Source organism: Apium graveolens, chromosome 1 (genome assembly GCF_009905375.1).
Source record: "Apium graveolens cultivar Ventura chromosome 1, ASM990537v1, whole genome shotgun sequence".
NCBI lineage: Eukaryota > Viridiplantae > Streptophyta > Magnoliopsida > Apiales > Apiaceae > Apium > Apium graveolens.
The window spans coordinates 192,913,908-192,979,391 of NC_133647.1; the positions used below are offsets into that span (position 1 = coordinate 192,913,908).

The 65,484-nt window shown below is 34.7% G+C and overlaps 4 protein-coding genes across 12 annotated transcripts; all 4 read left to right on the forward strand.

Annotated features, from left to right (window-relative positions):
- Positions 1 to 7,167: 7,167 nt before the first annotated feature.
- LOC141714330 (uncharacterized) lies at positions 7,168 to 7,893 on the forward strand. The gene is made up of 2 exons (XM_074517856.1): positions 7,168 to 7,270; positions 7,367 to 7,893. Exons 1-2 carry the CDS (start codon positions 7,168 to 7,170, stop codon positions 7,891 to 7,893), a joined length of 630 nt encoding a protein of 209 aa, XP_074373957.1.
- A 4,819-nt stretch (positions 7,894 to 12,712) lies between these two features.
- LOC141674580 (uncharacterized) lies at positions 12,713 to 16,287 on the forward strand. Its single transcript, XM_074481293.1, has 2 exons — positions 12,713 to 15,870; positions 16,152 to 16,287. Exon 1 carries the CDS (start codon positions 12,811 to 12,813, stop codon positions 15,865 to 15,867), a length of 3,057 nt encoding a protein of 1,018 aa, XP_074337394.1. The 5' UTR covers positions 12,713 to 12,810; the 3' UTR covers positions 15,868 to 15,870; positions 16,152 to 16,287.
- A 19-nt stretch (positions 16,288 to 16,306) lies between these two features.
- On the forward strand, positions 16,307 to 29,548 carry LOC141674545 (uncharacterized). 9 transcript variants are annotated; one of them, XR_012555845.1, is made up of 7 exons: positions 16,307 to 17,023; positions 17,663 to 17,894; positions 23,766 to 23,824; positions 23,991 to 24,341; positions 24,437 to 25,388; positions 28,642 to 29,001; positions 29,236 to 29,548. XR_012555845.1 is itself a non-coding variant. In XM_074481276.1 (6 exons), the coding sequence occupies exon 6, from the start codon at positions 25,466 to 25,468 to the stop codon at positions 27,389 to 27,391; it is 1,926 nt and encodes a 641-aa protein (XP_074337377.1). In that variant the 5' UTR covers positions 16,307 to 17,023; positions 17,663 to 17,894; positions 23,766 to 23,824; positions 23,991 to 24,341; positions 24,437 to 25,023; positions 25,155 to 25,465; the 3' UTR covers positions 27,392 to 28,228. The 9 variants fall into 9 exon arrangements, 7 of the variants coding, with proteins under 7 accessions (XP_074337377.1, XP_074337360.1, XP_074337383.1 ...); XR_012555844.1 differs by having other exon boundaries at positions 28,667 to 29,001; XM_074481276.1 differs by lacking the exons at positions 28,642 to 29,001; positions 29,236 to 29,548 and having other exon boundaries at positions 24,437 to 25,023; positions 25,155 to 28,228.
- Positions 29,549 to 36,113: 6,565 nt separating this feature from the next.
- Positions 36,114 to 36,554, forward strand: LOC141714344 (uncharacterized). The gene has a single exon (XM_074517871.1). The coding sequence runs from the start codon at positions 36,114 to 36,116 to the stop codon at positions 36,552 to 36,554; it is 441 nt and encodes a 146-aa protein (XP_074373972.1).
- The last annotated feature ends 28,930 nt before the right edge of the window (positions 36,555 to 65,484 follow it).

The window sequence follows — 65,484 nt, forward strand, 5'->3', positions numbered from 1 at the left end:
AACTACAACAAACTCCAAAAAGGTGGATCTTCATCCTCTAACACCAGCAGTGGTGGATACAAAACATGGATGGTTGATCAGAGCACCATTAGATGCTATAACTACAATGAGTTGGGACACTTTGCCACAGAATGCAGGAAGCCAAAGCAAGTAAAGAAGAACTCTTATGATTCAAATCAGAAGAGTAACTCTGAAAGGGCTTATCTGGCAAAGGGAAGAAGCTGGGATGATACTGATAGTGAAGATGAAGAAGATGGGAATCTTGCTCTTATGGCTATTGATGGAAATACTTCATCGTCAAGAAAAGAGGTAAAATTTACTGATGCTGAATTAGTTTATCATCTAGGAGGTTCCTTAGATTATGCTCGTCGTGATAATGAACTGTTAAGTCAGCAGATCAAAGACCTTGATAAAGAGGTCAATGAATTAAGACTTGTGCACATTAATCAAGACAAATTAAAAGAACAAGTATCTTTTCTAGAGAATAGAGTTAACTGTTATAGAAAACTCGAAACTATTCTCAAAGACAAGATCACCGGTCTTGAGACTAAGGTTAAAGCTTACTTTAATTCTTGTTCGAAGGCTAAAGAGTTCTACATTAAGCAAGCTGTTAATCAAACATCTGGAATAGGTTTTGATTACAATGTTGCTATTGGAGAATTAGGCATAAACTCCCCTCCTCATGTTTGTGCTAAAGGTAGGGAAGTACCACATATGCTTAAGGGTGTTGATAAACCCCTCTATAAAGGATCAATTGCTGAACCATTTGATGAGACCTCCTTTATTATTCAAGAAGAAATACGTGCTGAAGATCTTGCTAATGAGAAGGTTGTTTCCAAGTCAAGTGTGTCGAAAGTTCCGGTCAAAGTTGTGAAAACAACTGAGACTAACTCAGACACACATGAGTTGGATAACAAAAATGCCATGTCTACCATGCATGAATTTTCTGTTGTTAATCCCTCTCATAAAGTATGTGGTGTTCCTAATTGTATGTCTTGTGCTTTCAATTTGATGTATGCTTATTTTAATGGTAAGCATGTTTCTAGTGATAAGACTACTCCTCGTCAGCATGTGAATAATAGGAAGCATGATAGGTCTAAGACTACTAGTCCTCCTAAGGCTAGAAAGGAGACATTTGTGCCTAAGCCTAAACAGAAATTTGTTAAGGCTGTTTACAAGGTCAAATGTCCAGTTATTAAGAAAGTTGAGAACATGAAAATTAAGAATGTTGTTTTGCCTGACAAAGGCCAATTCTACAAGTATGCCAGACCCAACCAAACTTGGGTTCCGAAGAAGGTCTAATCCATTTGTAGTGCAGGGCAGTAAACAGGTGGAACCGGTAGTCTGGATTCTTGACAGCGGATCGTCAAGACATATGACCGGAGATAGAGCCCTGCTATCAAATGTGGTTGAGAAAGCTGGCCCAGTGGTTACCTTGGAGATAAAAGCAAAGGTTTAACTGAGGGATATGGTTGTTTGCAAGCTGGTAATGTTATCATTGAACTCAAACTTCTTTCAACATTAGTGATTTCTTATTTCAGTTAAATCTTTTGAAATCACTATTGTACATCATTTCTCTCAAAAGATTAAATGTATAATTTTCATTCATTATAGATCTTAAGTACATTTTATCTCTATATTGCCATATGTTCTGTGATACAGGTTCAGTCTCCAATGGCTTTCTTTCATTGACAGTCATGTGGTTGAAAACCCATAACATCTATCCCAGACTGTAAAGACAAACACAGAAACAGAACCAACCAACACTCTCTTACCACTAAAATGAAGTATGAATGAGCGTGAGGGAGATAATGTCTTAGTGCACCACATAAGGAAGGTTCTAAAGTTAACCCAGCAACTCTGTCTCCTATAAAGATGAGTAGTATTTAAAATCGAGACAACTGCTAGCCCCCATACATCTTCTCAAAAAGATATAATGGCTGAAAAAGGCACAAAAACAGTTACTAGATTCATCCTCTCAACAAGGTGCATCTATTGATATTTGCCTGTTGGCCAGGGTATCCGATGTAGTGTCACCACCTCAAACATAAACAATTTTTGATGCACAAGAAAGGTTTTACACACAAAGGAGGAGTTGACGAAAACAAGAGTTTCGACCATTTTAAGGTCAGATTCGATTGTTCAAGGTTCTTTAATGGACCAATTGCCTTTACAGGTGTTAGGAGGGGATACTGATCCAATAGTGTCTACCTCCCCCAAGCTTAAATCCCCTGGATGTATCTGCGGATAGTGGATCTGACATAGGTGCAGATCGGTAACTTGTTGACAATGATTTAGATATTACCTGATGAGTCACAAGGAAATGTCTTCACAGACATTAGAAGGGAACTTTGATCTTTATGCTAAATTTGTTGGATCATTGTTTACCTTCCCAGAATTCAAATCTGGAACCCTAAAAGGGAAACTAGCAACTTGTAGATTATGACTCAGATTCATCTGACGAGTTTAACAAGGATGGGGATTTGCGAACTCCCATTGCACCACCTGTGACCTACTTAAGGATGGCTAAGGTGATTTTCCTTGCAGGTACAGCTGAATTTTGGAGCTATGAGAGGAGTGATACACTTGTGAGAATGAGTGTAAACACGAGTGGAGAGAAGAGTGAAACACATGTGAGGTACACTAAAACAGAATCTCACACTCAAAGTGAGGAAGAAAGAGAAACTACTTGTTATTTCTTTTCCAACCAAGTGGAATATGAGAACTCCTTCAGACAATGACATACATTTCTTCTCTAAGGGGGAGATAAAAGCTTAAGTAATAGTTTGGAGGATTCCTCAACTAAGGGGGAGAAATAGCAGGGAGGAAGAAAAAGATCCTACATATGTACACTACACCACACCATTGTTGTTTGTAACTACGGATCCTATTGTACGAGAGAGGTGGAAAACACAAGGTGATTTCCTAGTAATCAGAAGAAGTGGTTTGGTTCATCACTATTCTTCATAAAGGAAGAAGCTATTTTCCAAAAGGGGAGTACCATTGGTTTTTATCTGCAGATCCTATTGTACGGGAGATGTGGTAAACGAAGGTGATCTCCTTTAAGCAGTTGATTCTCATAGGGGGGGAAGCAAGAGAGATATGCGCTTCTCAACAGGAAATGTGATTGTACAAAAGAATATGAAACTACTTGAAGATATGTTCAGTCTAGAGGAACATCTATTTGGAATCTGGAAAATGTTAAATCTAATCCAGAACTTTTCTGCTATTTACTTTGCATTTCTGATTACATCTTTTTCTTATTTGTTAGTTGAGTTATCCTCTAGATATTTGTTCTTATTGTCTAACAAAAAAATAGGGGGAGATTGAAAGGCATATGTCATAGCCTATTTGTTTATTCGAGGATTTAACTCAACTCAAATAAGAATGTAACAAGTAAATAGTGGATCTACCGTCAAAGAGATCTCACAAAGTAACATATGTCAAAAGATTCGGAAACAATGTTCATCTACAGACTTGAGGAATTAATTCACTGGAAGAAGTTCAAAAATTGATCAAGCCTCAGTGATATAAATCAAGATTGTGGATTTAATCAAGTGACAGAGATCTTGTCAGGGTATCAGATAATTACAAAGATTTAATCTGAAGAAAATCAAGTTATCAAAGTCAAGACATGAAGAAACGTCACGAAAGTTAGTCACTAATGAACCAGACAGTACATCGAGTGTCAACATTGAAGTGGTGGAATTGATTCATAATTGACAGTGATTTTTAGAAGATTTTCAGAAGAATGGTTGTTGTTGAAGAGTAGTATAAATTCTCTATTAATTAATTAAGTCATATAGTTTAATTAAGAAAATAAATTATATCTGCAAAGATTAATTTATTGATTAATTGAATTAATTGATTAATTAATTCTGAATTAATATTATGAATTTTCAGAATTTATTTTGAATTTATATTCAATATTAATTCAGCATGACAATCAATTGAACTGGTATGACAATCTGGATTGTCATACCGAAAGTCATACTAGTTCAACAGATTGTCATGCCGAAAGTTCTACCAGCTATGGGATTGTCTTGCTAGTTCAACAGATTGTCATGCCGATTGTCTTGCTAGTTCAAGTGATTGTCTCACCGATTGTCATGCCAGTTCAAAAGATTGTCTCACCGAAAGTCATGTCAATTCTCAGATAGTCATGCTAGTTCAAGTGGATTCTGTTGATTGAATTTAAAAAGACAAGAAGAGCAGCAAACAATTAACAACACAGAATACATTCAAAAAACTCAAGAACAGAAGCAGCCGCCCAAAATATTTCATCTCTCTTCTGAATTCAAGATTATCAATTTCTAGTTTTTAAGTTAAATCGAAACCACTAGAAATCATTCTCTTGTTCTTGTGTAACTATCTAGCGGATCAAAATCCCTAGAACTTAATCTCAAATTGCTTTTAGCATTTGATCCTTTTTATTGCAAAAATAGAAAAAGTTCATGTCGAATTTATTCTAGATTTGTGATAGTTAATTTGAGATTAATCCCTTGTAATCGATACCGTTGTTGTAACACCTTTCAAGTTTAATAATAGTTTTATTTAACTTGAATTTTGTTTCAATTTTTTATTCCGCACTAAATTCGATTAAACGGTATAGTTTGTATTCAACCCCCCCTTCTACAAACATATTGGGACCTAACAATAAGTACCTTTATAACTAATAATATAAATATTTGTGGTTGACGAGATTCAAACCTGAGAACTTGTGGAGTGTATTTTTTTAGTATTTGAATCTAACGACTCTAATTATTTAATGAAGAAGATCCAACTATCGTGATGGAACGCACTCCGATTATTATATAGACTAGTAGATAACCCGTGCGAAGCACGGGCCGAGATCAAAATATTAATATTAAATAATGATTATAAAAAATTATTTAATTTTTTATTAAAATATATAATAAATAAAATTATACGATTATTACAATTTTTATTTTTATATTATATGTAGTTTTCATCAACTCAAATCTTATTAGAACAACAAACTTAACGTTATTTGGTGTTCAAAAAGACATAACTAATATTTTACATCGAAATTTTAGTCACAACACGATTAATGGATAATTTAACAAAAAATAAAATCAACATTACTAAGTAATTGCATATTAAATTTCTTATTGTTAGCTGAATTTGTGTTTTTATATAGTTTGCGATTGCATAATTTTTTCTAATAAAATATTCATTATGTATGTATAAATTTGCATTTGGTGCTAAAATAGAATTCTGTAGGTATGAATCTAGAAAATACAATGTATATACGATTCCGTTTATATAAAAACGTTATAAATATGTGGTATATAAGTATAAAAAAATGGGTAAAATATTACATATAGAATTATAAGTCATATATGAATAAAAAATAAAAAATATGGTATATTTAGAGCTATAACAAGATTTAAAAAGGGGTGAAATCAAAAGTTCGTAAAACCGAAAAGGGGCGAAACCAAAGTATCCCTTAAAAGATGGTTTCCTTATTAATTAAGAATTACATTGTTTAAAGGATTCCAATTTATTACTTTAATAAAAAATAAAATAGAATTCTACGAAAAATAGAAATATCGTAATTATAATATAATTTCAATCTATATTTTGTTAAAAAAAACAACATAGAGTTCTACATGAAAGAAAAATATAGGCGTGAAACCAAAATACGGCGTAACCGTACTAAGATGAAACCAAGTACTCTATCAAGAAATAATTTAGAGTTCTATGAAAATAGATTGTAATCATATTACGGTTTGAACAATTTTATTATTTTTCTATTGGTGAAACCAAAATACAGTTTTTATTATATTCATATCATTTTATTAAATTGGAATTCCACCAACAAATTAAAAAATTCTAATTTAAAAAATTCCAATTTAAACACATGGCATATTTACGTGGTCGTGGTTTATATTTCTCGAAACATTTTTAGTTGAGTCAATTTATGAACTTATTTATTTTAAAATATAATTAAAAATAGGATTCAAACCTATAAAAATAATAAAAAAAAGCATGGCTTATAAAATTTTAAAAATAAGTAAAAATAATACATATAGAATTATAAATCATATAGGAATAAAAAAGTATAAAAATAATACACTTAAAATTATAACATAAATCGTAAAAAATGAAATCAAAAAATAAGTGAAACTAAGTTAAATAACAGATTTATGACTTCGTAGACATTTAGACAACTCTATAACCGAGTCGTATTCTAATTTAAAGAGTTTGAGCTTGTTTCAAATTTATGACTGAACTTAATTTGTCAAACTCTCGAGTTTGAACTAGTTGAACAGTCCCTGGCCCCATTTTCAGTTTTTGGAATGCGGAGGAATCATTGATATTTGTAAAGAGCTGGTGAACAGTGTTGTATACATTTGGACAGCTCTATAACCTTCTCTCCTACAAACAAAGTTTTTTCCAAAAGTTGTACGAGACTATAATGACAACGATAGTTCCTTGTTTATTAGAACATGACTGCAATATTCAACAGAAAAGAAATAGAAACCTGAATGTGTTTTACAAGCTTTAGGCTTGTTCATTGAAAAGCCTTTTTCTGCGATATTTCTAAGTTTTATGGAGTTTGTAGAGCAGCTGGAACTTGCCAGGATTTTCCGGTTCTCTGTTTTGAGAGATGTACTGATGATAATATAGAATCAATACATATGGCTTTTATTAAGAGAGAGTTGCCACATAAGCTCATGATAGGATATAAATAGTTTATATTCAGAATGACGGCTGTTAGTTAGCTGTTATATGTATGTAATGTTTTAGCAGATTAGTATAAATACTCTTGTAACAAACTTGCTTCATTATTAAGTCATTTCAATATATTCAGATCTATTTCCAGATTAGTTCCTCTACAATGTCTTCTTCATTTCTTCATCATAATACATAGTTTTACATACTTTTATGTTCATCATGAACGTTATATGGTATCAGAGCATAGAGATTCAAAAGCACGAATTGCAGAATCGAGGTGTTCTTGTTGTTTCCGCATCCTTTTTAGCTACAAATCAGGTTTAATCGAGGTAATTTTCCTTTTCTCATATTCATCATGTTTTTGTGTACGGATTGTGTATTTTTGAAGCTGTAAAATCTTCAATTAGGTCAAAATCTGTGAGAATGAGATCTACACATCATACTAATAAGATTAGTTACGCAAATATGTTAACGAATAATACTAATATTCATGGCCAAACCTCTACTGATCAAGCTGATACTTCTATTACTTCTACTCCACCTGAACACACAAATTCAACTACTTCTGGTGAAATCTCAATTGAGTCTAATCTTCATCCATTGTTTTTACAAAACATAGATCATCCTGGCTTAATTTTGATATAAAAAAAGTTGACTGGCACAGAGAATTTTGGTCCCCGAAAAAGATCAATTTCTATTGCTTTATCAGCTAAGAACAAATTAGGTATTGTTAATGGTATTGTTGTTAAGCCAGATGATGATTCTCCTCTTAAGGCTCACTGGGATAGGGTAAATGACATGGTAATCAGTTGGTTTCTTAATACAATTTCTGATGAGATTAGTAATGGCATGAATTTTGTTAATTCTGCTCAAGAGGTTTGGGAAGAGTTACATGAACAATTTTCTAGTGTCAATGGACATCGAGTTTATCAAGTCTTAAAGGACATTCATACTTTTGATCAAGCTAACAAATCTGATGAGTTGTATTATCATAAGTTGAAGAACCTCTGGGATGAATACATTGCTTTGGAACCTATTGTTGCTTGTAAATGCAAGTGCCCTTGTGGAGCACATAAATTTCAGGAAGATAGAGAGCGGAGAAAAAGGTTGATTCAGTTCCTTATGGGGCTACATGAGTCTTATGCAGCAGCAAGAGGTCAGATTCTTATGAGCAGAAAAATATTTTCATGAAAAACCACATGTCTGCTAACAAAAAAGGAATGATTATTAATATTGAGCAACTTATAACCTTTTTTAGCATGAGGATAGCCAACAAAAATAGACTTAACAGCTCTAGGAGCAAGCTTATCTGTGTCATGAATTGATGCATAGCACAAACATCCAAAAGCCTTAAGGAAATTATAGTCAGGTTTGGATTTATATAAAACTTCAAAAGGAGTTTTATAAGAAAGAACTGGAGTTGGCAACCTATTTATAAGGTAGATAGCTGTTAAAATACACTCACCCCAGTAAGTTGGTGATAAACCAGATTGAAATCTCAAGCCCCTAGCTATTTCAAGTATGTGTTTGTGTTTCCTTTCAACTCTAGAGTTTTGCTGAGGAGTGTAAGGACAAGAAGATTGATAAGTTATTCCCAAATCAGAAAGAAAAGTTGAAAATTGAGAGTTAAAAAACTCTGTCCCATTATCAGATCTGATGGACTGAATATCAGTATTAAAATAGTTTTTAAAATAAGCAACAAATGTTCTAAAAATCTGAAACACATGTTGTTTTGTTGGCATCAAAAAACCCCAAGTAGCCCTAGAATGATCATCTATTAAGGTTAAAAAATATTTGCAACCAGTAGTAGTTTGAACATTATAAGGACCCCAAAGATCCATATGTACTAAAGAAAATGCAGTAGTAGCATGAGAAGGACTAAATTTAGAAAATGGAAGCCTGCATTGTATAGATAGAGGACAAACGGGACAATCTGCAGTACAAGTAATATCACACTTTACATCAGGAATATGTTTTATAACATGAGTAGAAGCATGTCCTAGCCTTAAATGCCATAACTTGGACATTGGCATGGCAGAAGTATTGTTTAGACAAACTGAAGGTAAAACAGTATTTGATGAACAAACAGGTAATACACTTGGAACTGAAGAAGAATTGTCCATAGATTGAAAGTAATAGAGACCATTATGTTCTCTACCAGTAGCTAGAATAATCTGATGGCTCTGGTCCTGAAATAGACATTGAGATTGAGAGAAAAACACAACACAAGCAGGAAAATCTTGTGTTAGTTTAGAAATTGACAACAGGTTGTAAGAAAATTCAGGAACAAAAAGCACACCAGTCAATGTAATGTGTGAATTAATAACAACATTTCCAGTATATTTTACCAAAATTAATTATTTATTTGGTAAAGCAACATGGAAAAATGACTGAAGAAGTGTGATATTAGAGAAAAGATTTTTATTGCAGCACATATGGCTGAAAGCACCAGTATCTATGATCCACATACTATTTGTATCAGGAGAAATGGAAGCAGTGAAACAATGAACCATACCTGCCATAGCCACATTCTTATCATCAGAATTTGAAGAAGAAACAGTGGGACACTGAGATTTATTTGCCATCATCTGTTGCATCATAAGATTCATGGTAGCCATTTGTTGTTGTAATTGCTCAATCTTAATAATCATTCCTTTTTTGTTAGCAGACATGTGGTTTTTCATGAAAATATTTTTCCTTATTTTCTGAAATCCATGACTGTTTCTTCTTCTAAAACAAAACCAGATCCTTATTCTTTTCTTGATTGGATTTCTGTTACTCCTTCTGATTCATCTGTTTTACCCAACAATTCTCCTGCTACTTCACCAAATCAATCTCATACTGCTTTACCTTCACCATCTACAACTTCAGGTATTCCTTTTGATCTTTCTTCAAAAGATACTTCTGATTTTGGTGTTTCTCCTGATCCCACACCTTATCATAATATTACTGATAATGCTGTTGTACCACCTTTACCACCTAGACAATCTTCTAGACAACTAACTAGACATGGTTGGTGGAAAGATTATGTAGTTACCCATGTTTCTCAAGATCCTAATACCTCATCTTTTGTTAACCAGACTTTAGTCCCTTATAAACATTCCACTTCCTTGTTACACCCTCAAGCCTTTACAGCCAGTGTTCAATCTGTTTATGAACCTAAACACTTTTATCAGGCTATTCATGATCCTAAATGGATTGAGGCAATGCAAAAGGAATTATCAGCTCTAGAACAGAATAATACATGGGTTCTTACACCTTTACCAGCGGGAAAAAAAGGCTATTGGATGTAGATGGGTATATAAAGTCAAATATCATGCTAATGGTCAAGTAGAGAGGTATAAAGCCAGACTTGTGGCTAAAGGTTATACTCAAACAGCTGGAATTGATTATCATGATACCTTCTCACCTGTAGTTAGGATGGTTACTTTGAGATGTTTGTTGGCTATTGCAGCAGCTAGAAATTGGGTAGTTGAACAACTGGATGTGAATAATGCCTTTTTGCATGGAGAATTAAAAGAAGAGGTTTATATGCAACTTCCTTTGGGATATCTCAGTAATGCTACCACTAGAACTTTGGTGTGTAAGCTTATCAAGTCAATCTATGGGTTGAAACAAGCATCTCGAGAATGGTTTGACAAATTGACTGTTTGTTTGATAGATGCAGGATATAAACAGTCTCTTTTTGATTATTCTATGTTCACTTACAATAAAGATTATGTTTTCATTGCTGTAGTCATTTATGTAGATGACATATTGATCACAGGCAGCAGCCCTGTACATATTGATGCTTTGAAGGTACTTCTGGACAACAAGTTTGGTATTAAAAATCTAGGGGGAATTAAATACTATCTAGGTCTTGAAGTATCTAGAGATGATCAGGGGATCTTGGTTACTCAGCAAAAGTTTATTGTTGATCTTCTTAAAGCAGCTGATATTATGGATTGCAAACCCTTATCAGTGCCGTTAGATCCACATTTGAAATTATATGATGATAACAGATCTGGGGAATTAATTGATGATCCCACTAGTTATAGAGCTTGGGTTGGTAAATTGCTTTATCTTAATTCTTGCAGACCTGACATATCTTTTTCAATGCATTTGTTGAGTCAGTTCATGCATGCTCCTAGGGTTAAACACGTGCAAGCAGCCATCAGAGTTCTCAGATACCTCAAATATACTATGGGGCATGGTTTGTTATTTCCATCAGATAATTCTTTAGAGTTGAAAATGTTTAGTGACAGTGATTGGGGAGGAAATCCTAATGATAGGAGATCTGTTGGAGGTTACTGTTTGTTCTTAGGACCTGTTGCTGTTTCATGGCGATCAAAAAAACAACTTACTTCAAGGAGCTCAGCAGAAGCGGAGTACAGAGCCCTTGCAGATGCTTCATGTGTACTTTGGATTTTTAATTTGCTAAAGGAATTTCTTTTGGTACCTTCAGGACCCTTGCCTATTTACTGTGATAACAAAGCAGCCATAGATCTAACTGCAAATCCTGTATATCATGCTCAAACTAAACATGTTGAGCTTGATTGTCATTTTATTCGTGAGAAGATTCATTCTGGATTGATTACTGTGCATAAAGTTCACACTAGAGACAATATTGCTGATATCTTAACAAAAGGACTTGGTAAGATGATGCACTGGTTTTTCTTGTCCAAATTAGGACTTTGTTCTTCTCTGTCTCCCATTTGTGGAGGGGATATCTCAGTATCATCGAAAGGGAGGGCTGATGATAATATAGAATCAATACATATGGCTTCTATTAAGAGAGAGTTGTCACATAAGCTCACGATAGGATATAAATAGTTTATATTCAGAATGACAGCTGTTAGTTAGCTGTTATATGTATGTAATGTTTTAGCAGATTAGTATAAATACTCTTGTAACAAACTTGCTTCATTATTAAGTCATTTCAATATATTCAAATCTATTTCCAGATTAGTTCTTCTACAATGTCTTCTTCATTTCTTCATCATAATACATAGTAGATCATTTCTTCATCATTTCTTCATCTTTCATGACTGAAAGATGGTAAGCAACATTTTATATTTCTACCAATTTCAGAAGATCATTGACATTTTTACTGCAAACTAAGATGTTACTGTGAATTAGTTCCTGTAGTACACAATTCTTGCTGTATTTAGAATAATAATTCAAAGTTGTTTTATTTAATTTTAGTTATTAGATATGGGTTATCAGGATTAGTAGAATTAGTTCCAAAGATTAGGATGAGTAAGTAGAAGATATTATTGTTAAAAGTTATGCGACTATTAGTAGTTATCACAATTTATTAACCTATAAAATCCTTTATCAATAGAAACAAACATCTATGAATTATCACTTACGTTCAGCAGGGTTTGAAAGGATGGTGAACATCAGTTATGAACTTAAGTTACATGTAATGCCAAGACTGGAGGAGATTGGATAGTATCACAACTGAGTAGCTTGTATGAGGAAGGAGCATATAGAGCTTCCCTAGTCATCCCTTTGCTGATACAGGTGTTTTGGAGTATTTCCGGTCAACAATAATGCATAAAAATATTTCTGAAATATAAACAAGCTAAACAAGTCGAAAATAGAGAAGCAACAAACTTCTTTATCTGGTGCTCGACCAAACATCCTGATTGCTACCGGCAACAATTACCGACAAGTAATATAGGTTTGGCATGCGTCTTCAAATTAATTTTTTGAATAAACAAATATTCTAATGTATAAAAAATGTTAAAAAAGTAATTCTATCTATTTTATCAAACCTCTTTAAAGTCCTTGCCGAAAAATCAAGCTAGTTGCCGATAGAAAAGTCATCACAGGAAAATTCCCCGTAACTACTTTGTGGAAGACTGCCTATTGAATTCAATAAATTACAATAACAAAGAACATCAAGAAGATAACAATGTTCAAATTTCCAGAAGCACACTCAACCACACAAGTGATGTAGAAATTGAAACCACAAGAAAGTTAAACAAGTGACTAATAACCACCTAAAAGTAAGAAAAAGCCATCTTACAACTCATATATATATATATATGATAAATGTATTCATGTTCTTAAATACAGCTTACCAGTAAATCTACATAGAGGTATATTGTTTAAGCTATAAAAATGCACATATATTTAAGTTTCCTAGCTCTTGCTTTTACATTGTTAGGTGTTCCATCCGGTTTGACGTTTGTTTCTGCAAGCACATTTCAAGGCAGCTATAGGAATGTAAGTTGTATTGACAGTGAGAAACAAGCTTTGCTTCTCCTTAAAGAAAGTCTCGTTGATGACCTAAATTATTTGTCATCATGGACCGGAGATGATTGTTGTGCATGGCATGGAATTGGTTGCAACAACAGAACCGGACACGTCATTCAACTTGATCTTCGAAATAGTTCTTTAAAAGGTGATCACATATATCCTTCCTTGCTTGATTTGAAGTATTTGACCTACTTGGACTTGAGTAACAACAATTTCAGCCAGATGAAAATTCCCCAATTTTTTGGGTCATTCAAGGATCTTACATATCTCAATCTTTCTTACTCCTATTTTGAAGGTTTAGTTCCTCATCATCTTGGAAACCTTTCTAAATTAATGTACCTTGATTTAAGTAATAATTACTATTTTAATGGTTTAGCCTTTAACTATTATGATAATTTCAACCTTTTCTTAAGCATTGATAGCATGAGATGGTTATCTGGGGCTCCTTTGTTGAAACACTTGGATCTCTCCTTTGTCAATCTTTCCACGGCCACTGATTGGTTTCCGTCCATTAACATGCTTTCCAATTCAATTTCTGTACTTCAACTGCGCACTTGTCAGCTACCCAACAATATCCCACGCCATGTCCCCCTTCTGAATTTGACATCTCTTGTTACCCTTGATATTGGTTCCAATCAACTGAACTCTAGTTTTCCATTATGGCTTCTTAACAATAGTGGCCTAGCACATCTCAATCTTCAGGCTAACCATTTTAATGGCCCCATTCCTGATTTGATTGGAAACTTGACATCTCTTTTTGAACTTCGACTCGATGGTAACAATTTTAATGGTTCGATCCCAGAGTCTGTTTGGAGGTTGATTTCTCTTTCTTCACTGGATTTCTCATATAACCAATTTCAAGGTTCACTTCCAGAGTCTATCGGACGGTTAACATCTCTCACTTCTCTTATTCTCGGAGCTAATAATCTTGAAGGTGTTATTCCTAAGTTGATCGGAAATTTGACTTCCATTTCAGTTCTCGATCTCTCATACAATAATTTCCAGGGCTTGATCCCAGAATTTATAGGGACTATGACATCTCTTACTTATCTTGCTCTTTCAGACAATAATTTTAGAGGTTTCATTCCTCCATCTATTGGTAATTTAACATCACTTTCAACGTTCTCTCTTTCATCAAACAACTTACGTGGTTCAATTCCACCTAAGATGAGCAATCTTACTGAACTTACAGAGCTCTGGATGGACGAAAACGAACTAAGGGGTGGTCTTCCGGAAGCATTTTGCTATCTGTCAAATTTAAGGAGATTGTTCGTTAATAATAATCAGTTGACTATTATTCCCAAATGCATTGGACAACTATCAAATTTGCATACGCTACAACTTTCTTCGAATTCATGGGAGGGTATTCTTTCGGAGCATCACTTTGCGAACCTGACAAATTTTCGCGAATTATATATTTCTACCAACTCTGATTTAGTGCTTAATGTTAGCGCCAAATGGGTTCCTCCATTTCAGCTAGGATATATCTACATGGAGTCCTTAAACCTGGGCCCCAAATTTCCCCGCTGGCTCCAAACACAAAGACAGATTAATTACATTGTCATGATAAATACGAGCATATCAGATACCTTCCCGGCTGATTGGTTTGCTAATCTCTTGTCTCACGCTTACCAAGTTGATCTATCTAACAATGACATTCACGGGGAATCATCATTAATTTCAGTAGCTTCAGCTTCGAGTGGTATGCTTCAGTTAGCACTCTCAAATAATGGGTTGACAGGTGAATTTCCAGCAATTTTATGCAATCTAACGTCCTTGATTACTTTAGTTCTCTCCAACAATAACTTTTCAGGAGAGCTACCCCAGTGCTTAGGAAACTTGAAAAGTTTGCAGGATCTCGATGTGATGAATAACAGTCTTTCTGGTAATATTCACGTTTCTTTGGGTTTTCTAAGGTCTCTCACTTACTTGAATTTGCATGACAACAACTTTCAAGGGAAACTCCCTTTGTCCTTCCAAAATTTTAAAAAGCTGGTCATACTTGATTTAGGAAAGAATAATTTGAGTGATAGTCTTCCCCGTTGGACGGTAGATCAATTACCTCGTCTACAGTTTTTAATACTCCGGTCCAACAAATTCTACGGTGAACTTCCCACACAGCTTTGCCACCATCCATCAATCCAAGTTTTGAATTTTGCACAAAATCAGATCGTTGGAAGCATTCCACTTTGTTTTGGCAATTTTAGTTCCATGATTATAGTTAACAAGAGTGATGACTTTAATCAAAAATTCGCTTGGACATATAGTAGAATGATAATAGATGATGCGAAAGGATATGAGCTAAAATACACCTCCACACTTACATATCTGACTTCCATTGATCTATCAAACAACGACATCAGTGGAGAGATTCCAGAAGAGTTGATGAATCTCCAAGGTTTACGGAGTTTGAACTTGGCGGGTAATCATCTGGCTGGAAAGATCCCTGACAAGATCGGGAAACTAAAAAGTCTGGAATATCTTAATCTCTCTAAAAATGAACTTTATGGTCATATTCCACAAAGCCTGTCAGATTTAAACTTTTTAAGCAGCCTAGACCTCTCGTTCAATGACTTATCAGGGAGAATACCCACTGGAAACCAACTCCAGACACTTAACGATCTCTCTGACTATGCCGGTAACAATCAGCTCTGTGGCCGACCTATCTTGAAGCCCTGCATTGGTGACACAGAATCACATATTGTTCCCGACAGCAATGAAGGTGATTCATATTTAGATGATAATCGTGTGTGGTTTAATGCTGGGATAGGATCTGGTCTCATGGTAGGTTTTTTGGGATTCTGCGCATCTTTGCATTTCATCAAGTCTTGGGGGTATTTTTACTTCCACTTGATTGATCAAGTCTTTAACAAGATAGGTGTTGCCTTTGCTTCACTGAGGAGAAAGTTCCAAAACTAACAGGTGACTCTTTTATGTACCTTCCCCTCACACAACACACACATGCACACACAATGAAACTCTTATGAAAATGTCATCCTCGTCTCATTGATGTTTCTTGTTCTTTTGTTCTTAGTAATTATAGCATCCATAGCTCAGTGAGTTTTTAATATCTGTAAATTTCCTAAAGATCTTTTTTGTTCGTTTGTTCCTCTGTTCCTTGTCAGTTTGATATTCCTTTTTTTTCGAGTTTTTTAATTTGTAATATAACTTTGATACGCTGATGTTATTGCTATATCCTTCAGATTTCAGTCGATTCAGGTTGGTCTTCAAGTGTTGCAGCAGTAGCCTGGGAAGAATAAAATGTTGTATAGTTCTGATATCTCCGTGTTGTAAAATGATCAGTATTTCCAGTTTTATTTATTGTGTACATCGTTCTGTGTCATTAAAGATACCTTGTTGATACTTTCACATTTCTACGTGCTGTTTTTAGTTGTTATAAATCCTGTAACTTTGTCACATACAACTTTACAATTGTAATTTTGTACTTATTTACCTGTTGATGTTATGAAATACTTCCACGCTCCTTTGTTCTGTTTCTTATTGCCATCACTTAGAAAACAAGGTAATACGAGGGTCATACATCTCTTGTGTTGCAAGTTATGGTTTTAATTTCTTAATTTAATTTTGTCTGTTAATGATTTAATATGTTGTCAGAAGATGTTTCGAAAAAGCAAGAGTTGCCTGTATAAATTGTAGACAGAAGGAGCAGTTGCCAGCAATATTTACATAACTGAGTTGATGCAATCCTACTTCTATTTTTCAAGTTTTTTTTTGTTTTTCTGAATTCTGTTTGCCTCGAACTCGTAAAAGTTTTAGTAAATGGTTCTGTAAGAAAGGAGGAGCGCATGATGCCACCTTCGCACTTAAAATTGTTGTTTCTAGTAACATTCCCGACCCGACATCATCAGCTAGAATAAGGTGTGTGGGATCGTTAGGTTTCCGTTGTTCTATGCTAACCTTTTTAGTTCGATTTTTTTGACTGTTGTAGAATTAAAGAGATTCATGCAGGCCACAGAAAGAGTTCAAGGTCATAGACGCTATCATGAAGAACTGGCTTTTGCTAGTGTTCCTGCAAGCAAGGGAATGATTAGTGAAACATGCTCAGCAAGGAAAGGTACACTTTAAACTTCTTTCTCTGGTGTTTGACCCAACACCCTGATTGCTACCAGCAACAATTACGGGCAAATAATTTATGTTTGATATGTCCGTTTCAGAATAATGACCGCTTGACTTTTTGGCACAATTTGATTATAAGAATTACTTATTGTAAAACTTTCTTTTCTTGAATAACTTTTTTAACTGATTTTATAGTTCACAGAAAAACATTGTTAATAAAATAATTCTAACCATGTTATCAGACGTCATCAAAGTCATGCCAAAAATCAAGCAGGCTCTTAAAATGCAGATTACCTATAGTGAAAGTCATCCAGGAAAATGACCTGCAACTACTGCCTTTGAATTACTTACAATGAGAAAGAAAATCATGAAGATTTCAATTTTCAATTTCTCATAAACACACTCAATCACTTGGAAAAACAAGAAAATTAGACAAGCCACTAATGATCGCTAAAAAGGAAGCAAAAGAAAAGTCATCTAAGAATTATATTGTGTAATCTGGGCTAGTATAAGAGCAAGCCATCTTACTCACATATATATGATGAAAATGTATTCATGTTCATAAATACAGCTTGCCAATAAGTCTATATATACATATTATTTTGTTTAAGCTATGCAAAAGCAAATATATTGTTAGGTGTTGCATCAAGTTGGAAGTTTGTCTGTGGAAGCACATTTGGAGGCCATAGGAAAATAAGTTGTGTTGACAGTGAGAAACAGGCTCTGCTCTCCTTAAAGAAAGTCTCGTTGATGACCTAAACTATTTATCGTCATGGACTGGAGATGATTGTTGTGCATGGCATGGAATCGTTGCAACAATGCAACTGGGCACGTCATTCAACTTGATCTCCGAAATGGTTTATTAAAAGGTACCCAGATATATCCTTCCATGCTTGATTTGAAAAATTTGACATACTTGGACTTGAGTAACAACAGTTTCAGCCAGATGAGAATTCCCCAATTTTTTGGGTCATTCAAGGATCTTACATATCTCAATCTTTCCCACTCCAAATTTGAAGGTTTAGTTCCCCATCATCTTGGAAACATTTCTAACCTACAGTACCTTGATTTAAGTGATAATTATTATTATCATTACAGTAATAGTAATTACTATTATTACGATAATTTTAATTCTCTATTAAGCATTGATAACATGAGATGGTTATCTGGGCTTTCTATGTTGAAACACTTGGACCTCTCCTTTGTTAATCTTTCCGGAGCCACTGACTGGTTTTCTTCGCTTAATATGCTTTCAAACTCAATTTCAGTACTTCAATTGTTGAGTTGTCATTTATCCAACAATATCCCACATCATCTCCCCCTTATAAACTTGACATCTCTCGTTTCACTTGATCTTAGATACAACAAATTAAACTCTGCTTTTCCTTTATGGGTTCTCAACAACACTGAGCTTGAACATCTTTACCTTGGACTCAACAATTTTGAAGGCTCCATTCCTGATTCTATTGGAACTTTGACGTCTCTTCTAGAACTCGATCTCTCTGAGAACAATTTTAATGGTTCCATTCTGAAGTCTTTTGAAAGAGTGATTTCTCTTTCTTCACTTGATGTGTCATTTAATGAATTTTAAGGTCCTCTTCCGGAGTCTCTAAGAAGGTTGACATCCCTCACTCATCTTGATCTCAGATTAATAAATTTGAAGGTTTGATCCCTGAATTTATAGGGTATATGACATCTCTTACTGATCTTGATCTTTCTAAAAATAATTTCCAAGGTTTGATCCCTCATTCAATTGGAAATTTGACATCACTTAACGTTCTCAGATTTTCCTACAATAAATTAAGTGGTGGTCTACCAGAACAAGTTTGCCAACTGTTAAAATTAGAAAGTTTATATGTAGACAGAAATCAAATGAGTGGAAGCATTCCTGAATGCATCGGACAACTATCAAATCTAAGATGGTTGTCTCTTGGTTCTAATTTATGGGACGGTTTTGTAACAGAGTTTCACTTTGTTAGCCTCACCATACTGATTGCCTTGGATATTTCTTCAAAGTCTAACTTAGCTTTGAATGCTAGTTATAATTGGGTTCCTCCATTTCAGCTCCAATATTTATTCATTGAATCCTTTAAAGTCGGGCCCAAATTGCCTCCACTGGCTCTTAACACAAAGACAAATCCAGAATATTAGGATGAAAAATACAAGTATATCTGATACCATGCCAACAGATTGGTTTATGAGTCTCTTATCTCAGGCCTTGCGGGTTGATCTATCCAGCAATGACATTAATGTGGAACAACTATCGTCAATTTCAGCAGTTCCAAATGGTTTGGACACATTAGCACTCTCAAACAACCGTTTTTCAGGTGAGTTTCCATCATTTTTATGCAATATAACATCCTTGGCGACTTTGGTTATCTCCAACAATAATTTTTCAGGAGAGCTCCCCCGTTGCTTAGGAAACTTAACCAGATTGAGATATTTTGACGTGATGAATAACAGTTTTTCTGGTGATATTCCAGTTTCTTTGGGTTCTCTTGTAAATCTTACTTATTTAAACTTGCACAAGAATAAGTTTCAAGGGAAGCTCCCTTTATCCTTCCAAAATTTGAAAAAGCTGGTCGCACTTGATGTGGGAAAGAACAATTTTTCCCTGTTGGTCCGGAAAGAAATTACCTCATCTCAAGTATATGATATTACGGTCCAACAACTTCTTTGGTGAAATTCCTACACAGCTTTGCCAGTAATCATTAATTAAAGTTTTAAACTTGGCACACAATAAAATCAGTGGAAGCATTCCTCCTTGTTTCGGAAATTTTAGTGCCATGATTACAGGTGACAAGAATGATTTATTTCCAGGATTCGATTCGCATTTTGGAGAAATGATACTAGATGATACGAAAGGATATGAGCTGAAATACACCACAACCCTTGGATTTTTATATGCCATTGATTTGTCGAACAACAATATTAGTGGAGAGATTCCGGAAGAGTTGATGGATCCCCGTAAAATAAAGATAAATGCAGAAAAGTTTTCTTGCTTGTATTGATATGATAGCCAAGTATATATAGGCTGTTACATGATAATATTTACAGATGATGATAAGGATTGATTATAACAAAATGAATAGCGTTCAATGGATCCATCAGAATGATACTTAATTTTATAGACCCATTTACATCCGATTGGAGTTTTACCTGCTGGTAATGGGCAAAGGGACCAAGTCTTGTTAGAAATAAGAGCTCGAATTTCGACAGACATCGCATCACGCCATTTTGAAGATTTGACAGCTTGAGAAAAAGTCCGAGGTTCATCATGATCAATGACCTTGGTAAGGAATGAACGATGAGAGGGACTAAACTGATTCCAAGAAATATGATTAGCTAATGGAAAAGATATAGACGAATCATTAATATTACAAATATATTGACTGAGATGGGATGGTGGACGTCGCATCCTTTGGGGGCGTTGAGGCGCAACGACCGTTGACGGTTGAATGTTATGACTAGAAGATTGCGTATCTTCATTAACCGGCGAAGAATCAAAACCAGGAGATGGCGATTCTTGTGAATCGATAGGATTATCCATTTGAACAAAATTTGGACTTGACCAAGGTGCGAGATGATCATCATCCAGAGATGTGATAGTGATATCATTAGACTGGGCCTTAGCAGGAACATCACGATATGGAAAAGTTGATTCATGAAAGATTACATCGCGAGAAACATGGATACGACGAGTATCAGGGTCATAAATTCGATACCCTTTTATACCATAAGGATATCCTACAAATATATAAGGTTTAGCGCGCACATCAAAATTATATTGAACATGCATGTTCTTAGCGAAGCACAAGCAACCGAAAACTCGTAAAGAGGAGTATGAAGGAACTTCTTCAAATAATATTTCATATGGAGATTTAAAATCCAGAAATGGTGTTGGTAATTTATTAATTAGATAGGCAGCAGTGAGTACACATTCTCCCCAAAATGATAATGGGAGGTGAACTTGAAAACGTAAAGCTCGAGCGACATCTAGTAAATGACGGTGCTTACGCTCCACAATACCATTTTGTTGAGGAGTGTAGTTACAACTTCGTTGATGAGTGATTCCATGGGTACTAAACCAATTTTGAAAAGTAGATGAAAGAAACTCGGACCCATTGTCAGACCGAATGGTTTGAAGTTGTGGAAGAAAGATGCCACCATTTCCAGTATTAATTTGAGATACTGGAAGACTGAATTGACGTTGAATTTGATTAAAAAAATGGGTTATCATATGAAAAGTTTGTGACTTAGTTTTCATTAAGTAGACCCATGTGCAGCGGGAAAAATCATCCACAATTGTTAAGAAAAATCGTGATCCATTATTGGAAGGTACCGAAAAAGGTCCCCAAATATCAATGTGTAACAACTCAAATTTTTTAGATTTACGTGTTACACTTAAAGAAAATTTATTTAGAGACTGCTTAGCTTTTGGACAAACATCACAAATAAAATCTTTATTGCCATAAATATTCTTGAATTGTCTACAAAGAAAATTAAAACGAGAATTACAAGGATGTCCCAAGCGGGAATGCCATAAATCAAATTTATTTAACTGCCGAAAAGAAAATGCAAAACTTGGATTTGAAACGTCTTCTAAACGATAAAGGCCATTTTGAAGTTTACCCCGACCAATCGTCGCCTTCGTTAAATGGTCCTGAAATAAACATGTTGAGGATGAGAAAATTGCATCACAATTAAGTTGACTCGTTAATTGTGAAACAGACAATAAATTAAATTTAAAAGATGAAATATAATATACATCTTTGAGAATGAGTGAAGAAGAAAATTTAATAACACCAATATGAGTTACTGATGCATGAGTACCATCAGGTAATTCGACCGTTATAATTTTATTTAATGAATGATATGTAGAAAAAAATGACAATGATGTGCATATATGATTTGATGCTCCTGAATCAATTATCCAGGAAGAAGTCATACAAGATAGAATGGTACCTGCTAAAAACGCGGAAGGAGAAATAGGAGAAACAACGTCTTTCTTGGCGAGAAGGGCAACAAGTTTATTGTACTGGTCTTGAGTGATTTGAGGACTTGTATTAGTGGGAACTGGAGCAATAATAGAGGCTGAAGGAGTAGGACTTGGTTTGCCAAGTTTATTCGGAAAACCATGAATCTGATAACATGTGGCCCGAGTGTGTCCATGTCGATTACAATGATCGCAAAAGGGGCGTTGACGTTTTCCAGATTGTCGGGATTGTTTTGAAACTTGGAGAATAGCAGATTCGATTGCAGGGACTGAACGAACATTAATTTCTTGCTGCTTTTCTTCTTGACGCACAAGATTATAAATGCGTTGAGTAGATGGAAATGGTTCCATGAGTAATATCTGACTGCGTATAGCGGAGAAGCTGTCATGAAGTCCTTGCAGAAACTCCATTGCACGATCTTGATTTTGTTGTTCCACGATATTTTTCGCGTTGCCGCATATGCATGGAGAAGGGGATATGATACTGTTCAATTCATCCCACAAAGACTTGAGTTGAGTAAAGTAGGAAGAAACATTCATACCTTCCTGTTTTAGAGCTGAAATAGACTGCTTCAGTTGATAAATCTTAGGCATATTGGACAGGGAGAAACGCTCCTTCAGATCTGTCCAAACTTGAGCTGCAGTATCAGCATAGAGAATGCTAGGCCTGATTTCAGGAGAAACTGAGTTGAGAATCCAGCTGCTGACTAGATCATTGCAGCGTTGCCAGTTAGTAATATCAATACTTGATGTTGGTTTTGGCAGAGAACCATCAACGAAGCAATATTTGCTCTTGGCTCGTAGAGCCATGGTAATGGCACGACACCATGAACCATAATTGTCACCTGTTAAAAGCGGAGTAACAAGGACTGTAGAAGGACTATCAGAATGATGAATGACGTACGGGTTGGATGGAACCAACGAAGTGACAGGATCGACGGGCACCCGTGTAGTAGTAGGTGGAGTGGTTTCATCGGACATGATGAATGACAAGAGAAAAGCCTGATGTACTTATTTAGGCTCTGATACCATAAAATAAAGATAAATGCAGAAAAGTTTTCTTGCTTGTATTGATATGATAGCCAAGTATATATAGCCTATGTACATGATAATATTTACAGATGATGATAAGGATTGATTATAACAAATTGAAGTGATAATATTTAAGATAATATTTAATCTATAGTTAATACAAATCTGATACAAATGCTAAACACTTGCTCCTATATTGTCGTTGATGCTCCTGGCAGTGAGCAACTGATAACTTTAACACCCCGTGGCTTATTAAATCTGAATTTAGCAGGTAATCGTCTAACCGGACGGATTCCCAAGAGGATAGGAAAACTGAAAAAACTGGAAGTTCTTGATCTCTCCAGAAATAAACTTTATGGTTCCATTCCACAAAGTTTATCAGATTTAAATTTTTTAAGCCACTTGAATCTCTCATTTAACAATTTATCAGGAAGAATACCCACCGGGAACCAACTCCAGACCCTCAACGACCCCTCCATATATGTTGGAAACAGTCAGCTCTGTGGCCGGCCTATATTAAAACCCTGCACTGGTGACACTGAATTTCATAATGTTCACAACCACAATGTAGGTAATTCAGATTCAGGTGAGGAGCGTGTGTGGTTTTATGCCGGGATAGGACCTGGTCTCTTGGTTGGATTTTTGGTATTTTGTGGTTCTTTGCATTTCATAAAGTCTTGGAGGTATGCTAATTTTCACTGTATTGAAATAGTCTTTGACAAGATAACAATTGCCGTTGCTTTGCTGCGAAGGAAGTTCCAAAACTGACAGGTGAACTCTTATACACCGACTACTTTTATCCTCTAACACAGGGACACTCATTGAAACTCATGTTAATATGTCATCATATTTCTTTTTCTTTTGTTCTCCTATAGATTTTATCATCCATTGTTCAGTGAGTTTCTTAATTTGTAATTTGGCTTTAATATGTGCGCAGATGTTTTTGGTATATCCTTCAGACTTCAGTGGATTCAGGTTGGTCATCAAGGGTTGAAACAGTAGGATGTTGTAAAAGAAATATTATTTCCAGTTTTATTGTGTACATCGTTATGTGTCAATAAAGAGATACTTTCTCGACACTTCCACATTCCTACTGTTTTTAGTTGTTTTCAAGTTATATTACATATATTGTTACGTCTCAACAAATATATGTTTTTCTGCCAAAGAAGCAGGGGAAGGTAAACTTTAGACTGCAGTGGCAGTACCACCAGGATACTTCACTATGAATACTAACAAATGCGACGCTATACGACTTAACTTTCACACGTAGCAAAGGCAAAGCAGAAAGGTAAGAAAAAGTTCTCCCTCATGTCGAAAAACCCTGTAAAGATAGGTCCCTAAAGTATCAAGAGGCTAATCTCTTTCTTTTGTTTGGTCCGGTAGCTAAAAGAAAGTCCTCGCTTTATCTTGAACAAGGGAAGGGCAGCAACATAGCATTAGCTTCAATTGAACAAGCTCAACCTTGAGGTGGTAGGCCGAAGAACAGTTGAACGCTTGTAAGAAATTTATATTTAATAGATATTGCTAGATTAACATTTGCAGATTGTAGATGTGGTAATATGCCAGACAGCCCATTTTATCCAAAAAAAATCTCAAATGCTTATATATCAGGGGTATATAAGCATTTGAGAATATTTTCCGAGTCTTCATATCCCAGTTCTCTTTGCTAATTTCCCCCTAATGTCATGTTGAGTAACGCCCATCTAAAATCTTAAAGTGTCCGAGCAAAAAATTTCTTAATGTTGAATGGTTGGTAGAGCATCCAATGTGTTTCACATGCAGGTATAAACACAACAACTTCAGATTACAGTCAACTTTGTGGAAAATTTATAAATCATCTTAGTGGAAGACTTCCCTCGAAAAGACAATTTAGTGGAAGACTCCCTGTTCAGCTTAGTATATAACAGTGATAATTTGTATCACGGACAAGAAAGAGCAAATCATCTAATAACCTGCACCTGATCGTTTATGTAAAGACCAAACTGTATTCATCTTCACGTATACAATATAGCTTGCAAATCAGCCTATATATTATTAATAGTTTAAGCTATGAAAATACACATGCATTTGAGTTTCCTTGCTCTTGTGTACGCATTGTTAGGTGTTCTGCCAAGTTTGAAGTTTGCTTGTGGAAGCAGAGTTGAAGACTATCTTCATAGAAGCTGTAATAAGAATGAGAAACTTTCTTTACTTCTGCTTAAAGAAAGCCTCGTTGATGACTTCAATTACTTGTCCTCATGGACCGGAGATGATTGTTGTGCATGGAATGGAATTGGTTGCAACAACATAACCGGGCACGTCATTTAACTTGATCTTCGAAATGGTTCTTTAAAAGGTGATTACATATATCCTTCCTTGCTTGATTTGAAGTATTTGACCTACTTAGACTTGAGTAACAACAGTTTCAACCAGATGAGAATTCCCCAATTTTTTGGGTCATTCAAGGATCTTACATATCTCAATCTTTCCCATTCCAATTTCGAAGGTTTAGTTCCTAATCATCTTGGAAACCTTTCTAAATTACAGTACCTTGATTTAAGTAATAATTATTATTATCATGAAAACATTGAATATATTGACTATTATGATAATTTCCATTCTTTATTAAGCATTGATAGCATGAGATGGTTATCTAGGCTTTCTATGTTAGAACACTTGGACCTCTCCTTTGTTAATCTTTCCAGGGCCACTGACTGGTTTTCGTCCATAAATATGCTTTCAAAATCAATTTCAGTACTTCGATTGTTCAGTTGTCACTTATCCAACAATATTCTACACCATCTTCCCTTAATGAACTTGATGTCTCTCGTTTCACTTGATCTTAGTAAAAACAGATTGAACTCTTCTTTTCCTTTATGGGTTCTCAATAACAGTGGCCTTGCACATCTTCATCTTGGGGGTAACCATTTCGATGGCTCAATTCCTGATTCTATTGGAACTTTGACGTCTCTTGTAGAACTCGATCTCTCTGACAACTATTTTAATGGTTCGATACCAGAGTCTATTGGAAGGTTAAAATCTCTTTCGTCACTTGATGTTTCATTTAATGAATTCAAAGGTCTACTTCCAGAGTCCATCGGAAGCTTGACATCCCTCACAAAACTTTCTCTCCGTTATAATAGATTAGAAGGTTTAATTCCTAAATGGATCGGAAATTTAACTACTCTTTCTGAACTCCAGCTGTCTAACAATGAGTTTGAAGGTTTGATCCCTGAATCCATAGGGTATTTGACATCTCTTACCAATCTTGATATTTCTGTTAATAATTTCCAAGGCTTGATTCCTCATTCTATTGGAAATTTGTCAGAGTTACAAAATTTGTTTGTGGAGAATAATCAATTGAGTGGCAGCATTCCTGAATGCATCGGTGGACTATCAAATCTAAAATGGTTGTATCTTGGTTCTAATTCATGGGAAGGTTTTGTAACAGAGCGTCACTTTGTTAACCTCACCATGCTGATTGCCTTGGAAATTTCTTCAAAGTCTAACTTAACGTTGAATATTGGTTATAATTGGGTTCCTCCATTTCAGCTCCGATATATATACGTTGAATCCTTAAAAACGGGACCTGAATTTCCCCATTGGCTCTTAACACAAACACATATTGTTGGTTTTAGGATGAAAAATACAAGTATATCAGATACCATCCCAACAGATGCAAGTCTCTTATCTCAGGCCGGCCTTGTTGATCTATCTAGCAATGACATTAATGTGGAACAACTGTCATCGATTGCATCATGTCCAAATGGTTTGATTACATTAGCACTCTCAAATAACCGTTTTTCCAGTGAATTTCCGTTATTTCTATGCAATATAACATCATTGGATACCTTGGTTATCTCCAACAATAATTTTTCAGGAGAGCTTCCCCATTGCTTAGGAAACTTAAATAGATTGAGATATTTTGACGTGATGAATAACAGTTTCTCTGGTGTTGTTCCAGTTTCTTTGGGTTCTCTTGTAAATCTTACTTATTTAAACTTGCACAAGAATATGTTTCAAGGGAAGCTCCCTATGTCCTTCCAGAATTTGAAAGAGCTGGTCGCACTTGACGTGGGAAAGAATAATTTGAGCGACATTCTTCCCCCTTGGTCCGGAAAAAATTTACCTCATCTCAAGTATATGATATTACGGTCCAACAATTTCTTTGGTGAAATTCCCACACAGCTTTGCCACTATCCATCAATTCAACTTTTAAACTTGGCACATAATAATATCAGAGGAAGCATTCCTCCTTGTTTCGGGAAATTTAGAGCCATGATTACAGGTGACAACGATGGTATATATCCAGGCTTCAGTTCGTATTACGGACAGATGATACGAAAGGATATTAGCTGAAATACACCTCTACCCTTGGGTTTTTGTATTCCATTGATTTGTCAAACAACAATATTGGTGGAGAGATTCCAAAAGAGTTGATGGATCTCCGGGGTTTATTGAATTTGAATTTAGCGGATAATCATCTAGTGGGAAGGATCCCTCAGAAGATTGGGAAACTGGAAAGTTTGGAATATCTTGATCTTTCCAGAAACAAACTTTATGGTCATATTCCAGAAAGTCTATCAGATTTACACTTTTTAAGCAGCTTGAAGCTGTTGGGTATAATTCTAACTAGACAGTAACAATGGACAGTTATATATATAATAACAAGAACATGACAAATAATCAACTAACGAAATAAAACATGAAGGCAATAACAAACTATAAAGACTGTAATTGACAAAGAAAGTAAAGAAAACTTATCTCTTATCGCTTTTCAAATTCTGATAAGAAGAAGAACACAACAGCTGAGTCGCCAGATCCTTCAAGAGGACTTGACTGTTCTTGAAGACATTATTGCCCCCCACTTAAGCTGTGATGGAATGCAGCAATATCGCTTCCAGGATAAAATAGCAACACATCAATCTGGCCACAGAACCAACAATGATCAACGGCGACTCGCACCTCAGTTTGCCCAAAAAACCTATGCAACTCATATATGTTTGCGAGATAGGCACCGAGACTTGTGTCATTTTAATCTCAAGTATACCTCTCAATATATAGGTATCTCAAATTGCTCTTCTTCTATTTTACTCGATGTGTACACCAAGTAACAAAACAAAAAAAGTAAACAAAATGGTTTTTTCTTATTATTTATATTATATCGTGATTAATTAATATTAATATTACAAAATATATTCAGAGTATGATTAAAATAATCCTTACTCAATATATTTTATATTAATAATTAAATAATCAATATAAATAATTAAACTTGTAATAGAAAAGAAAAATATAAGAGTTCTCACTAGTACTAGGCCACACAAGCATTCCACTTATGCTAGTAGTTGTAAACAACACTAACACAAAATACTATATAAACTCAATATCTTTCTTTTACAATACCAATGTGGGACAAAATCCCCAAAACTCATTTCAAACAAGCAACTTTGTCGTAATATATTAATGGATTCCATTAAGAAAATGTCTTAGATCCAAATATGAAAGTTCAAGTCCTCGTGTCAAGGAACAACCTCCAAGTGTTAATTTTCGGAAATCATATCAAGAACATATATAAAATATGCCTCAAACTTTCCATTTTCTAACAGAACCTCTCCTTCAACGAGTTATCAGGGAGAATACCATCCGGAAACCAACTCCAGACCCTGGAACACCCCTCCATCTATGCTGGCAACAGTCAGCTCTGTGGCCAACCAATCTTGAAGCCCTGCGCTGATGACACTGAATCACGTAATGCTCCTAACTACATTGAAGCTGATTCAGATGATGAGCGCATGTGGTTTTACGCTGGGATAGGACCTGGTTTCTTATGTGGTTTTTTGGGATTCTGCGCTTCTTGGCATTTCATCAAGTCTTGGATGTATTCTTAGTTTCACCTTATGGAACTAGTCATTGACAAGATTGGGATTGCAATTGCTTTATTGCGAAGGAAGTTCCCAAACGGACAGGTGAACTCTTATTTACTGACTACTTCCATCCTCTTTAACACATGCACACACACTGAAACTCATGTTAATATGTGATAAAACTTGCAGGCAAACTCTTGTCTAGTTGATATTTCTTTTTCTTTTGTTTTCCTATAGATTTTAGCATCCCAAGGCTCAGTGAGTTTTTTAATTTGTGAATTAACTTTGATATACGCTGATGTTATTGGTATATTTCTTTGATTTACGTAATACCAGCCTGATGGATTGCATAGTCTCACACCGATTAGCTTGTCAGATGAAGTAGCACTCTGGATGCAATTAAAACTATATCTGGATTGTTTGTGTTATTCGGAACCAAAGCAACTACACTTAAGAAATAATTCAACTTTCATTATTATTTTTCTTATCCCTGACTTGTAGAGCATGGTGCATGCGTATTAGTTTCGACTGGGAATTTGTTTGTACTTTTTCTACTCGTGCGACAAGATTATGATACTTCAAAGTAAGGCATGCTATATATGTGCTGTCCTTCAATAAGGGGTGGTACTTTGAAATAAAAAATTTATTATATTTTTTTTTGTATTAGAACATCTCCAATTATCTGCATTTTTGAAAGCATGTTAACTTTGTCACATGTTATTTCACTTGATATTTTATAACATCCCAACAACTTCGATGAAGGGCTAATAAGAATGTCAAGCTAAATGGTGTCAAATGAAGTTATCACCCCATTGACACCAACCAATGATAACTCATTCTTGTCCGGCTATCTCGAAAATTTTATCATTGCATCAAACCAATTATATTCTAGCCCCACCCGGAATTTAAATAGAGTTAGATTCCAAAAGAAACATGTTAACCAAATTGTTGTAATGTGGATATTGAACGCCGGCCTATGACAAAAAATGTGGAGCGGTGTATTTAGAAAGTATAGCTATCTATACTATATTATATTATAATAGATGAAATATTAAAAGTTTGGTAGTCGGTTGGTCGGTACTTGCTGAAATTACTTAATTATCCTTATTTAATTATTCTAATTTTAATTATCGAGTCGATCAATTCTAATTCTAATTAATATTGAAGTCAACTTCCTTTATTACTTTACCAATTTAATTATATTTTATATCGAACTCTATATCACTGTAATTTATATTAAATTCAACTTCTTCTACCAATTTAAATTTTAATTCATATCGAGTTCTATATCATTCTAATTTGTTACTTTGGGCAAAATTAAATTTAAACAAACTAAATATAATTCTTAAGATTTAGTTGATATAAAATGTGAATCGGGTTAAGATAAAATAATAATACTATCAATTCTCCTAAACAAATTATAATAATGAACTTGGATACAGTTTCTACATTTTAAGCTGGTATATACAATACATGAATACAAGTCAAATTTTGGCTAATCTGAGTGACGTGGGGCCCTGGTTTTATAACATTGAACAATCTAGGGGTGTACGTACGCGGTTCGGATCGGATCGGTTTTAGGGTAAAAGTCGAACCAAACCGCGAAGAGCGGTTTTAAAAAATTGTCATCCGCAACCGCAACCAAACCGCGAAGAGCGGTTTTAAAAAATTGTCATCCGCAACCGCATTTGCGGTTGCGGTTAACCGCGTCATTTACGGTTGCGAATTTGCGGTTATTGCGGATCGGTTTGCGGTTCAACCACTTATTTTTAAATAATTAATAATTTGCAAAAAAATAAATTTGGAATATTAATAAATTGAAATTTAAGTTACGTGATAAATTACATTCATAAATAAAATATAAACTAATACTCCGTGTGGAGTAAGGATATTAAAAACATACAAAAATGTGGAGGCGAGAGAAAAAAAAAAGAAAATGATAAAAAAAATTACATGTTAATTATATTTTTCATTTGTTTGGTTATATATCTTATAATGATTGTGAATTTGATGAATGAAGTCTTAACATTAATCTAAGATTAGTTGATAAATGTGTATACTTATTAATTTATATGATATCAACTATATTTTTGGAAATATATTTTATTATAAATATATGTTGCGAGTTGCGGTTGCGGTTGCGATTTTACGATTTTTAAAAATTTAAAACCGCATCCAAACCGCGAATGAGCGGTTTTTAAAATTTAAATTCACAACCAACCCGCGTTTCGCGATTATCCGCAAATGCGGTTCGGTTGCGAGCGATTGAGCGGTTGGATGCGGTTGAGCGGTTTATTTGTACAGCCCTAGAACAATCCATTCCTGTATATATTATAAATTTATTTCTTATTTAATTTAATTTTATGTAATAAGTGCTAGATTAAATATTTTAAATTATTAAAATGTTTTTAATTGTTATCAAAGGCATATTAATTTTACCCTTCTTATCAGCACCACATTTGTATTTTTGATAATGTGGTTTATACAATTTTTTAGTTATGTGATAGGGGTATAATTTGAAAATTTGATCAAACTACATCTACAAATTGATTTACGATTTGAGAAAAAATTACACCTATTAGCGATTATGCCTAAACATGAGTATGAGTAATTAATTACAAAATAAAAAGATTAATAAATCACTTTAATAAAAGCACACAGACCATGGAGTCAATCCCCCTCCTGAGATAAATAAAAGCACACAGACCATGGAGTCAATCCCCCTCCTGAGATAATTGATGGAGAGGTAACGAGGACGTAAGGCCCGTTTAGGTTTTTTTTTTAAAATGTAAATTATGACTTAAAATTAAAAAGTATGTATAAGTGATATGAATATTATAGTTTAAAAGTTATTTAGGTGTTTGAATAGTTTTACGAATAAGTTACTTATAATTTGATAATGTGTTTAGTAATCATTACTTATAAGTCCCTCTGTCCCTCCCAAATATTAGGCATAGAGTTTAAGAAAAATGATATCCTCCCAAATATTGGGCATAGAGTTTAAGAAAAATGATAAAATAGTGGAGTAAAGTTAAAAAAGTGAGTAAAGTAGTGAGACTGATTAATATTATTATACTCACGAGATTAGTTGTGGATGTAGTTATTTTAAAAATTATAAAAAATTTACAATTTTTTGAAAATTTTGAAATGTAAACAGTTGGAAGGGACATCCCAAGAAGGAAAGTGTAAACAAATGGGAGGGACCGAGAGAATAATTTTTTGGTACAAAATAAAATGTAAATCACGTGAATTAATATTTTTAATACATGAATATAAAATAAAAACAAGGATAACGAACTTAGGATAAAACTATAAAGTATACTCTATTCATCTCGACAAAAATAAAGTTCACTACAAGAAAATAAGGCTAAATACAACTCCATAAATACAACCGGGGTCAAATACAACCATATCTGGTTGAATTTAGGAGGCGCGGCTAAATTCAACCGCCGACCGTCATATTTAAAAACGGTTGTATTTAGGCGGTCGAATTAAGAAGCAATTACAACCGCCTAAATACGACCGAACTCAATTACAGCCGGAAACGGTTGAATTTAGCCGCTCCACTAAATTCAACCGTATTCCGTCTACTTTAGCCTCGCTTAAATTCAACCGAATAATTACAACCGAAGCCTTTTACAACTGAAAACGGTTGAATTTAGCCTTGCCAAAAAAATTTGAGGGAATTTTCCCGCCAATGGAATTTTCCCGCCAAAAAATGAGAGTGAAAAATTGGAGCCAAATATCAGCTTAAAATTTTAAAAAGTAATTTTTAAAAAAAAATCAGAAAAATAAAATTAATATTTTAAATATTGCTAAAATATGTAAATAGAAATTAATTATACATTCATTCTAGATCTTGTAATTAATTTTTAATGTTTTTACATAAGTTTAACTATTTTCAATTATTTTTACAACAGTTGAATGTTCTGTAATTAATTTTGCTAAATTCAACCGCAGGTGGTTAATTTATAATAATAATATATTCATCCAAATTCTTGTAATTAACTTTTTATTATTTTTACATATATTTAACTATTTTCGATTATTTTCGACTAGTACTTCTTACAAATGTTTAGTCCCATATTGATATTTCCATTTTTTTAACAATCAACTATTATTTTGACCCGTACTCCTCACTAGTGTTTAGTCCTATACTGATGTTTTGATTTTTTAAAAATTATTTATGAATGATCCAACCTTAAGGATGTCAAGATATATACATTTTAGTGATATGGTAAAAGTTTTATAAAAAAATAAATGTTTTTGGTTTCCTATTTTAACAGTCAACTATTACTTTGACCCGTACTTCTTACTAGTGTTTAGTCCCATACTGATGTTTTGATTTTTTAAAAATTATTTATGAATGATCCAATCTTAAGGATGTCAAGATATATATATATTTTAGTGATATGATAAAAATTTTAGAAAAAAATAAATATTTTTGGTTTCCTATTTTAAAATTCAACTATTTTAGCAGTCAATCAGTAGTTTGACGAGTATTTCTTATTACTCTTTAGTCCCAAATTTTTTATTAAAATTAGGAGCTCTTAAATCAAATTATAAAACTTTTATTTTTTATTAAAAGAATGATTAAATAATTATAATAATTTTTAAAAAATTATTTGGACTTTTTTATAAAATAAAATAGATAGTATATCTCGGTTGATTTTATAAAATGACACTCCTAAATTCAACCGATAACAGTTGAGTATAGTGACACCTCAGCGATCCACGTGATTTTTATCCAACGCACGAGATTCAACCACTAAAAAAATAATCTGACGGTTGATTTTACATTATATAAAAACAAAATTAATAAAATAAAATACTTTTATTTTTACTTTATAACCCCCCACCCCAGTTCCCACCCACCCCCGTTCCCTTTCCCCCTGTTCATTCTTCCCCTCCCCTCTGCTCCCCTCCCCCCTGCTCCCCTGCACCCCTCCCCCTTCCTTTTTCTTTTTCCGGCCATCTTTTTATTTTTTCCCGGCCAATCCCTCTTTATTCCTTTACCAATTCCCTTTTCTTCTATTTTTCTACAACTCAATCACCCGCATCTCAAAAACCATTTTTTATCTTTATTTTTCGAACAAAAACTTAGATGGGTCTTTAAAATTTGGTGTTTTAATTTCGTTTTTTATTATGGGTTTGTGTTTAAGAAAGTTGGAGGAGTATATGTATGAATTTTTTGAAGTGAAAACTTGAAATTTGTATAAATTAAATTTGGTGTTGATTCATATATTTGTTCTTGATGAATTATTTTATGTTAATATAATTATTGATAATCGATTGTACGTTATTAGCTATGCTTGGGATACTAGTTTGTTGAATTTTGTTGAGATTTACACGATTTTGAGTTTGGCCGGAAAGTTATGATTTTAATCGGAAAATGCATTATATAATTGATATGTCTTTGTTGAGGTTATATTTGAATTGTGGAAACGATGTAAACTAATTTGTTGTGTGAAATTGGACCGAAAAAACCCTTTTTTTTTGCAACATCGGAGTTATTGGAATGATTATTGTATTTTTTGAAACTCGTCGGAATCTGAGAATTTTTCCGACGAGTTTTTTTTTTAAAATCTGGTGCTCGTTAATTCAACCGCATTCGGTCGAATTTGAAACAATGTTTATAACCGTATACGGTCGAATTTATGTTTTAGGCGGAAGTTTTAAAAAAATTCAAAATTTCAAATTTTTGGGCGGGATTTTCAAATTTTAGGTGGAAAACAAATTCTACCGATTTCGGTCGAATTTAAGCGGTTGTATTTAGCCGCTCATATACTAAATACGACCGGTTTACTAAATATTACTCGAGCATTTTCGACCGGCCCAAAAACCGGTTGTATTTAGCTAAATACAACCGAAAACGGTCGAATTTAACTAAATACAACCGGTTTTTTTCCGGTTGTATTTACCCATTTTTTTTGTAGTAGTTATATTATTGATCCAGGCTTAAAAAACAACACTAAATATAATTAGATTGACTTAAGTTGATCGGTTTAATGATTTCGGGTAAAAATAAAATTAAAATTAAAAAATTATTAACCCACATTTAAAAAATTTAAATAAACAAATTTCAAATGTTAAAACTTTTGATTGCTTTAAATTAAAATTTTGGCCAAAAATTATAGGAAGCTATTTTTGTATATACCCTCAAATATAAGTAAAAGTAAAAATAAAAAATAGATACTTAGAAAAAAAAATACAAACATGTATCAAACAAAGATACAAGATAATGGAACCTGAGGGAAGACCATAACGGGGGTAGGAGAAAAAAATGAAACGAGGCTGAATGTTAGCATTTTCTACTTTCAGTTTATTTAACTAAAACTAGCTAAATATGATCATTAGCTTATTTTGCCAAATTCACTTAAAACATGCTGAAAGCCCGTATAATACACGGGGGTAAGTAACTACACAAGTTCATAAATATAGATACGGATTTTATAGTATGTGCCCAAAGGCATATATTAATAAGTTCGATGATAAAAATTTGATTGCCTCATTTTTATTAATAAATAATGATGGATTCCCTACATACACAAAAATCCCACCAATCACAATGAACCACATCATCAAAAGTGCATGATATTTAGTGTATAGAGTATACATATGAGCATACACTAAATAAACTCATTTAGAAAAAGCGTGTAATAATATACCATGCAACTTAATTTGAAAAAGTTTGGGCACTAAACGATTGCCCCGAATATATCTGAGGGCGATACAAGATTGATGAAGCGTGTTAGGATTCATGCTAGTGATAATATTTTTTCGTGAAAATAGGACTTCACTGAGGATTGAGCATTTAATAAGTATTATGTTATTTTGTTATGCTTTATTATGGTTTATTTTCTATCCATCACTATGTCTAGGTGGTAGGGGCACGTATTTTTTCTGCACTAGAATAATTCTGTTAGTTGTCTCCCCTTATATATGGACCACTCTGCATTGTATTCCAAAAAATCTGAGATCTAGTTTTATATGAGATATTTTGAGAGCTTGTTTTCTCTCCATTGCTCTTGTGCTCTACATCAATTGGTTAATTTGTAAAAGATATCATGGTATCAGAGCGACCAATGATTCTTTTCTAAGCGAGCTTGCGAATGATAGTTATAAGTTTCTCTGTATTATCTCAGTTCTTGAAGTTTTTATTGTTTCTTTGCTGTGTTGTAGAGTGAGCAGTGCTCAAGTCTTTCTTCTCTACAATGACGAGTGGAAGCACGTTCTCTTTCTTATATATGCAGAACCCTTTGTTTCTGCATCCATCGGACAACCCCTTGTCGATAAGCATCACCAAACTCCAAGGTGCTGCTGATTATCGCTCTTGGAAAAGGTCCATGGAGATCCAGTTGTCATCTAAGCATAAACTTGGCTTTGTATATGGCACGAAAGTGAAAAATCTCTCAGATCCAACAGAGGCCCTGCAGTGGGACACCTGCAACAGTATGGTAACCTCTTGGATCCATAATAATGTTTCTGACTCTATTAAGAAATCCATTCTCTTTATCGCATATGCATCCGAAGTTTGGAAGCAGCTAGAAAAGCGATTTCAACTTACTCATGGGTCACGTAAATATAAGTTAAGCAAGGAACTGTTTGAACTCAAACAAAATGGTTGTTCTGTTGTTGATTTTATACCTCATTAAGTAGTCTTTGGGAGGAGATTGAGTCTATGAATTTGTTGCCTACTCTTACCACTGTCACCCCTGAAATGACCATTTTCTTACAAGCTTTAACCACTCAAAAAGAGGAGGCCAAACTCTTTCAGTTCCTTAATGGTTTAGATGACCTTTATAGCCCACGGTGCAGTCAACTTTTGCTTTTACACCCTTTACCTAGTGTGGAAATGGCTTGTGTTGCTATCCAACAGGAGGAGTCTCAGATAGACATCTTAAAACCCTCCCTCTCTTTTGACAATGATATGTCTGCCATGTTAGGCAAAGTTGCTATCTCCCAAGATTGAAATTTGTTGTGTTAGTGTCTGTGGTGGCAAGGGTCATACGGCTGATAAGTGCTGGAATGTTGTGGGTTACCCTAAATGGCATTATAAATACAAACCTAAGCCCTCTCTTTCACCAAAACCCTCCACACAGTCTCCCAAATGGCCAAACACTAAACCCAACTTCTCACCTAAATGAGCTCACAATGTCAGTGTCTCTCACACACCTGATAATCAAACACCGCACCCCACCCTCCTCTCATCCCATCAACTCCAACAACTCCTTCAACTTTTTCCAAGCACAAACTTGTCCAACTTTGCAGAGTCTCAAGATGACACTATGTGTTGGGTTCCGAAGGCATAAAACGCAACGGATAAACGTAAATAAAATAAAAAATTTCGAAACCCAAAAACAGGATCCATGTATAATTATGGGCAGATTATGGAGATAACGAATCATACCTTTCAAGAGCTTAACTTTCACGAACTCAACGGAGATCCTACTAGCCTCCTTCTTGACGATCTGAATTGCCTCTGCCTCTCCTTGCTGCTAGGGTTTTCTCAAAAACGTACAAGTCTCTTTAACCTATCATTATGTATTTATAATGGCTGATTAAAAGGCCCATAACAGCAAAGCCCAACCCTAGTAGGTATTGGATTAAATAATAAAAACGAATTTCTATTATTTAATTAATAACTAAGTCATACTTAATTATTATGGGCAAAAACATTCCTTTTAATTCGAATATATATTATCTCAATTAAGTCTTACTTAATTATAATAAAATTCAAATAATCATCAATTAATTTAAATCCATAATTTAAATTAACTATTCCATTAAGTGCGACCCTATAGGCTATTATTTAATTGGCAATAATTTTATTCTCTAATAAAATTACAAACAATGAGCGGTATCTAGTAATACATCATTGTTACCCAATTAAACAATAATTAAATCGTGATTAGATAAAACCTTTTGTGATTAATATTTTTCGTGTAATATAATCCCTTTAACCATACATATTATAGATTAAACTCGAGGCATGTATTTAGTCATCCTCTTCAATATTAAATTCGGGTTTACTTGATCCATGAGTAGATTATCAAGACAAATCATTATTTGAGCATGACCATACTTTTATAATCTCACTCAATCAAGAGGCCAATAATATCTCTCCTAATTATAAGAGGGTTAAATCCTTTATCTATCATTCATATTTCTCATACGACTCATGATATACCCGATGTCCACATTTATCATCACCCGATCAAAAGTAACTTTTAATGTAGTCAAAGTATATTAATCCTCGTATAGAAATATAATGATTTCAAGTCAAAGGATCGTTACACCATTATCACTGTGAGTCTTTCTTATGACTTTATTAAACATGAAGAATCTCACTGTGGGTCTGTCCAGTACCATGTACTCTCACATGTACCTATGTATTGACTTTAGTATCCCCAATCTTATAACCAATGAGATGTGGTTATCTTGTCAAACAACATACTAGTCTATCTATGTATTATTATTGTCCTACATAATAATACTCGACTAGGGACCTTTAAGAATATGATATATTATATAATCTCAAGTTCAAGTCATGTACTTAAACTATACAATTTGTATCATGATTCTAAGGACATTTATTATGCTAACAAAATATCGCAGTAATTAAGGTCATAATAAATACATTTATTGAATGATCAACTGACATAAAGATTTCAAAGAATAATGTATTGCCTCTAGGGCACCTACACTAACAATCTCCCACTTGCACTAGAGCCAATCACCCATATATCTAATACCCATGGAACTAGTGTGACCATCGTGCTTCTGCTGCGACAAGCCTTTGGTCAGTGGGTCTGCAATGTTATCATTTGTGTGCACTTTACATATGTGTATATCACCCCTTTCATTAATCTCTCGAATAAGGTGAAATCTCCTGTGTATATGTTTAGCCCGGGAGTGTGATCTAGGTTCTTTAGCCTGTGCAATGGCTCCATTATTATCGCAGTATAGATCAATGGGATCTGCGATCGATGGAACCACTCCCAAATCAGAAATAAACTTTCGAATCCAAATGGCCTCCTTAGCTGCTTCACAAGCTGCAATGTACTCAGCCTCCATTGTAGAATCAGCTACTGTTTCTTGCTTTGAACTCTTCCATCTTACAACACCTCCGTTTAGACAAAACACAAAACCAGATTGTGATACAGTATCATCTCTGTCTGTTTGGAAACTTGCATCGGTGTAACCTTTTACAACGAGTTTCTCTCCTCCTCCATACACCAAGAATGAATCTTTAGTTCTTTTCAGGTACTTAAGAATATTCTTAACTGCCATCCAGTGACCTTCACCCGAATTAGACTGGTACCTGCTCGTCATGCTCAAAGCATACGAGACATCTGGGCGAGTACATACCATTGCATACATGATAGATCCAATTGTTGAAGCATATGGAACTTTATTCATGTGGTCCTTCTCATCCAATGATTTTGGACACTGGTCCTTAGAGATCTTTATCCCTTGAGACACGGGGACATATCCTTTTTTTGCATTTTGCATTCCAAAACGATGCAAAACCTTATCAATGTATGTGCTCTGACTTAGAACGATCATCCTTCTAGATCTTTCTCTATAGATCCTCATTCCTAGAATGTAGGATGCCTCTCCTAAGTCTTTAATGGAGAAATTACTCTTTAACCAAGTCTTAACAGCCTTTAGAGAAGGTATGTCATTCCCCATTAGTAGTATATCATCAACATATAGTACTATGAATGCCACATAGCTCCCACTAACCTTCTTGTAAACACACGGTTCATCTTCATTTTGAACAAAGCCATACTCTGTGACTATTTCATCAAAACGGATATTCCATCTCCTAGAGGATTGCTTCAATCCATAAATGGATCGACGCAATTTACATACCTTGCCAGCATTCCTTGGATCGACAAAACCCTCAGGTTGTGTCATGTACACATCCTCTTCAAGGCTTCCATTAAGGAAGGCTGTTTTGACATCCATTTGCCAGATTTCATAATCATAGAATGCTGCAATGGCAAGTAAAATCCTTATAGACTTGACCATAGCCACTGGTGAGAAAGTTTCATCATAGTCAATACCATGAATTTGTTTGAAACCTTTTGCAACCAGCCTAGCTTTATAGGTCTGAACATTTCCATCCATGCCCTTTTTCTTCTTAAAAACCCATTTGCACCCTATGGGTTTTACCCCTTCAGGTGGATCAACCAAAGTCCATACTTGGTTTTTGTACATGGAATCTATCTCGGATTTCATGGCTTCAAGCCATCTCTTAGAGTCTGGACTGTTCATAGCATCTTGGTATGTGAGAGGCTCATCTTTATCTATGAGCATCAAATCACCACCCTGAGTCATGAGAAATCCATATCTCTCTGGCTCATGGCGAAATCTACCAGATCTACGAACAACCTGTGTTTGTTAAGCATTATCATTATTCGGCTCTTGTTCCACTTCAGGTTCAATGCTATTTTGTGGTTCTCGATCTTCATCGAGATCTATAGTTCTCCCACTGTTTCTTTTGGAAATAAAATCTCTTTCCATGAAGACAACATCTCGAGCAATAAACACTTTCTGCTCAGAAGGACTATAAAAATAATACGCCTTTGTTTCATTTGGGTATCCTACAAAAATGCACTCTTCGGATTTAGGTCCAAGCTTGTCAGATTCTTGACGTTTCACAAACGACTTACATCCCCAAACTTTCATAAAGTTCATGCCTGACCGTTTCTCCTTCCATACCTCATATGGAGTCTTTTGAACCTTCTTAGTAGGAACACGGTTAAGTGTGAAAGCCGCTGTTTCTAGAGCGTAACCCCAGAAACTAATTGGAAGATCTGCATGACTCATCATCGATCGCACCATGTCCAACAAGGTGCGATTTCTCCTCTCTGAAACTCCATTCCATTGAGGTGTTCCTGGCGGAGTGAGTTGTGATACAATACCACATTCTTTCAAATACTCTCTAAATTCGATGCTTAAGTATTCACCCCCACGATCGGATCGTAAGATCTTAATACTTGCATCTCCGCCAATTTGCTTCTCTACTTCAACCTTGTATTCTTTAAATTTTTCAAAAGAATCGGATTTGTTCTTCATAAGATATACATATCAATATCTAGTGAAATCATCAGTAAATGTTATGAAGTAGTAGTAGCCTCCTCTAGCCATTAAACGCATTGGGCCACATACATCACTATGTATTAGCTTCAGGCATTTAGTGGCCCTTTGACCCTTACCAGTGAAAGGGGCTTTAGTCATCTTACCAAGCAAACAAGATTCACATTATTGGTATGATTCAAAATCAAACTTATCCAAGTATCAATCCTTATGTAATTTGGATATGCGTTTCTCATTTATGTGGCCTAGACGACAATGCCAGAGGTATGTTTGATTTGAGTCATTCATTTTAAGTCATTTGTTTTCTATATTACAGACAGGGTTATCTAAATCAAGAACATATAAACCATTAAATAAACGCGCAACACCATAGGTTAAATCATTCAAAGCAAAAGAGCAACTGTTGTTCTTTATTATAAACGAAAAACCTTTCTTGTCCAAACAAGAAATAGAAATAATGTTTCTGCGAATCGCAGGCACGTAAAAACAGTCTTCTAGTTCTAAAACAAGCCCAGAGGGCATAGATAAATAATAAGTCCCTACAGCTAAAGCAGCAACTTTTGCTCCATTGCCTACTCTTAGGTCCACTTCTCCCTTAGCCAAAGTTCTACTTCTCTGCAGGCCCTGCACATTTATATAAATGTGAGAAGCACATCCATTATCAAATACCCAAGATGTAGAAATAGACAAATTGACTTCTATAACATAAATACCTGATCCAGAAATCTGAACTGCTTTCTTTTTCTTCAGATCCTCCAAGTAAATTGGATAGTTTCACAACAAACTGAGTGAATTTGTTGTTCAAAGAATTCATGATTAGGTCAATACCAGTTTCTGGACCAATCGGGAAACCCAAAGTTTCAAGGTACTCAATGTAACCAATCATCTTCAGAACATGTGGGCCAACTGGTTCACTCGCCCCTTGTTTGCAATTAAAAAGTGACTTACTCGTGTTGAACCTTTCTTGACGAGTTTGGCTTGCAAACATGCTTTGCAGGTGCTCATTGATAGTATATGCATCCATATGCGCATGCTGTCTTTGAAGCTCAGCACTCATAGTTGCCAACATAAGATATGCAACATCATTTGCATCATTCTCATCCCTTGTGCGTGCTGCTCGTTCATCAGCAGTAGCACCCTCGGGAAGGGGGCCTGGAGGAGGAATATCAATGACATGAAGCTTGCGCTCCTGCCTGAGGATAATCCTCAAATTCCTCTGCCAGTCTAGGAAGTTGTTTCCTCCTGTCAGCTTGTCCTTCTCAAGGACTGAACGTATGGATAGTGTGTTTGTGTTGTTTGCCATTACTCAGTATCTACAATAATAAAAGCGCAAAATAAACATTAGATTGTCTGAGTTAAAATTTTATGTTCATATGATTATGATATGAATATATCTCCCACTATTTTTTTTATCAAATTAATAGCCCTAACTATTAATTCGGAAAGTATATCCCATAAATCTTTCTAGTGAGCCAAGATCCATATTTCGTCATGTTCTAAGTCAACCACTGGTATCCTTAAAATATGATTATTTAGGTAGACAACAGTTGTCAATTATATCATATATAATTCTTAGATAATTTGTTGAACAACAATTGATTTTATCTATCTAATAGATTTTTAACCAAACTCTATGCTTCTAAGTTCATAATAGTTGAATATAACTGTTTATATTCACCTTATTATGATGACTCAGTTAAGTTAGACCCAATGATACAACGTCCGAATATAACCGTTTATATTCGTCGCATTTCACCACGATAGATAGGAGTCCCCTGCCACTGACAGCCCTTCCCCTTATCGGTCTAGGATTTAATGAGTGTTCATTCATTGGAAAGCGTCTGATTAAAACTTAATATTTTTACTTAGGGATTTTTAATTTAGAACGATCATGATCCCATCATAAAGAGATTCCCAATTTTTCCTTAAATAAAATACTTCAAATCAATACTCGTCAATGGTTTGATTTCCAGGTAGTGGAGGAGTCACATCGGTCTCGCTTAAAACCCACAGCCTTACAAGTTCTATGAACCCGTTGTTGACAAAATCGCCCCATGTCAGAAATAACGAAAATTCATATTTTATTCCGTGTTTCATAAACACGAGAATCTCATGATCGTTTGTTAATTTTAAATCTTGAGTCGTTACATATTTTATTTTGTTTAAAGGCATGGCATGGGTGATGTATCTAATACATACATGCATCATTAATCTAATTAAAACATTCATTTTCTACTCTACACATACTATTTATACATCATATGAAAAGTGCGTAAAGTAAACGTGCAATAGTTATGGCCCAATCCTATGTGATCTTTTCAGGCTAATGAAAAGATCAAGGTCAATCTATGGTGTAAAAATAACTATTACATATATCTTCTCTATTGCTTCCATTGTCTCCTTGGCCTCCATAGGATGCCTCCTCTTTCCCCTGTCCTTCTTGGATGTTACATTAAGAATTATATTAATGAACTTACAAAAGAACTCGAGTTACATTCGAGATAAAACAACTACAAATAGAAAACGACATGCAAGTCGTATTTATTACAAACCAAAAGAATAAACCATTACAACTAAGGTCTTAAGGCCATAACTATGCACCATGCTCAAGTAACCATTAAAGAACATGATAGATCATATAAAGATGACATACTATTTATCACTTATCATGATCCAATCAAGAATAATAAATAAATAAAGCATATGTCATAAGCACAAATTAAAAATGAAATTTTTGCAAAATCAAGTATCAGAATACTAGCAAAACATGTATCAGAATACTATTCCAGAAGCATGTATCAGTATACACACGATCCATATCCCAGTTACCAAAAACATGTATCAGTGTACATATTTTAAGAGATCGCATACATATGAGTTATGGCAGATCTTAAACATACTAGTATCATCATATAGATCATTAACAGATTCATCATATCATTCATATAACATAACTGTTATCATGGCAGACTCATATAACATAACTGTTATCATGGCAGACTCATCACACATGCATACTTGTAAAAATACAGTAAACACGTAACCAAATCAGCCCCTTATAAACGTAGCTCTGATGCCATTGTTGGGTTTCGAAGGCATAAAACGCAGCGGATAAACGTAAATAAAACAAAAATATTCGAAACCCAAAAACAGGATCCATGTATAATTATGGGCAGATTATAGAGATAACGAATCATACCTTTCAAGAGCTTGACGATGAGGTGCTTGCATCACTAGCCATGAGAGCAAGATTCCCAACTTCTTCATCTTCACTGTCAGTATCATCCCAGCTTCTTCCCTTTGCCAGGTAAGCCCTTTCAGATTTACTCTTCTGATTAGAATCGTAAGAGTTCTTCCTAGCTTGTTTTGGCTTCCTGCATTCTGTGGCAAAGTGTCCCAACTCATTGCAGTTGAAGCATCGAATGGTGCTTCGATCAACCATCCCTGTTTTATACCCACCACTGCTGGTGTTAGAGGATGAAGATCCACCTTTCTGAAATCTGTTGTAGTTGGACTTGTACTTGAACTTGGGATTCCTTTTGAATCTGACATTTGAGAATCTCTTGACAATCAGGGCCATTGACTCATCCTCCAATTGCTCCAGTTCTTCCAAGGAATAATAATTATCTCCTGATTGATTAGTAGTAGGAGAATCAAATTCTGCTACTATCACATTATCTTCAACCTTGGAAGACTGTACCATTCTTTCTGACTGTTAAGATTGTTGTTGATATTGTGGTTGTTGTTGTTGTTCATCAGCTACTAGAGCAGTAGACGTGCTGACCACTCTTCCTTTCCCGTAAACTTCCTTCTACTGAATCTGCTCCAACTCATAAGTCTTTAACACACCATAGAGCCTTTCCAAAGAAATCTCACTCAGATCTCTTGCTTCTCTTATGGCAGTGATTCTATGTTCGAGATGAGTTGGCAGTGTTAAGAGGAACTTTTTGTTGACCTCCCTGATGGAATAGTATTTACCATTAATGTTCAGGTTGTTGATCAATGCATTGTACCTCTCAAACACTTCAGTGATTCCTTCCCCTGGATTGGATTTAAAGTATTCATACTCAGAGGTTAGGATTTCTAGCTTGTTCTCCCTAACTTCCTATGTGCCTTCATTAATAATCTCAATAGCTTCCCAGATATGTTTGGAATCTTTACAATTCATCACATGTCTATTCATCAAGGGATTAAGGGAATCTACTAAGATTAATTGAAGGCTAGCATCCAGGGAGGCTTCTTCTATTTCAGCAGGAGAGAAATCCTCAGGATCTTTCACATAAGTTCTCGCTTTGGTGATCACCACATCATTTTCTATTACCTATGGTTCAATAACCATAGGAATTTTTGGACCCTTCTTTAACACTTGCAAATATTTGGGATTAGCAACTTGTAAAAATAGTAGCATCTTCTTCTTCCACATAACATAATTTTCTTTATCGAAAAGTGGAATTTTAACGATTCCAACTTTTTGTGTAGTCATTATGAATTTTTTGAGTGAATAAAAGATTCAAGAAGTGAAAGAAACACAAAAGTCTAGGATCTAGATTTGTACGTTAATCAGAAGGCTCTGATACCAATTGTTAGGTCCCAATTTATTTGTAGAAGGGGGGGTTGAATGCAAATAATACTGTTTAATCGAATAAAATGCGGAATAAAAATGTGAAACAAAATTCAAGTTAAATAAAACTTTTATTAAACTTGAAAGGTGTTACAACTACGGTATCGGTTACAAGGGATTAATCTCAAATCAATTATTACAAATCTAGAATAAATTCGACATGAACTTTTTCTATTTTTGCAATTAAAAGATCAAATGCTAAATGCGATTTGAGATTAAGTTCTAGGGATTTTAATCCGCTAGATTGATACACAAGAACAAGATAAATAATTCTAGTGGATTGGATTTAACTTTTCAATCTAGAATTTTGATCTTGAATAAAGCAGATGAAAAATAAAATGTTGTGCCTTTGTTTTCTGCTGTGTTCTTGACTTGTGTGTTCTGTTGAATAATTGCATTAATGTCTTCTGCTGTGTTTTGTTGTTTAAGTAAACAAAACCATCCAGTTGAATCAGCAAGACTTTCGGCAAGACAATCAAATGAACTGGCATGACAATCCATTTGAACTGGTAGGACTTTCGGTGAGACAATCCTTTTGAACTAGCAAGACAATCCCAATAGCTAGCAAGACAATCAGAATGAACTAGCAAGACTTTCGGTATGACTATCAATTGTCATACCGATTGTCATAGTAGTTCAAATCAAATTGTCTTACTGAATTATTAATAGATTTTAATCTAATAATAATTCTGAAAATCCTTAATATTAATTCTGAATTAATTAATCAATTAATTCAATTAATCAATAAATTAATCTTTGCAGATTTAATTTATTTTCTTAATTAAATTATTTGACTTAATTAATTAATAGAGAATTAATACTAATCTTGAGCAGCAACCATTCTTCTGAAAATCTTCTGAAAATTACTGTCAATTATGAATCAATTCCACCACTTCAATGTTGACACTCGATGTACTGTCTGGTTCATGAGTGACTAACTTCCGTGACGTTTCTTCAAGCCTTGACCTTGATACTCTTGATTTTCTTTAGACTAAATCCTTGTAATTAATTGATACCCTGACGAGATCTCTGTCACTTGATTAAATCCACAATCTTGATTTATATCACTGAGGCTTGATCAATTTCTTGAGCTTCTTCCAGTGAATTAAGTCTTCAAGTCTGTAGATGAATAATGTTTCTTAACCCTTTGACAGATGTTACTTTGTGAGATCTCTCTGACGATAGATCCACTATTTACTTATTACATTCTTATTTGAGTTGAGTTAAATCCTCGAATATATAAATAGGCTATGCCATATGCCTTTCAATCTCCCCCTATTTGCTTGTTAGACAATAACAACAAATACCTAGAGGATAACTCAACTAACAAATAAGAAAAAGATATAAACAGTAATGCAAAGTAAATAGCAGAAAAGTTCTGGATTATATTTAACATTTTCCAGATTCCAAAATAAATTTACAAGTGAATACAAGATAGATGTTCCTCTAGCCTGAACATATAACTACATTAGACTATCTTGATTCATAAAGCTCTAATCATATTACATTGAGTTTTGAGCTAATTGACTTCAGTTGTCTTCTCTTCTGACTTCACCTTCTTCTAAATCTTGAAGCAATTCTTTGTCAAAGACACGATCCTTTTCTGAAGTGAAGCTTGCTGGTCTGACTGGTTGAACTCCAACTGACTTCAGCTTATTCTTGATCTGATTGTACCTTTTAATATTCTTTTCACAATAAGCTTGAATCAAATCAGCAGCTTGAGTCTTCAACATGGATGAGTATCCAGCAGTTCTTAAATGATGTTCCATCCAGACCAGATGCTTAGCTGAGTAGTCTTTAAGAGATTGTACATCTAGCTGACAGATTTGAAGACAATCAGACTTAAAAAATCTCACCTGATGAGGATTGTTGACCACTTGAGGACTAGCCCTGCTGGCAAACTCTTTAAGCCTTTCTCGAAGAACTTCATTCAATTATGAGCTTCTTTTTACTTTGTTGAGAAGAACCCAAATCTCTGACAAAGAACGATTCTCAAACAGATGAAGTGACACCTTGAAAGATCCTTCACTCTCACAATATACAAAAATGCTCATCTCATTTAGGGATCTGTCAAAAGCAGCTGTGATCCTTGAGACTTCAGTCTTTATAGCATTCATGTACATGTCATTGTTAGGATTTGAGATTTCCAGCTTGTCAAGAAGATGTAGAAACTGCCTATCATTGTTAGTGCTCAGCTGGGGCATATCAAGTACTTTCCTAGCCTCATCCCATTTTTCACCAATCTTCAGTCTTACATCTCTTCTCCTTTCTTTGGCTTTAATGTCATGAAGACGTTGCTTTTCAAGAGTTTCTGTTCGTTCAATGCTTTTTCTCATGTCAATGATCTGGGATACCTTTTTGAGTTCAGATTCTTTTCTTTTCAAGTCTGATTGCTGTTGCTGAAACTCTTTCTCAAAGATAGGATCCACTGTAGCTTCCTCTTCCCATTCTCCAAAATCACTTTCCTCTTCAGCTTCATATAAACCATCTTTATCTTCCAAGACTGGTTCAGTGGGAATGTCAAAAATATCAAAGTCATCCTGTTCTCCACTATAGTAGACATCATCAGCCTTTCCTTTGTCTCCAGCAGAGGTATCTTTTTCTTTTCCCTTTCCACTACTCCCTTTCTTCTCCCCCTTAGTTGAGGGATCCTCTACTGACTTTCCTTTAGAACCTTCATGACCTCCATCACCTCCAGAGCCTGAGCCTCCACCAGACGGCCCTTCAAAGTAAGTTCTTTGTTCTTCATTAGGGCAGTGAGAATTCTTGATCATGAAATACAAGTGTTTCATCCCTTCATTGAGATGTTCCATGCCCGTTTCTATCTTTAGAAATCTAGAGGAGTCCAGTGAATGATTCATTTCAACCAGGTCTCTAAGAGAAGTCATTCTTGTATGTAGAGAGCAGAAGTTAGAAATGTCATCAGATGATAAAGTTGGAGTTTCCTGAATGGAATTAAGCTTTGGTGTGACAGTGTTCTTGAGATCTGAGATATCATTCCTTAATAGTGCCAGCTGATTGTTGACAAAGGTGGAAGAAGAAGACCGTTCAACCACTTGTGCTTTGGATGCTTGAGCTTCAGCTTGGCTTTTAGCAAGTTCTTCTTTTAGAGCAGCAATTTGAGCTAACAGGTTTTCAGTATCTGTGTATGTGTGTGCTCTCACCTGAATTTCACTCGTGTTTGGTTCACTCACCTCACGTGCTTGTGTTTCTCTCAATATAATTGCTCGTGAGGAGTCTTCCTGTTGCTGTTCTTCTATACCTGCAGTTAAAATCACCCTAGCCTCTTCAAGAGAGGTCAGTGGTGGTGCAATGGGAATTTGCGAGTCCCGATCCTCAGTCAAACCTATCATTTCATGTGAAATAGATGTCTGAATTGCTTCAGGGATAGATTGACCGAGTTGCCCTCCACTTTCTCCAGATAAATCTGCGAGTGGAGAATCCCGTGAGGGAGCCAGAGGTGTTTGATCTGGGAGGGGAGAAAATGACTCTATTAAGGGTGGCTAAGAGTCAGATTTTCCCTCAGAAGCATGTGACTGCTCTTCTGCCGTAACTATGGCAGGCACTGTAACAGACTCTATGTGCACTCCTCGCTCTGTGTCCTGAGTATCATCTGTGGGTATGTATGGTTCCATTGTGAGTAATGGAATTGTGCTTGACTCAGTTCAAGATGCCATGACCCTATGGCGAATTTCAATAGATTCATCCTGTTGAGAGAATGTTTCTAGTAACTGTTCATTGGCCATTTCAAAGTCCATGTCCTGTTGGGAGGACAAGGATGGGCTTTCAGATGCCTCAGTATAAGTTCTTCTTTTCTTTGGAGGAGGCAGAGTTGAGGGTTCACTCACATTTAACAATGCACTACTTCCTATTAATCTTCTGGGTAACATTTTAGACAGTGGGGGAGAGGTTGAGATAGAATGAGACTCTGTGTTTGGCTCTATGACCTGGGATTGAAGCTGTGGTTCTACAACTTCATAGTCAGCCCTATCAACCACTGGGGGTCTTTCAACAGAAGTAGGAATGGAGTGAGAGTGAGGAATTACTACATGTAGTGGAAGAGCATCTGATGTTGGAGGAGCCTGGGTGGCTTGAACCACTGGAGGTTGAGGTTGCTGTTTATGACCGGGAAGATTAAAAATAGGTAAAGGAATATAAGTGGCCATGAAAGCAGATACAAGTACTGGAACTTGCATGAATTTAAAGGTTGTGTCTTGGCGGGTGTAAATCTTTTTGCTTACTGGAGGGGGTTCGGTTACTGCAGAGTTAGCAAAAAGGGCTTTGTGTTCAGGTGAGAGAAGATGATCTGCTATAAGCATGAGAAAACGAGCATAGTAACATGATACCCTACGATTTGTAGAATGATCACGTAAAGCAGTAGTGAGACGTCTCAAGAGAATGGGAAAAAGTAGTTTGCCAAAATTGATCCTCTGATTGAAAACAACCGCAAGACCAATATACTGCAGAGTGGAAGTGATGTTGTGAAAGTTGGATTTAGTGCAGTTGGCAAACACTTTAGAAAGTGTATCGAAGAAAATATCCCATTCAGACACCAAATTGGATTTTGAAAGTTTGGTTAAATTGATCACCCCCTGATAGTGAATAGCATGGAAAAAGTTTGTGATATCATTTTCAGAGGGTAAATTACAGAAATTGTCCAATGGAAAATTTAACGCCTGATTGATGACTGATTCATCAACTACATACTGTGTGTTTGCCACGGTGAATGAAAAAGATTTTGAATCATCGGCCACAGTAGAGGTTGTGCAAATCAGTCTAAGCAGATCGACATTTAAAATCACATTTGATTTAATAGCAGAGCTAACAATCGAATGGTCATTTAAAAATCTAATCCACGGCTTAAATTTTTCTACCTCACATTTTTCTGGATTAAAATAACCAACCTGATTATGCGCGATAATTTGGAAATTGAGAGCCATTTAAAATAATAATAAGACACACACTTTCAGAATTTTAAGAATACTATTAAGAAAATTCGAATTAATTAAATTAATTTAATAATTCGAATCAAATTAATTATAATTGAAAAATTTAGACAGAAATGTATCTCGTTAAAATTCTTAACTCACAAACGCAGATTTGACAAGCCAAAAGACACAAATCAGAAATTAAAAATAAAATAAAATAAAAAAAATACCCAAAATCAACAAACAGAAACTGATTTTTTTTAACAAAAATTCAACAGCACTTCTGTATGTATATACTTGTATGTATATATCACAGGAGTGATGATTTTTGTATGCTGAGTAAAAACTCGAGCAAGGAAGATCAAATGGCGAATTGGGAGTAGCTGTTCGAAGAGAGAGAGAGAGAAAGAAGGAGACTGTTGAAATTTTGAAAGAAAATGAACTGATGAAGATTAAAAAAGCCACAAAAATGATTAAGTAGTATAACTGGTATGACAATCCGGGATTGTCATACCGATTGTCATACTAGCTTAAAAACAGAAAAAAAAAAAGCAATAAAAGTAATAAACACTAAATAAATATAACTGGTATGACAATCTGATAGTCATACCGATTGTCATACCAGTATAAAATAAAATAAAATATATATATATATATAATGTTTATAACTGGCAAGACAATTGATAGTCATACCGATTGTCTTGCCAGTATAAAATTATACTGAAAAACACTAAAATGATAATTATATACTGAAATGACTTTCAGCAAGACAATTTCAATTGTCTTGCCGATTGTCATTCTGGAAATAAAACGTTTACAAACAGAATTAATATGTATATATGTGAATATATATAAGTACTGAAATGATTTTCAGCAAGACAATTTTAATTGTCTTGCCGATTGTCATTTCAGTAGAAAGACAATCAAATATGTACAGAAAATATGGAAAACTGAAATAAAGTCTTATATGAATAGTAGAAATTCATAAAATATTTAAAAAACAAAGACAATATTTCAGAATTTATTATTTTTATTTCAAAAATAGATTTCTGTTGAATTTTAGCAAATAAAATTCATAGAAAAATATTTTTTAGAGAAAATAAAATATTCTTAGATATTTGAAGTTAACAAGTCGAGTAAATAAAATAGATAAGATAATAAAAATTCCATAGAAATAAGCAAGAAATATGATAGAATGATAAAACAAATTTGCAAATAAATTTTTCATTTATGAAAAATTCATTTGTAAATTCATTCAAGAACGGATCTCAGATATTAACTAAATTAATCACTAAAACTATTCAACATGCCCAATTTACCAACTAATCTGGTAAATGTGGATTCATCAAGTGGTTTAGTGAAATTATCTGCTATTTGTTCTTCTGTTGGAACAAAGAATAGTTCAACAGTACCATTCATGACGTGCTCTCTAATAAAATGATACCTGATGTCAATGTGTTTTGTCCTCGAGTGCTGCACAGGGTTGTTGGTGATGGCTATTGCACTTGTATTGTCACATAAAATAGGAATTTTGTTCAATACAGAGCCATAGTCTCGTAGCTGGTTCCTAATCCACAAGATCTGAGCACAGCAGCTTCCAGCAGCAATATATTCAGCCTCGGCCGTTGAGTTGGAAATTGTTTGCTGTTTCTTGCTGTACCATGAGACTGGCCTGCTTCCTAGGAATTGACAACTTCCTGAGGTGCTTTTCCTATCAACAACACTTCCTGCGTAATCTGAATCTGTATATCCAACAAGGTTAAAACCAGATTCTTTAGGGTACCAAATACCTAGATTTGGTGTTCCCTTAAGATATCTTAAGATTCGTTTAACAGCAACGAGATGAATATCTCTAGGATCCGCTTGGAACCTTGCACATAAACATGTAGCATACATAATATCTGGTCTACTTGCAGTAAGATAGAGTAACGAGCCAATCATACCTCTGTAGCTTGTGACATCTACCTTAATGGAGTTTTCACATGGTCCAAGCTTGACAGCTGTAGTTGATGGAGTCCTTGCTGATGCAGAATCCTCTAGATTGTACTTTTTGAGGAGTTCCTTGAGATACTTGGATTGACAAATAAATGTTCCATCTAACCTTTGATTTACTTGTAATCCAAGAAAGAACTTCAGCTCTCCCATCATGCTCATTTCAAACTTGCTGTGCATTAACTTAGCAAATCTCTTACAGAGATTATCATTAGTAGACCCAAATATTATATCATCCACATAGACTTGGACTAATATAGTATCATTCTTATGTTTTTTAGAAAAGAGAGTTTTGTCTATGACACCTCTAATAAAGCTATTTTCAATAAGAAATTCAGAGAGAGTGTCATACCATTTTCTTGGAGACTGTTTTAGCCCATAGATAGCCTTGAAAAGAAAGAAGATAAAATCCAAATGATCTGGATCTTCAAAACCAGGAGGTTGCTCTACATATACCTCTTCATCCAGCTTTCCATTCAGAAAGGCGCTCTTGACATCCATTTGATAAACTTTAAAGTTTGAAAATGCTGCGAATGCCAGAAATATCCTGATGGCCTCAAGTCTAGCCACTGGAGCATAGGTTTCATCATAATCAATGCCTTCAGCTTGAGAATACCCTTTTGCTACCAGTCTTGCCTTGTTTCTTGTAACCACACCATCTTCATCTAGTTTATTCCTGAATACCCACCTAGTACCAACAGCTTTCTTGTGTGTAGGTCTAGGTACTAGTTTCCAGACTTGTTGACTTTCAAACTGATTGAGCTCATCTTGCATAGCAATCACCCAATCTAGATCAGTTAGTGCTTCTTCAATCTTCTTAGGTTCTATCTCAGAAAGAAATCCTGAGAACAAACACTCATTTTGAGTAGCACGTCTAGTTCTGACTCCAACATCTGGATCACCAATAATCAACTCAAAAGGGTGAGCTTTATTCCAGACAGTCTGTCTTGGAAGATTTGATCTTGATGATTCGCCTTGAAATTCATTGTGATGTTGTGTCCTACTAGATGATCCTTCAGCATCTCCCCCTGAATTGTTGCCATGTTGACTTGAAGATTCTCCGTCAGTAGCAGTGGTATCTCCATTGTTGCCAAAGTTTCCATCACTATTACCTTGAGTATCATCATGATTAACAGGTTCTTCACCAGCAACAACCTCAGGTTCTTGACCATGTTCTGATTCTGAATCTGACATATCATCAAACTTCAGTTTCTCAGAAGGATCTTCAGTTTGGATACTAGGGAGTTTAGTGTCATCAAATGTAACATTGACAATTTCAGTTACTTTGTGTTGATCAATGATATACACTCTGTATGATCTTCTTCCATATCCAACAAAAATACCCTCATATGCCTTTGCCTCGAACTTACCACGACGATCATCTCCATCCTTGAGCACGAATCATCTGGCACCAAATACATGAAAGTATTTGATAGAAGGTTTCTGTTCATTCAAAATCTCATAAGGAGTTTTCATGAAGTCTTTGTTGATTAGAGTTCGATTCTGAGTATAACATGCAGTATTGACAGCTTCAGCCCAAAAGTACATTGGAAGACCTGATTCACTTAACATCGTTCTTGCAGCTTCAATCAATGTACGATTCTTCCTTTCTACCACTCCATTTTGCTGAGGGGTTCTAGGAGCTGAAAATTGTCTGGTAATCCCTTTGTCTGTACAGAATCCATTGAGAAGTGAATTCTTGAATTCTGTTCCATTATCTGACCTTATTGCTCTAACAGGGATGTTAGAATCTAACTCAATCATCTTGATATGATCAATCACAACTTGTGGTGTTTCATCCTTAGAGTGAAGAAATAAAACCCACGTATACTTGGAATAGTCATCAACTATCACAAGACAGTAACACTTCTTTGACATCGAAAGGACATTAACTGGTCCAAATAAATCCATGTGCAATAATTGCAGAACACCAGTTATGGAAGATGTGTCAGTGCCTCTGTGACTTGCTTTCTTTGACTTTCCTTTCTGGCAAGCCTCACATAGTCCTTCTGGAGAGAATTCCAGCTGAGGCAGACCTCTTACCAATTCTCTTTTTACAAGAGAATTCATTGTTTTAAAATTGAGATGAGAAAGTCTCTTGTGCCATAGCCAACTCTCATCTGACGATGCCTTTGCATAGAAACAATTGACTTCAGGATTGCTTCCAGAGTTCATGTCAGCTACGAACAGATTTCCTTTCCGGATTCCCATTAAGGAGGGTTTTTCACTTTTCTTGTGCAGAATCTGACACTTCAGCTTGTCGAATAAAACATTGTAGCCGTTGTCACAGAATTGACTAATGCTAAGCAGATTGTGTTCAAGTCCTTGCACAATATATACATTTTCAATGATAACATTTCCAGCTAGCAAACAGCCATATCCCTCCATTAAACCTTTGCTGTTATCTCTAAAGGTAACCACTGGGCCAGCTTTCTCAACCACATTTGATAGCAGGGCTCTATCTCCGGTCATATGTCTTGACGATCCGCTGTCAAGAATCCACACTACCGGTTGTACCTGTTTAATGCCCTGCAATACAAATGGATTAGACCTTCTTCGGAACCCAAGCTTGGCTGGGTCCGGCATATTTGTAAAATTGGCCTTTATCAGGCAAAACAACATTCTTAATTTTAATATTCTCAACGTTCTCAATGACTGAATATTTGACCTTGTGAACAGCCTTGACAAATTTCTGTTTAGGCTTAGGCACAAATGTCTCCTTTCTAGCTTTAGGAGGACTAGCAGTCTTAGACCTATCATGCTTTCTATTATTCACATGCTAACGAGGAGTAGTCTTATCATTAGAAACATGCTTACCATTAAAATAAGCATACATCAGATTAAAAGCACAAGACATACAATCAGAAACACCACATGTTTTATGAGAGGGATTAACAATAGGCAACTTATGCATGGTAGACATGGCATTTGTGTTATCCAACTCATGTGTGTCTGAGTTAGTCTCAGTTGCTTTCACAACCTTGACTGGAACTTTTGACACACTTGACTTGGAGACAGCTTTCTCATTAGCATTATCTTCAGCACATATTTCTTCTTGAATAATAAATGAGGTCTCATCAAATGGTTCAGCAATTGATTCTTTATAGAGGGGTTCATCAACACCCTTAAGCACATGTGGTACTTTCCTGCCTTTAGCACAGACATGAGGAGGGGAGTTTATGCCTAATTTTCCAATAGCAGCATTGTAATCATAACCTATTCCAGATGTTTGATTAACAGCTTGCTTATTGTAAAACTCTTTGGACTTCGAACAAGAATTAAAGTAAGCCTTAACCTTAGCCTCAAGACCAGTGATCTTGTCTTTAAGAATAGTTTCAAGTTGTCTATAACAGTCAACTCTATTCTCTAGAAAAGACACTTGTTCTTTTAATTTATCTTGATTAATGTGCGCAAGTCTTAATTCATTGACCTCTTTTTCAAGGTCTTTATTTTGTTGATTTAACAATTCATTATCACGACGAGCACAATCTAAGGAACCTCCTAGATGATAAACTAATTCAGCATCAGTAAATTTTACCTCTTTTCTTGACGATAAGGTGCTTGCATCACTAGCCATGAGAGCAAGATTCCCAACTTCTTCATCTTCACTTTCAGTATCATCCCAGCTTCTTCCCTTTGCCAGGTAAGCCCTTTCAGATTTACTCTTCTGATTAGAATCGTAAGAGTTCTTCCTAGCTTGTTTTAGCTTCCTGCATTCTGTGGCAAAGTGTCCCAACTCATTGCAGTTGAAGCATCGAATGGTGCTTCGATCAACCATCCCTGTTTTATACCCACCACTGCTGGTGTTAGAGGATGAAGATCCACCTTTCTGAAATCTGTTGTAGTTGGACTTGTACTTGAACTTGGTATTCCTTTTGAATCTGACATTTGAGAATCTCTTGACAATCAGGGCCATTGACTCATCCTCCAATTGCTCCAGTTCTTCCAAGGAATAATAATCATCTCTTGATTGATTTGTAGTAGGAGAATCAAATTCTGCTACTATCACATTATCTTCAACCTTGGAAGATTGTACCATTCTTTCTGACTGTTGAGATTGTTGTTGATATTGTGGTTGTTATTGTTGTTCATCAGCTATTAGAGCAGTAGACGTGCTGACCACTCTTCCTTTCCCGTAAACTTCCTTCTGCTGAATCTGCTCCAACTCATAAGTCTTTAACACACCATAGAGCCTTTCCAAAGAAATCTCACTCAGATCTCTTGCTTCTCTTATGGCAGTGATTCTATGTTCGAGATGAGTTGGCAGTGTTAAGAGGAACTTTTTGTTGACCTCCCTGATGGAATAGTATTTACCATTAATGTTCAGGTTGTTGATCAATGCATTGTACCTCTCAAACACTTCAGTGATTCCTTCCCCTGGATTGGATTTAAAGTATTCATACTCAGAGGTTAGGATTTCTAGCTTGTTCTCCCTAACTTCCTCTGTGCCTTCATTAATAATCTCAATAGTTTCCCAGATATGTTTGGAATCTTTACAATTCATCACATGTCTATTCATCAAGGGATTAAGGGAATCTACTAAGATTAATTGAAGGCTAGCATCCAGGGAGGCTTCTTCTATTTCAGCAGGAGAGAAATCCTCAGGATCTTTCACATAAGTTCTCGCTTTGGTGATCACCACATCATTTTCTATTACCTCTGGTTCAATAACCATAGGAATTTTTGGACCCTTCTTTAACACTTGCAAATATTTGGGATTAGCAACTTGTAAAAACAGTAGCATCTTCTTCTTCCACATAACATAATTTTCTTTATCGAAAAGTGGAATTTTAACGGTTCCAACTTTTTGTGTAGTCATTATGAATTTTTTGAGTGAATAAAAGATTCAAGAAGTGAAAGAAACACAAAAGTCTAGGATCTAGATTTGTACGTTAATCAGAAGGCTCTGATACCAATTGTTAGGTCCCAATTTGTTTGTAGAAGGGGGGGTTGAATGCAAACAATACCGTTTAATCGAATAAAATGCGGAATAAAAATGTGATACAAAATTCAAGTTAAATAAAACTTTTATTAAACTTGAAAGGTGTTATAACTACGGTATCGGTTACAAGGGATTAATCTCAAATCAATTATTACAAATCTAGAATAAATTCGACATGAACTTTTTCTATTTTTGCAATTAAAAGATCAAATGCTAAATGCGATTTGAGATTAAGTTCTAGGGATTTTAATCCGCTAGATTGATACACAAGAACAAGATAAATAATTCTAGTGGATTGGATTTAACTTTTCAATCTAGAATTTTGATCTTGAATAAAGCAGATGAAAAATAAAATGTTGTGCCTTTGTTTTCTGCTGTGTTCTTGACTTGTGTGTTCTGTTGAATAATTGCATTAATGTCTTCTGCTGTGTTTTGTTGTTTAAGTAAACAAAACCATCCAGTTGAATCAGCAAGACTTTCGGCAAGACAATCAAATGAACTGGCATGACAATCCATTTGAACTGGTAGGACTTTCGGTGAGACTATCCTTTTGAACTAGCAAGACAATCCCAATAGCTAGCAAGACAATCAGAATGAACTAGCAAGACTTTCGGTATGACTATCAATTGTCATACCGATTGTCATAGTAGTTCAAATCAAATTGTCTTACTGAATTATTAATAGATTTTAATCTAATAATAATTCTGAAAATCCTTAATATTAATTCTGAATTAATTAATCAATTAATTCAATTAATCAATAAATTAATCTTTACAGATTTAATTTATTTTCTTAATTAAATTATTTGGCTTAATTAATTAATAGAGAATTAATACTAATCTTGAGCAGCAACCATTCTTCTGAAAATCTTCTGAAAATTACTGTCAATTATGAATCAATTCTACCACTTCAATGTTGACACTCGATGTACTGTCTGGTTCATGAGTGACTAACTTCCATGACGTTTCTTCAAGCCTTGACCTTGATACTCTTGATTTTCTTCAGACTAAATCCTTGTAATTAATTGATACCCTAACGAGATCTCTGTCACTTGATTAAATCCACAATCTTGATTTATATCACTGAGGCTTGATCAATTTCTTGAGCTTCTTCCAGTGAATTAAGTCTTCAAGTCTGTAGATGAATAATGTTTCTTAACCCTTTGACAGATGTTACTTTGTGAGATCTCTCTGACGATAGATCCACTATTTACTTATTACATTCTTATTTGAGTTGAGTTAAATCCTCGAATATACAAATAGGCTATGTCATATGCCTTTCACATATTTCTCATACGACTCATGATATACCCGATGTCCACCTTTATCATCGCCTGATCAAAAGTAACTTTTAATGTAGTCAAAGTATATTAATCCTCGTATAGAAATATAATGATTTCAAGTCAAAGGATCGTTACACCATTATCACTGTGAGTCTTTCTTATGACTTTATTAAACATGAAGAATCTCACTGTGGGTCTGTCCAGTACCATGTACTCTCACATGTACCTATGTATTGACTTTAGTATCCCCATACTTATAACCAATGAGATGTGGTTATCTTGTCAAACAACATACTAGTCTATCTATGTATTATTATTGTCCTATATAATAATACTCGACTAGGGACCTTTAAGAATATGATATATTATATAATCTCAAGTTCAAGTCATGTACTTAAACTATATAATTTGTATCATGATTCTAAGGACATTTATTATGCTAACAAAATATCGCAGTAATTAAGGTCATAATAAATACATTTATTGAATGATCAATTGACATAAAGATTTAAACGAATAATGTATTGCCTCTAGGGCACCTACACTAACACTATGGACAGTCCATTTTCTGGAATGATATCCTGCAATATGGTTAAATCCAACTCTGACAATTGGATAGTTTATACAGGGGCAACAGACCACATGACTGCTAACATTGGTCTGCTGAAAAATGTCAAGGAAATTCATACCAACACATCTATTCATCTGCCTACTAGTGACAAGGCAAAGGTGACTCATGTTGGTGATGTTTATTTGAGAAGTGGTTTGAAACTGCAAAATGTACTCTATGTACCAGTGTTTACACACAACTTATTGTCAATTTGGAAGTTGTCTCAAGACAATAACTGTTATGCAATATTTGAGCCTACTTTGTGCACCATTGTAGATGCTGAGACCAACCAAGTAAAAGACAAGGGCACAGTTTTTAATGGACTCAACTACATGTCAGCGTTTGATTCTCAGCCTATGTCTAACAACTGTACAAAAGCTAGCGATAAAGAGCTCAAGTTGACTCACACAGAACAGTATGCACTGTGGCACAACAGATTGGGGCATGCTTCTGCCTCTACTCTGAAGTTGATAGACTGTATAAAGCATTGTGCACATGTATCTGAGCAGATCTCTTTGACCTGTCCAATGGCTAAGTTCACAAGGTTACCTTTCTCACTGAGTGACTCTCGAGCTGATAAAGAATTCGAGCTTATTCACACAGACATTTGGGGTCCCTACAAACAAAGCACAAGGCAAAAATTCAAGCATTTCTTGACTATAGTCGATGACTACACACGCATGACGTGGATTTATCTGCTACAGCAGAAGTCTGAATACTTGAAGTGTCTTGAGTCATTTAGCTCGTATGTGAAGAGGCAATCCAATGATGCAAAAGTCAAGAAAGTGAGGTCGGACAATGCCCTTGAGTTCGATGATGCAGCCTGCAGAAATTTCTTTCAAACTCAAGAAATTCAGCACCAGCCTTCATGCAATTATCGTCCCCAACAGAATGCTCGGGTGGAGCGAAAGCATCGACACTTGCTTGAAGTTGCAAGAGCACTCATGTTCCAATCAAGCATTCATTTGTCATTCTGGGGAGAGTCAGTGCTCACTGCTGCATATCTCATAAACAGGTTACCTTCTCAAGTCTTACAAAATAAGTGTCCTTATGATTTGTTATATGGAGAATCATGTGATTACATTGAATTGAAAAGTTTTGGATGCCTCTGCTTTGCCATTAATCTTGTTCATAGTAATGATAAGTTTGCAGCCAAGGGAGTGCCCTGTATTTTTGTTGGATACCCATCTACACAGAAAAGGTATAGGTTATTAGACCTTAAGACTATGAAGTTGTTTGTCTCGAGAGATGTCATATTCAAAGAAACTGTATTTCCCTTAAACACAAACACTGCCAAACCATGCATGTTGCATTTGCCTAAACACATGCCCAATGTTCCCACTTCAGTGTATGATGACTTTGAATTGCTTCTTGAAAACAGTGCACCTATATCAAATACACCAAACACAGAAGAAAATACTTCTGATGCCTCTGCCTTTAGTGACATGTCACAATCACCAAACACCTCCACTCACACAAACCACACAAATGAGACTGACCATACATCAAATGTTCCTCCTAGAAGATCAACCAGAATCCATAAAACACCAACATGGATGAACTCATATATAAAAAAACCCTTTTCAAACCCATCCTCAAACCTTGTTACAGTAACTGAATGTGTTGTACATAACCAGTTCAGTTGCTTTCTCTCTTCTCTCACAAGTCAAAAGGATCCAGTTCTCTTTAAACAAGTTGTGACTGATCAGAACTGGGTGTATGCCATGAACCTCGAGTTAGATGCACTCGAGCTGAATGAAAATTGGGACATAGTGGAACTGCCTCCATATAAGAAGGCAATAAGGTGCAAGTGGCTGTTCAAAACCAAAGTCACTCCTTTCAAACTTCCAATAGATGTGCATCTTCGCCTCACTACTGAAAGTGGCGATTTTCCGCAAGACCCTCATCCCTATCAACGGCTACTTGGCAATTTAATTTACTTGACTATCTCTCGCCCAGACATCACCTTCACTGTTCACATCCTGACCCAGTTCATGCAGCACCCAACAACTGAGCATATGGCTGTTGCAATTAAGCTTTTTCACTATATAAAGTCTAACCCAGGCCAAGGAGTGCTTCTGGCATCTAACTCTGTAGCAGAAGTGAAGGCATATTATGACAGTGACTGGGCGACTTGCCCTATGACAAGGAGATCTACTACGGGGTTCTGTGTTCTAATAAGAAGCTCCCCCCTCTCTTGGAAAAAAAAGAAACAACCAGTTGTCTCAAGATCAAGTGCTGAGGCAGAGTACCGCTCGATGGCAGTTGCAGCCTGCGAAATAACATGGTTAGCAGCTCTTCTCAAAGATATGGGGCTCTCTGATCTACCTCCTACTGTCCTGCAAGTAGACAACCAAGCTGCACTTGCAATGGCTGCTAACCCAGTGCTACACGAACGTACCAAGCACGTTGAAGTGGACTGCCACTTCATACGCGAGAAGGTGAACTCTGGTGCCATTGTGACAAAGCATGTCCCCACCTATGCTCAAATTGTGGATTTGTTTACCAAGGCACTGTCAACAAAGCAGCATTACACTCTTCTAGGCAAGCTGGGAACTTCAGCTTCACTTCCCCCATAGCTTGAGGAGGAGTAATAACGACAGAGCCAATCCTGTCAACTTTTGCTAGTATTATGTGATTTTGTTATACTTTATTATGGTTTATTTTCTATCCACCACTATGTCTAGGTGGTAGGGACACGTATCTTTTCTGCACTAGAATAATTATGTTAGTTGTCTCCCCTTATATATGGACCACTCTGCACTGCACTGTATTCCACAACTTCTGAGATCTAGTTTTATATGAGATATTTTGAGAGCTTATTTTCTCTCCATTGCTCTTGTGCTCTACATCACTTGGTTAATTTGTAAAAGGTATCAGCATTAAAAAACGCCTAAAAGTATATAAAGTGTTAGTGATGTCGAAAATGTTACTGTTAACATAGATTTGTGGATGTATCATGTTGGATAAAATATAAATTGATTTTTTCGGAATCAGTCACTAGTTGCAATGTCAATTGACCTTTTCGGAATCAATTACAATTTACGGATTGAACCGCTCATGCCGCGGGTCTTATATTTCCGAGATGACATGATTTCATATAAAAGATTTTGGTGTGATCGGATTAAAATAATGAATTAATTTTTGGGAATGTTAAAATTCGTAGTTTATAATGTTAGTGGTGATACAATATATTTTTCTCATAGTTTTGTTAGTTTTATACTTATAGTTTTATAATTTATTATGTTTATTTCTTTTAAGACTTGTATTAAATAATTTAGATACCCTTCTCTCCAATCTCATTGATAATCTTTTAGTTGTCATGTATGTGTTAAATTTTCATTTTTTTATGTTCATGCAATCATTTTTATTGTATAATCGATAGGTTGTGTTTTCTTCATATTTTTTTAACAAGTATGTGGTGAATTGAAAACACCAAGTTTTGAGCGAGACCTTAAAGAAAAAAGTTGAGATCAAGATAACAAAAGTGTGTTTTGTGTATTATATTTCATATATAAAATTGTGTTTACACTTTTATTCACACAAGCAAATATATGTATGTAAACAGTATCTTCATTTTTTTAGTGAGGATAAAGCTATTTACACTGGTTTATCTAGTATTGTAAGTGTTTGTGCATCAGAGATAGTACAATTATGTTTAAAAAAATTATTTGAATTATTAATATTTATGTTTTTAATCGATTATTCTCTTTACAATTTATTATGTTTAATTTACTGCGATATAAATCTTAAATTATTAAATGTCCTTAGAATATGATATGCATTTTATATCTTTGAGTATATGACTTAAAAATGAGATTATGAGAATAATATCAATATTCTTGAATGTCTTCAGCCAAATATTATTATCAAGGGACAACAATAATGTATTAAGATTAGTGTGTTTGTTAACTGATGATCACATCTCATTTATTAAATGTATAATAATACTAAAGTCGAAACATTGAAAGTTTGGTAGTCGGTCGGTACTTCCTGAATTTACCTAATTATCCTTACTTAATAATTTCATTATTTTACTTAATTAATATATAAAATTACTTCTTTTTATTTAAAACATGTTCATTTTTTCCTCAACTAAAACACATCCTTCCCCAAAAATATCATGGGCAATTTAATTTAATAAAATATTAAAATACTAATAACTAAGCAATTGCCTTTTTATGCTAAAACACATTAACTTTTCTATTGTAAACAACAAAACTTGTTCCTTTCTCAAAAATAACACGACCAATTCTAACTAATAAAATAAAAATAATATAATTACTAATGACTAAAAGTCTAAAACCATTTTCCCTTTTTAGCTCAAATATAATATTTTTTATATTTTCAACTAAAACATAAGTACTTTTTATATATTTCACAAAATATTAGTGTTAAACTATATTATTATTTTTAAAACAAAATATTGAAATTTTATTGGTAATCGTTTAATCACCTGTATTTTTTTTATCCCACTATATTTATTATTTTTTTTATCACAAAACACTTTCATTAATATATTATGTTCATTATATAATTACGTATAAATAAATTAAATTATAATTTATACACACTATCTATCCAGATTTAAAGAAAATTATATTGTTGATCCGGACTAAAATAAATACTAATAAAAAATTAAATATAATTAGGTATATTAAATAATCTTTAATAGATTAATATTCAAAAAATAATTATATATACAAATAGAATTAAATATATATAATGGTTCCAGACCGAAATAAAATAATATATACTATTCACATGGGCAAAAAATTATTCTACTATTAAATCATCTAAAATAAAATTAAAATTACAAGATAATTCGTAGATAAGTACAAGGGGACGGGATATAAAAAATTATATACAATATTCATCCAAACTGAAACAAAATTATAACAGTGATCTATGCTAAAATAACAAATTAAAAAACTAAATAGTTATTTGAATTTGTTGCATCAGGCTAAAACAAAATAATAAATACTACTAACGCAGTTAAAAAATTATACTATTTAATCAGGCTGAAATAAAATTATAATCGAAAGTTAATTCGTTGGTCGATATAATGGCATTGATCTAAAAAAATATACTACCCCTCTGGCCAGGGCCGGCCCTTGAGTAAGGCGACCAAGGCGGCCGTCTAGGGCACCACCGCGCACAGTGGCACTAAAATATTTCAATAACATATGTATATAGGTGTATTTATTTTTTATATTATTTATTTTTTTATTTTTTATATTTTAAAATACAAATTTTAATTAGAATACATTAACATATATGTGATTGGGGGACATATTAAAATTTTAAAATATATTATTATCTTTGTGATAACTTTATTTTAAAATTAAAATATAATTTACTTTAATTTACTTTAAAAATATAATTAATAAATTTATTTAATAAACAAAACAAAGTAAAAATGTGAAAGGTTTGGAGAAATTGAGTTTTTGGACTATGCGCGTCTATACCCATTACCCCAGATGGCCAGATGAAGTCATATAACAAAAGTACAAAACCCTCTTCTTCCCTCTGCTTAGCTACCGAATAAAATACAGAACACAGATTGTTCTATGTTCATTCGGAATATCAATTATCAAAATACTGGAAGCCATCGACTCATCGTGAAGATCAGATCATCTGTGCTTTGCAATTCGGCAATTATAACACATGTATGGTTTAAAGATTTCTATTCTAATTACTTTTTTAATAATATTGTAATTTACTATTTGTTTATTATTATTTTTCAATTTAAGGATTTGATGTGAATAATTAGTGAATAATTGAGATTTGTTTTTGTAAAAAGTAGTATGTCTTTTGTGATTTACTGATTTGGGATTGGTGACTAAAATTAATTGCATTATTTTGTTTGATGACTAGATAATTTGAAAATGAAGCGTAACCAGTTATCGGGGTATCAAAAAAGGCAAAAGAAATTGAAAGCGGCGGAAGCAGAGAAATTGCAAATGGGCTCTCTTGACAAGTTTTTTGGGAAAAAACAACTAATAGTGGTGATATTGGGGTTCCTATTGAGAATACAGATATTAGAAAAGAATCTGAGAATGAAGCTACATATACTGAATTTGAGCAGGAGACTGAAACTGA

Bases quoted from the DNA above. Each gene is read 5' to 3' on its own strand.
- LOC141674545 (XM_074481254.1), top strand. From the start codon at position 25,466: ATGAGAATTCCCCAATTTTTTGGGTCATTCAAGGATCTTACATATCTC.
- LOC141714330 (XM_074517856.1), top strand. From the start codon at position 7,168: ATGTTAACGAATAATACTAATATTCATGGCCAAACCTCTACTGATCAA. The intron at 7,271-7,366 runs GTGAAATCTCAA...TGACTGGCACAG, and splicing joins CACAAATTCAACTACTTCTG to AGAATTTTGGTCCCCGAAAA.
- LOC141714344 (XM_074517871.1), top strand. From the start codon at position 36,114: ATGACGAGTGGAAGCACGTTCTCTTTCTTATATATGCAGAACCCTTTG.
- LOC141674580 (XM_074481293.1), top strand. From the start codon at position 12,811: ATGCACATATATTTAAGTTTCCTAGCTCTTGCTTTTACATTGTTAGGT.